Here is a 58083-nt window from a genome sequence, read left to right on the forward strand (position 1 = left end):
TAAAGTATATTCTTAAAAATCGTTTATTAAATTAAATATTATCAAAATATGCTTTGTATTAACTATTAATTAACTATTAACTGTTAATTAATCACTAACTTCTAATTCTAAATTTAAGAGAGAAAAAATGTATTATTTTTTATTTATTAAAGAAATATCAAATGATAGTAGCAAGTTTTAAAATTACAAATTGTTTGAAACATCAAATTCGAAGCTTATTTGACAGAATGTACGAAAAAACAAAATTAAAACGCAAAAAATATTTACCTACTTAATTATGTTTGTTTACACTAGTTTGTTTTTTTATTTTGTATTAATTTGCAGTTTGCATTAATTGTATTGCTCAGATGATATCAGCGTTTTATACGGACTACATACTTTTTTTACTACGTAACTCATCATGTTTGTATATCATTGATTTTGAAGCTGCTTTATATTTTCGCTGTAAAACCAGTTTGTCTAGCACGTGTTGTGGTTTACTTAATCGCGGCTCATCAAATCGTAGATTGAAAATCATCGATCTTTTGATGATGTAATATAGATATACGAATATAATTTCACTTTCTCTATAATTATGTCGGTCATAAATCAAACTCAATATAAATATCACCTTTTCCTCTTTATTACTGTTTAATTGTCTTTCTTGATAATTGTCAAATCTTCCGTTCTTTAATAGCCGTAACTTTTATTATATTGAATTGTTGAATATTTATATTTAAATATTTAGATGTTTTTAAACAGATTATTATATGTATATGTATATAATATACATACATATAGATAACTAAAATATAACAACAGTTTAATTATTATATTGTTATTTTAATAGAAATATTTGCAAAAAAATAATGTGATAGAAATATTATATATTAAAAATTATTATATATAATTATAGATATATAATACATTTATTATTTATTTCAAACTTTAATTCATGTATTTCTCTTCTTGTTGCAGTCTACAAATACTAATATTCGTTTGCACATGTCTTTATAATTAAATATTTATTTTACACATGCATCGCGTTTACGTTTTATATAATATATTATAATTTATATATTAAACTTATATATAGCATTTATATATTATGCATATATTTAACCATGTTCACAGAGATTCTTTAACAAATTTTTCAACAATCGGAGATTGAACTTCAGATACTACAGGAGTATCGAAAAAATGTGGACAGTTCGAAATAACATATTAATCCAATTAGGCTTTATTTATCTTTTTATACTTAATGCATATACCGTCTGTAGTCAATCGATAGCAACAGTGCGAAATGGCACGTTGATAGGTGCAACAATGCGTACTAGACTTGGAAGAGACATTCATGCATTCCTGGGAATTCCCTATGCTGCGACGCCGATCGGAGACCTCAGATTTGAGGTAAGATTATTTTATTTATCGCGAAATTAAATCTTAACAAATAGATGGCATAATTCTGAAAGAGTCGGTTGAAAAAATCTGTGAACTTTCCAGTTCTCTTCACATCTCTCGCTCTAAAAAAATATCTTGAAATATATATATTTTGTTAGCAACACTTAAATAATGAATGGTATTTATTATAATTTAAAAATGATTGAGAAAACTTGTATGAACTGAATAATAAAAAAATTATAAGATTAGTATGAGACAGAATTAATTAACTAAACTCGCCTGCTGTATCCTTAATGATTCCTAATGGATTTATCACGCAATCTTTCAGAAGGCAACGTCAGGGACTTTCGCACGGCAATCACGTGCCTTATGCAGCCGCGATCACGTAATAATATCCTAATAATAAAAGTATCGAGTTTCTTTTCCTCCGGGTTTACGCGTCGTTAGTTATTTTTTTCTTCGCAATTAGTGCCGCTGCTGTTGCAATTAATTTTAGCAGTGGCTTCGCACTTTTTTAAGTCAATTTTAAATTATATTTGACGGTAACGTATTACGTCGTTTTTTTCGCGGAAAAAATTGTGTTGCAATCAGATGAACATGATCAATTTTTCCGAGCACGAGTTTGTTACAAAAACGAGTCTCAGTCTCAATAAATTTATATAGAATGTTTCGACACCATCTGCTTATCGGCTCTTTATATTCATGCGACGTTCTGTCGCTGTAAATGCAACTTGTGCATCGTTTAGCTTTGCATACGTTATGGACTATTGTTAACATTCTTATTGCATCGATAGTTAAAATACATATTATATTATACATAATACATACATTAGTAATTTTGCCTGTGCTTCATATATATGTATATAATTCTTTTCTGTTATTAATATTAATATATATTTTAGAACTAATATACAAGAAAAATAAAGATTTATTTAAAAATTTTCTATTATAAAAATATATATATGAAATTAAAATATAATATAAAATAATAAAATAATGATATAATATAAAAATATAATCTAATAATGTAATGTTTAATATAATATTAAAATGTAATATAAAATATAATATAAAAATATAATACAAAAAAGATATGCAATTTAACAAGTGGTAATTATTTGATGATGTATAATTATTTACACATTAGGTAGAATTTACACGTTAAATAGAAAATATAAATTTAAAATATAATTAAATAATAGATAAATTTATAAATAGAAAAAAACTTGAATTAATATTAAAGAAGAAGAAGAAAGATATTAGTATTTGCAGAAGAAGCATAAAAAATTCAATATCAAAATTGAGTTTAAAAAGAAAGTTATGCTTACGTTACCAAACGTTTATATTTTTATATGATTTCATAGTCAATTAGAAGATTGTTTGAAAGTGTTTCTAAGAGAAAGTAAGAAAGTATATTCAAATTAGAATAGTTTTAAAATAGCTTGTGTCAATTAAAATAAATTTAATATTAATCTCTTTTTTTTCCTTTCTTATCGTCTTTTAAATTTTGTTTTTTCAAATAAAATATAATATATAGAAAAGATTCTTGTATTTAATTAATAAATGAGAAAAAATTTTTAATGATTTTAAAATAATAAAGTGAATTACAACTAATAAATTATTAATTATAATACAATTATAATTAATAATTAATAATTAATAATAAATTATTAATTATAATTAATAATTTAATTATAGATAAGATGTGAGAAACAAAAGAATTGTCTTATCAAGTTTTTTTGCAGATGTTTATGACAATGTAAGATGCAGTCAGTACCTCATATACTTGAACAGAAGCCATTGAAATTTCATCCTTAATCTAAGCAAAGTACATCACGGAAATGCTAATCATATTTTGCTCGCATCAGATATTCCGCTGATCAATTGTCTTCGTCATTTGACGAGTGAGGAAGATTGCACCTTGCATTTTATTCATCGCTTATTTCATAACATCACGTGTATTCTGTGATGCTAATATAATATACCTGATATGCAGATACAAGAGAAAAAAGTGAGACAAAGGGAGAAAGAAAGATTATCTGATAATTTTAAATTTTAGCAGTTTGGAAATTTATCATCAATTAGATATAAAATAAACCGTAACAATAGCGAGGACTGAAACTGAAATATGTTGACATATTAATTTTAATTATCATCTTATTATATAACAACTCTTTTTTTTTGACATCTGCCAAATGTAATTATACAAAAAGTTAATTTTAAATTTTTGGTAAATGTGCAATATGTATTTTTTAATTTTTTTTACTCGAATGCTTTGTTTATTTACTAATATAATAAAAAATAAATATATAAAATATAAATATATAAAATATAAATATAAATAAATATAAATAAAATGACAGTATTTTTTGAATGTATATTTTAACACGCCATTGTATTATATTTTATTTACGCTATTGTGTCTATAAAAAATATCTTTCTACTTAAATTTTTCAAAGATATCTCTTACCAAAGAAAAGAAAAATGTTTTTAGTCCAATTATGTTTTCCCTTCAATTATGTAATATGAGATAATTACAAACACATTGCATAATTCTTAAACGTAGTATTATCGAGTTTTCCTGAATAAAAAAAGATATTATTATGCAAGTATAAACACGAGTAAAGTCATTCACCAACACATTCTGATTCTTTTTGTTATTTTTGCAAATGCTGTATTGAAATTTACATGCAAGACAGACATTATACTTAATCGTAACTAATATTACAGATAACAAAAGAGCGAAATAATTAGGAATTTCAACAATAAAATATTTCTGAAAGTTCTAACACAACAATTGAGTATTGTGTGTTTTAAGACAGGTTTAAGAAAAACTAATAGGAGTCAGACACAGATATTTAGGCAATAAAATTCGTTCTAACTTTTTCTATACCTATTGTTTAACGTTACGATCCTTTCTTTAGAAGGACCGAAACGTTTAAAATAAAATATGGAGAAATTAAAAGAAAATTTTATTGTACCTAATATATCTATCTATGTCCCTTGGTTTCGTTACCTCTTTTCATACCTGATTTTGTATTCGAGAAAATTTATTCATTTCAAGGCAAGAGGCACACATACAAAAGAAGACAAATTTCCTTATTTTAGAAACGCCTCCTTGAAATGCTTAATTTGTCCAGCATCGTCGAAATACACAGAGAGAATTTTCTCTTAGAATTCATCTAAAATTCATGGTAATTGTGAACTAATATCGAAAGAATTTTACAAGAATTTCTCTAATTAATATTTACTACATAAAAAATATTAATATCTACCACTATAAGATGTAAAATATGTTTGATAAATATAAGAGTTTTAACAAGGCTCTGTAATATAAATATAAATTTAACGTATAAGACGGGCAACAAGAGCCAAATCGCGGATGACAATTGGTCTCGGGTTCGATTCCCGATTCAGCGATTTTTGGATCTATATTTTTCTCTTGCATTAATTTATTTATTTTCCGTAGGGGGGTTAAAGGGGGTATTGAAACTAAATCTCAAATATGAGATTATTTCATATTTTAAAAATCTTGGCCGTGTCCAAGTAAAATTTGGTGCCTTGTGCACCGGTATTTAATTCTAACGGAAAATTATTTAGTTTCGTTAGGATAAAGCATTGTCATCCGCGATTTGGCTCTTGTTGCCCGTCTTATACGTTAAATTTATATTTATATTACAGAGCCTTGTTAAAACTCTTATATTGATACACGCTGGCTTAAAAATGCGTTTGTTTACCAACATTAATATATATAACAGAGAAAAGTATAGAATCGAAAGGATCTGAATAGCTCAGCTGGAAGAGCAGTCGCCCGGCAAGCGAAAGGTCTCGGGTTCGATTCCCGATTCAGCGATTTTCGGATCTATATTTTTCTCTTGCATTAATTTATTTATTTTCCGTAGGGGGGTTAAAGGGGGTATTGAAACTAAATCTCAAATATGAGATTATTTCATATTTTAAAAATCTTGGCCGTGTCCAAGTAAAATTTGGTGCCTTGTGCACCGGTATTTAATTCTAACGGAAAATTATTTAGTTTCGTTAGGATAAAGCATTGTCATCCGCGATTTGGCTCTTGTTGCCCGTCTTATACGTTAAATTTATGTTTGATAAATTTTATAAAAATAGTAAAATTTTAATAATTTTAAAATATATTAAAAACTATAATAAAAACTTTTTTAAGTGTTTTAAGTAGAATAGAAAGATGACAAAAAAATAATAAACATATAAAATATTTTATATAAATTTTACAATCGCAGCATAATATCTTTTCTCCAATTTAATCGTTATTAATAATGATAATTTTAATAATATTTCGGCTTATTTTTAAACCATAAAATTTGTTGTGAATTTTGCGGTAAAATAGAATGCAAACTTCCGTGTAGACGAATCAGACCCGTGAAAAAAATTTTATACAATATATAACAGTATAAAATTATATAGAAATATATCAAATTATACATATAATCGCAAAATTATGTATGAAATATGTCCATACATAATTAGATAAAAATGCTTTTTATATATAATTATATAAATTTATATATATGTATATATAATAAATAAGTATTTCTTTATATATATAAATATATATGTTTTATATATAATTTGACATGATGTTTTTCATATTTATTTTATATATTTTTTAATAAACTTGTATATATTATTACGCACAATTTTTTATAATTAAAGAAAGAATATATAACGTATTGAGAGATAAATATCTTTTATATTTTATATAATTAATATTAATTATATATAATAATATATTTAATATTTATATATAATATTTTTTTATACACATATAATATTTTATATATAATTGATATATATATAAACCCTTATAATTTATATATATATATATATATATATAAATTTATATAATTATGTATATAAAAATGGACATGATTCACATATAATTATATATAAAAATTTTTTCCGAGCAGTATTTATTCACAAATTAATTTTCTTTTCTCGTTGAAGCCACCGCAACCTGCGGCCGCCTGGAGCGGCGTAAGAGCGGCTGTGGAAAATGCGGAGATATGCACGCAGCGGAACATCTACACGTATCAAAAAGAGGTCGTCGGCGACGAGGACTGTCTTTATCTGAACGTTTACACGCCGCGCGTTTTCGACGCGCCGTCGTCGATCGCTCATCGATATCCGGTCATGATCTGGTTCCACGGTGGCGGATGGCTCACCGGGGCCGGCCACTCCGAATTTTACGGGCCCAAGTTTCTGCTGGATCACGATCTTGTCCTCGTCACCGTCAACTTTCGGTGTTCGATCTTGATTCTTTAACCTTGGAGCGCTATTAAATGACACTTTATTGATTGCACGATTGTGTGACATCTGTCATTTATTTTTAGACGAATTAAAATAATGAAGACATATGGTATAAAAGCCATCCCTAAATTATGTAAAGCTTTTGGGAGGAGAGGATAAGGGGCTGAAGTGAGATTATCTTGCGTACAAATTTTTTTAATGTTCCTCTAATAAGATAAAATTTAAGAAAGTTTTTATTTTCATTTTCATTGATTAGTTGTTTTTTTATCAACTAATTTTAACTATTTTATAAAAATAATGAAAATGTGACTTGGAATTTCGAGAAAAAAACTTTAAAGTGTTAAAAAAAATATTAATAAAATTGTAAAATATTATGTAAAATATAGAGAGCAAGAGATCACAGAAAATTTGACGAAAGAAAGAGGGGACAAAAATCGTAAATGTAGCTTTACGTAATTTAGAGATGATTCCTTGAGCATATTATTTAAATACATGTGTATGTAATTATTAAATTTAAATGTATATCAATTAAAATTGCAGATTCGTGCACATAAATGTCATTTATGCGATCACTCCAGCATTAATCGTGCAATTTAATTTTTTACACGTCGAGAGATGCGTAATCTTACATTAGAAAATGATATAAAAATGTTATATGCACAGTGAATGATATGTTTGTTTTTACGCAATTATTGGGGAGTAAGAAAATTATAAATTTTTTTTGTTAGAATTATTATAAAATTTTAATTAATAAAATTATACAATTTTAATTAATAAAATTATAAAATTTTTTTTATAATGATTCTAGCAATAAGGGAAATAGATTTCTCATTGCAGATGTATTATGCGTATAATAACGTAGATTTTTCACATTAGACTTGGACCGCTGGGCTTCTTGAGTACAGAGGATCTGGAATGTCCGGGGAATCTTGGATTGAAGGATCAGCTGCAAGCCATGCGATGGGTGCAGGAGAATATCATTTCTTTTGGCGGTGATCCGAACAGAGTGACTCTCTTCGGAGAAAGTGCAGGAGGCGCAAGTGTTCACTATCATATGGTCAGTCCTCTTTCAGAAGGTAAGGTCTTTAGCAAGATCTTCATACTAAATCACATTAATATGTATATGTAATGAAACACTTTTATTCTTCCCGCTCTCGTTTCTTTATAATTTCTTATAATTTATCTCTTTAAAGTATTTTAATATAGGTATGTATATCTCTCTTTTAATGCATTATATTCTTTCTTTAATTATATAAATATAATTGAGATTTTAATTACACAAAATATTTTATATTATATAAAATATTGTATATAAATATTAAATATATTATTATATTATAATTAATATTAATTATATATAAAATATTAATTTATCTCTTAATACATTATATATTCTTTCTTTAATTATAAAAAATTTTGTGTAATAATATTTACAATACAAGTTTGAAAAAATATATAAAATAAATATAAAAAATATACAAAATTTGTATAAGCAAAATATATATATTAAAAGATATCTATATATAATATAAACATTTTAGAGAAATAAATTATAAGGAAATAGAGGAGAGTGGGATGGAAATAAAAATAGGAGATGAAGTAAAAATATAATTAATACGCAAGCATTTTCAAATAAAAAATTGAAAGAGAAACATTATTAGAAATATTATTATTAGTTTAAGTTTTTTGCATATATAAAAAGTATCGTTTAACTTAATTTTTTTCCTTATGCAATACAACGGCATGTACATATAATGAATGTTGATACGCTGATACAATTTTATTGCAAGAATTTATTTGCGATTCTACATTTTATCGAGCGCGATGTCGTTGAAGTATCTTTAATTGCTTGAATAATATCGTTCCGATTTACAGCGCAACAACACGAATCGTGATTTTTATAAGAATATACGAGGAAATAAAAATACGTGTTTGTTTTATAATTGCGCTTGTTTTATAAATTGTTAATGATGTTATCGCTTGATGATGTTAACAAATCACAAATTTAAAGTTCGAAACCGGTTTCAAGATTGACATGCTACATTATTATTTTCTTATTCATCGAAGGAAACAAAAGAGATATCCAGTAATGCAACTTACAAAATTGTATATAAAAAAATATTAATATTTTTATTGATATATATTAGATTTTCTGACATATTTTAATTATATAATTTGTAATATTTTATTTTATTTTTTTGTATTTTAATATATTTTAAATAATGTACAAATAAATTTTTTTCATAAAAGTATAATTTTTCACCAGCAATAATTTTTATAATTCTAACGTTGATTAATTGCTCTAATATTTGTTCTTTACTTCGAACATCTTACTGCTACAGTTATTCTTAAATTTTTTGCAATATTTTCACTCAAATCTAATGTTGTCGGTATTAAAATCGAGTAGATCAAATTCTCTTATGTATATAATTTTTAAAACTTTTACTTTTATTTACGACAATTATTAAAGAGAGGATTATATCATACATAATATAAGTATACGTAACATAGCATGTATTATGCAATCAGACATACATATATGTGTGATCTGCAGTTTCTTGTGAAAACATCTAATTGGCGTAATATGTTTTTATGCGCGTGGAGTTTATATTTTTCCTGTATGATCACGCAGGTCTTTTCCATCGCGGTATCTCGCAAAGCGGTAACTTCTACAATCCGTGGACTTTAACGCCACCGGGAGCTGCCAGAAAGAAGGCCATCATCCTCGGTAAAAACTTAGCATGCAACACCGAAAATTCTGCAGAACTTATCAAATGTCTGCGAACGAAAGACGCAAAGAAAATTATTGCTTCCGATCGTCTTTACCAGGTAAATGAATTTTTTGACATGACAAATTATTGCAGATAATGTAATATATTATATATTTTACAATAACTTTTATAATGACATTTCATATTATAAGAGATTTTATATATGTAGTTAAAACATTACACAAAAATAAAGCATAAATGTAAATTAAAATTAATCGGGATAATATACGTATATAAAAACAAAAAGATTATAATTAAAAAATACGATACCTTTTTCTAAATTACATTAATTATTTAAAAAATAATATTATTACATTAATTATTTAACAAAAATTATTTACAAAAATTATTTACAAAAATTACATTAATTATTTAATAAATAAAATATTAAATTAAAATTTATTTTACTACATTTTTAATATACTGCAGTTTTTCTTTCGTAAATATTAAATAAATAAATGTTGAAACCATCTCGTTCATTAAATCTCGAAGTAAAAGGGAGAAGTATAAATGATTTCAATGATCGAATAATTTAATGCAATTTATTTCTTACTAATTAATTTCTCTGTCAATATATACTTCTTATATTTCGTATATTTTTCACATAAATGTCTTAAAGTATGCAAATGTAACATTCAATTGGCTGCAATGTATATATATAATCTAAGAACTTGAATTAACTGGAATTTGACCTGAATATTTAATACTTTGACTGCTTGTTAAATGTTTTCTCGTGCGGTCTTCTTATGCATTTCTTTATTACTTCGTTTCGACAGATATCTGAAGGCATTCGTTAAGCTACCAATCATGTGTGCACAGTGTTCCTACGTGTTGCATGATGTTTATGAATTTCTATTTCCTTCTCTTTTTATCTTCTATAAGTCTAATATATGTATATATATATATATATATATATATATATTTTATTTTATTTATTTATCTTTTTTAATAGTTGGCCTTGCATTTATCACTTTTTATCTTTTTTAATTTTTTAAATTCATTTAAAATGAAACAGCCTGCATATATGAATTACATTTATTATTTCTAATATAATCTTATTTAAATTATTAATAATTATTCTAATGTAGTGTCTAATTTAAATTCATAAATACTTTTCTGATGTAATTTTTATTTAAAGAACCGATCAAGCGCTTAAATCAAATTCAACTCGTAATATTAATATTTTTTACGCACACGTGAAACGTTTACTTTTACTTTTTAACTTAAAATGTCATCTAAGCGCATTTATGCGCAGCTATAAAAGCGTAACTACGAGAGACAAGCTCTATATCTCTGCACGTGTATCAGTTTCAGAATAGTATATTGTGTATCAAGTGCGGAAAGTTGACAATTGGTCACGAGTGCGGGGGATGGACGCACGAGCTGAAGACGAGTGCGACCACCCCACACGAGTGAACAATTGTCAATCCGCACGTGATACACATACTATTTTGTATTACAAGTGCAGGCAAAGTGATTTTGTGCGCGTTTTTTGTGCGCGAGGTGGCCGATCGCACGCCGCTATCTTGCGTGTTCGAAATCATTGCCCACGGCTAAAGCCGTGGACAATGGCTTTGAACGCGGTTTATTCATTCACCGCGTCGCCGCTAGATGGCGACGTGGGAAATCGGCCGCTTTCCGCACAGAAAACACGCACACAAAGTGCCACTTTGCCTGCACGTGTAATACAAAAATTATATACGTATGCTTATACAAACAGACATCGATATAATTGCATAATCCGTGGACAGTCACGCAAAGTTATCGTTTTATTTCACTTTGGAATAGGCGTGTCCCGAATGCAAAATTAAGATAAATTTGAAAAAAAATTATGATGATAGTCACGTCCGTCAATCTTCATATATATATAAAATTTTTTTAGATGTTTATTTATTTATTGTGACCGACATTATTTGTTTGTTGATACTTTATTTAACTAGGCGTTTATACATATATATATAGAAATTTTTCTGAAGTAATCTTGATTTATTATGTGTAGTGTGTGTTTCAAATAAATATGATAATCTAATTCAGGTGCGCGAGATTGATGTGAATAAATAATATTATAAATATATTCAAAGTTCTGGCGATGCGAGAAAAACCAGTTTAGCGAGACGTGCACGTTTTTGCATGTTTTTCTGTATATGTAATTGGCATTTTTATTCACGCTCGTGCATTGCGCATCTCTATGAGTTGAAAAAAAACAGGAAGCAAGTTGCAACAGACTGATCAACTAAAGAATCGTCATCGCTGATTATGATATAAATAATAGAAATTTTTTTTATATTTCTTGAATGCGATATTTTTCATATTTTATCAATTATTCAAATGTTGCGCCAGTAACAAACAATGATTAATTCTCAGAAAAAATCACATGTTTCAGAAATCTGAATTGAAAATTACACAAACTGCTCGATTCTTTTAATCTTGACTTGACTTTATTTTTAATATTTATTTAATATTTTTATCTTTATTTTAATATTTAATTTGAATATATTTATCTCTCTTCTTTTATTTAGCATTGTTGTTAATTTGTCTTCTTATGTCATACTTCTTTATTGTTATTTAACAAAGCATTTTTTATGAAATATTCCATAGAGCACAAAATATTTTTAAAAATATTATTTTAAAAATCTTTTAAAACTATTAAAAGATAAAATAATTCTCGAAAATAATTTTAAAATGTTTCCACGTCCGCTTTTTCATGTTTAAAAAATATTTTCAAAAATATGTTTGAATATAGATTTAAATTAATCTTTCAAAAATATATATCAAATATTTAAGAAAATATTATAATATCTGAGTGATAAAAAGACAAACATTTTTAAAAATATTTTTTAAAATATTCTAAAATATATTATCACAAAAAATTTTTAAATTAGTTTCAAATATTCCTAAAACTATTTTAAAATGTTTTTATGCAATATTTTATAGAAAAAATATTCAGAAATATTTTTTGAAAACGTTCATATAATATTTTGTGCTATATGGGATGTATTATATATCTATTTATTGCAACTGATTTTTCTATAATTTAAAATTAATTAATTATCTCTTGTTTTATCGTAGCACTTTGGTTATTGTCCAATGATACCCTTCAAACCAGTGATCGAACCCAGACACGCTGGTGCCTTTATGGCAGAGGATCCAATAATTTCCGCGCGACAAGGCCGTCTAGCTGACACACCTTGGATGACAGGAATTACCTCAGAAGAAGGAACCCTTAAAGTAGCAGGTAAGGGATTCCCGATTCTTATTAACTTATTTAAAGTAACTTATTTCAATAAAATTTGCTTGCATAAAATACTATAAAAGTACTCGTTTTAGATCTAAAAAAAATTTATTCTAGATAATATGTAAATACAGTTTTAACATCACATTTTTAATCGCGTTACAAATTTTTGCAAATTATTTTTTTTAAGTGGAACAAATAATTTATACATGAAATGCTCCTCAGGTATTTACGGACGAGATCAGGGCAAACATGTGAAGGAGTTGAATAACGATTTCCACAATGTTGCACCTCTCAGTTTATTCTACGAAGAGCGATATCGTATTGTAGATACGCAATTTCGAGATGAAATAAGCACTAGTATTCGCGAATTTTACTTCGGCAATAAGGACATCGATCAATCTGACGAAGCTAGATTCAAAGTCATCGATGTATGTCCAAATTAAATAACATACAATGTTAATATTTATAAAATTTAAAAAAGAAAAAATATTTAATTTTACTTTTCGTCTAGCATGTAAGGAAAAAATCTCTAAATTAAAAATTCAGAAAATTATGAAACATTAAAAATAAAAATTATTTTGATAAATAATATAATATATATATGTATATATATATATATATATATATATATATATATATATATATATATATATTGTTTTTCTTCTTTGCTGCAATGGAAAACTGTGTATGTAGTATTTAACAAATGTGATATTTATTATATTTTTCATTTTTTATTTTTATTATATAAAAAACAGAACATTTTTCTGAACTCGCAAATAGAGTATAGGATTACTGTAAAAATAATTTTTATTTAAAAAAATTATTTAATAATATTTTTCTATGTGTTTTATTTTATGTAAAATTATTATTATGTAAAAATGCAGTAAAAAAATTGCGGTGTTAATTTAATTACTAATTAGTTTTTACAAATTACTATTTAATTACTAATTGATTTATTTAGTTTTTTTATTAATATCTAACATAACTTTGCAGATGTACAGCGACGCGTGGTTTAATCACGGCACTCATGAAGCTATCAAAGACTTTATTGTGAATCAAACTTCACCGGCCTATTATTATTACTTCGCGTATAGAGGAAGCGCGTCTTTCAGCACGATATTCGGCGATAAAAAGAAAAATTATGGAGTGTCGCACGCAGACGAGCTGCAGTATTTGTTCCCTGTGGGTGAACAATTGTTCAAGGATATAGAATTGTCCAAGGAGGATCACGAGATAATCAATATCATGACCGAACTCTGGTACAATTTCGCAAATTCCGGGTAAGTGTTAATATCTTCAGCGATTTATTATATCTCACATGACAATTCGAATTTTATTGTGATTAATATACATCAGAATTTTATATGTTATATATATATATATATATATATATATATATATATATATATGTCATAAAATGTGAAAGATTAGTATAATAAAATAAATATTTAACATAATAGTTAGCGTAATGACATCTCTTATTTTTTGCATTTTTTCACGATTCTTTTATAATTATTATTTAAGAAATTAATAATAAAGTAATAATTATTATATAATAAATTAATAATATATAATAATTATTATATATTAAATTAATAATAAAGTAATAATTATTATATAATAAATTAATAATATATAATAAATTTATAATTTTTCTTTTTGATATGCGACGAGATAAAAAATAATGCATTAGTATAAGATATATATTACAATAATTTTTTTTTTAGAAATCCAACGCCAAAAGTTACGAAGTTAATTCCCATAAAGTGGAAGCCGGTAAAAACGAATTATTCACTAGAATATCTATACATAAAAAATTCAACTAAGGTACTTATGGAAAGCAATCTTCTTTCGGAAAGAATGGCATTTTGGGATCAGCTGACACATCGGATGAAGATTCATGGTGCGAATTTTAGAGATTTTAAGGACGAATTGTAAATCACAGTTGTAATTTACATTTTTAGTCGTGTGTGAAAACTTTTAGTAATTGCAAGAATTTCAAAATGCTGAGATGTCTTAAAAATGTTTCAGGACTGATTTTTAAATTTATTTTGTAAGAACATTTTTAATCCTAATGATAACTTTATGTGAACAATTTTAATTATAAATATTATAAAAATTTTTATTAAAATTATTATTATTATTATATGCATATAAAGACATGAAATAGTTAATGCTCTCAAGTTGCTTTCTTTATATTTTTTCTGCAAATTTAATTCCTTTTTTTTTTTCAAGTCTAACAATAAGTCTTTTTACAGACATCAAAGCGTATTTTTATCATATCATTTACAATCAATGCATATTTTTTTATTCAGTTTTTTATTCATTAAATATAATTTTAATATTAAACGTTATAATTTTTATAATCTTTTTATTAACAATAATTAAAAGTGTATATGTCTTGTCATTATTATTTTTTCAAATATATCATTATATAATCTGTATAATTTTTCTGTTATTCCAACGTCAATAGTTATATTCTATTTATTAAAAAGTATGATATAATAATTTATAAAAAACATAAAAAAATATTTAAAAAATATAAAAAATAATAAAATAAATATAAATGAAATATAATCTGTAATATATAAGACAAGATATTAAAAAGAATTTTAAGCCAAAATAGATAAAGCGATATATGATTCTGATTTTTATCAATGCTTTGTATAATATTCGCATGTGAGTCATATATATCAAACGTCAGTTCTAGTTTTATTATCTTTGAAAATCATCAGATGTAGAGGAAAAAGCAAAATGTTTTATGTGTCAGGATTACAAGGACATTTCTTTTTTTTTATCTCACACTGCACAACCAAACAAGGAATGTATTTCGTTTTCTATTGTCCTTTACATAATATTATCTTCAAATATGCAACCCTTAGATACCTGAGAACACAAAGAACGAATATAGGAATTTTTTATCATGATTTTTTAACATACATTAGGTTTTTTCGATATACAAAATTTTAGCCATTGTATTGTAAAATGTTTTCACGTTTAATATCTATTTTTATACAATTACAAATTCATTTTTACATATATGAAATTTGATTCTTGAAGATAATATAAAATAACTTTAATACATATCAAACAATTTATTCGTAAACTATTATTAAATATCATCGAAATAAAAGATATTTGCAAAAATGTGTATGTCTTAATGCGTTATTGCTAAATCATATCAATTTTGTATTTTATTTCAATAAGAACATTTTATGCTACTGAAAAATTGTTGAAAATAAAACTTTTGTTTAAACTATATTATAAACATATACTGTATTTACGAGATATATAATGTAATCTTATTTTTTTCCTTTATTTTATCGAATCAATTACAAATAAATAATATATAATAAACTTACATACTTGATTAATTAAATTGATTGTATCCGTTCTTGAAAAGCTAATTTTTGAACCATTCCTTAACAACTTCTTTCAAAATTTTTTAAATAATTTTACAATTAATTTTTATAAAATTTTACAAATGTAATATTTCTTTGAAAATATTTTTATTAAAGATTTCATATATTTTCCAACAGTTTAGTGAGTGTGTCAAATATATGGTATACAATAGCTGTTCCCCACTTGTTGGTCCCACTGTTTGTTAGGTTTGTACCTGAAGAACCCTCTATATAAGGGCATGCACATTTTCGGGCCTTGCATTCTGTGTCACCTAAAGCAGTCTAGCTACATCTTATCGTTCTATCGTGCAAATTTTATGTTTTGCTACCGCGTGTCATCAAAAAATATTGTAATATCTATTTTATTCTCTAAGTGAACACAAAAAACTTTGTTCAACGAATAATCATCCAAGAAAAAATATTAAAATATTAAAATAGTGCTTTATGTGTGTTTTTTGAGTATTAATTATTTCCATTTATAAAAAATATGGCGATCCGAGTGATTAAATCCGGGCAATTTAATACGGCACTGACATTAAAAGAGCATAATGCATATTCATATATTAAATGGAATTCTTCCAAAAAAAATATATTCAGTGGTCCATCAAAATGTATGGAAGTAAATTGTGCTTATGGAAATATCACCAGACATTATTTAATGCCAGAAATTGATCCTCAATTTGGGGAAATAATAGGTAAGACTATAAAGAATTAATTATATGAAAAAGTATATCTGTAATAATAAATTTTAAGACAAAATTATTTCTTAATTTTCTAATATTGCGTATTACTTCAAGGTACCGATGGTTCGGCGAAAATGATAGAACATGCGAGAAAAAACTATAAAAATCATGATAGAATTGATTTTGACGTATTAGATATTCAAAGCGAAAATTTACCTAATGAATATATAGGGAAATTCGATAATATTTTTTCGTTTCCCACTATATTTTCTCGCAATGATCTTGAGTAAGTATAAATATATAATTTTATTTTGTAAAAAAGAGCGAAAATTCTATGTGTGCTCTAAATATATGTGTGCTTTTACAAAAGTTATTTTAAATAAATAATATTTTTGTAAAATCTTTTAAAAATTTCACGAAATTGCTTTTTTTGAATTTTTTTGTCGGCATTTATGCAAAATATTAAATACTAATAGTAAAAAATACAACATTTTGAAACAATAATGATTTACGTTAATTGATTTTGGTGCAACATTAAAATAAAATTAGTTTAAAATATATTTTTCAAAAAATATTTTAATATTTGTAATTGTTTAAAATTAATTATATATTTTTTTGTTTATTTAATAGACAAGAATTTAAGAATATTTTTGATATGCTAAAAGTTGGAGGACACTTTCATGCATCCATCGTTATAAAACATGATGCGTTTAATCTTTATAAAATATTAAAAACGCATCCATCTTATGGCAAATACTTTGAGGTATGTATTTGTTAATATTTTAGATATTATTTTCTAATTATAAATTTTCTGTTACATATTTTTAATTATTATTTTTATATTTTTATGACACATAAAGAAATATACATCGAGGTTTCATGACGCGGATAATTCTAGAACAGATATAATATTTTTAAACATACTTGAAGATACAGGATTTGAAGTTGAACATTGCCTTGTTAAATTTGATGTAGAATATAAATCAGAATACCTCATGTGTAAGTATTTTTATTTCTCATCATACGTGTATCAAACATAAAATTAAAATCTTATTTAAGAAATCAAATTTATCTTAATGTATGTATATAACTATTTAATATTAATATGAATCACATCATCAGTAATACAATTAATTTTTACGTATGTATACATATGTGTTTTTCATGGGAGTTATTATTATTTTACAGCGTATATTCTCTCCGGTCTTCCCTTCATACATCAATTGAAATCTGAAGAAGAAGAAGACTTAAAACAGCATTTAGAACACGAATGGAACAAAATGAAAGAAAACGATGCTAAGTTTCGCCAAAACATTGACGAATATAACACAATAGAAATACTTGCATGTAAATGCTCTACATGATAGAATATTATAAAATCTATCATAATATAATATGGTAAATTAAAATTATGTACGTAATAGACATTCAAGAATTAAAATTAAAATATAAAATACATAATAAAATATAAAATTACAATATAACTGTATATAATATACTGTAGCATCATTTATACCTGCATTATTTTTTAATGAAAATTATGGAATTGTGATTCTCAAATTTGTATTAGTATTCTACTTATAGTTTACTATACAATAATTTGCTATCATAATTAAATTGATAATTTGATAAATTTGATAATTAAATTTGACAAAACTGAGATGATTCATGAGTCCACACAATTACTTTTATAATTAAATATTTTGTGATTAAATATCTACGTTTTCATTAAATTTGCGCGAAACTCCACACCACATACATCCAGAGAGAAACAAGAGTGCGGCCACCGGGATTCAGCGGCCGCGTGTACTAGTACGCTTTTTGACAAAGTGGACATAAACTACGTCGTGACGCTTGGTAAAACATGGTAAATGGTTCGATTCGCAATATGGTTCATGTCTGAATTATTCAGCTAAGAACCAAGTTGAGAACCGAACCACTGAGTCAGACAAGAACCGACGATCCATCGATTTGGCTTTGTCTCATCTCAGCGATGCGTCTCGTGGACCCGTGCGGTCGCAGGCACGAAATTTCGCCTATCGTGCTTAACGTAATTCAAGGGTTATCATTTTTATGACGTTAACTTTAGGCAATATATCAATAGTATATTGTGTATCAAGTGCGGAAAGTTGACAATTGGTCACGAGTGCGAGGGATGGACACACGAGACGAAGGCGAGTGCGATCACCCCACACGAATGAACAATTGTCAACTTTCCGCACTTGCTGTAATATAATATTAAAATATAATATAAAGTGTAATATAAAAATATAATACAAAAAAGATATGAAATTTAACAAGTGGTAATTATTTGATGATGTATAATTGTTTACACATTAGATAGAATTTACACGTTAAATGAAAATTAAAAATTTAACGTAAAATAATTAAACAATAGATAAATTTATAAATAGAAAAAAACATAAAATAATATTAAAGAAAAAGAAGAAAGATATTAGTATTTACAGAAGATGCATAAAAAAATTCAATATCAAAATTGAGTTTAAAAAGAAAGTTATGCTTACGTTACCAAACGTTTAAATTTTTATATGATTTTATAGTCAATTAGATGATTGTTTGAAAGTGTTTCTAAGAGAAAGTATATATATAAGAAAGTATATTCAAATTAGAATAGTTTTAAAAAATAACTTGTGTCAATTAAAATAAATTTAATATTAATCTCTTTTTTTTTTCTTTACTGTCTTTTAAGATTTGTTTCTTTAAATAAAATAAAATATATAGAAAAGATTCTTGTATTTAATTAATAAATGAAAAAAAATTTTTAATGATTTTAAAATAGTAAAGTAAATTACAACAAATAAATTATTAATTATAATACAATTATAATTAATAATTAATAATTAATAATAAACTATTAATTATAATTAATAATTTAATTATAGATAAGATGTGAAAAACAAAAGAATTGTATTATCAAGTTTTTTTGCAGATGTTTATAACAATGTAAGATGCAGTCAGTACCTCATATACTTGAACAGAAGTCATTGAAATTTCATCCTTAATCTAAGTAAAGTACATCACGAAAATGCTAATCAAATGCTTGCATCAGATATTCCGCTGATCAATTGTCTTTGTCATTTGACGAGTGAGGAAGATTGCACCTTGCATTTTATTCATCGCTTATTTCATAACATCACGTGTATTCTGTGATGCTAATATAATATACCTGATATGCAGATAAAGAAAAAAGAAAGAGAAAAAAAGAAAGAGAAAGAAAGTGAGACAAAGGGAGAAAGAAAGATTATCTGATAATTTTAAATTTTAGCAGTTTGGAAATTTATCATCAATTAAATATAAAGTAAACCGTAAACATAGCGATGACTGAAACTGAAATATGTTGACATATTAATTTTAATTATCATCTTATTATATAACATTTTTTTTTTTTGACATCTGCCAAATGTAATTATATAAAAAGTCAATTTTAAATGTTTGGCAAATGTGCAATATGTATTTTTTAATTTTTTTTACTCGAATGCTTTTTTTATTTACTAATATAATAAAATATAAATATATAAAATATAAGTATAAATAAATATAAATAAAATGACAGTATTTTTTTAATGTATATTTTAACACGCCATTGTATTATATTTTATTTACGCTATTGTGTCTATAAAAAATATCTTTCTACTTAAATTTTTCATAGATATCTCTTACCAAAGAAAAGAAAAATGTTTTTAGTCCGATTATGATTTCCCTTCAATTATGTAATATGAGACAATTACAAATACATTGCATAATTCTTAAACGTAGTATTATCGAGTTTTTCTGAATAAAAATAGATATTATTATGCAATTATAAACATGAGTAAAGTCATTCACAAACACATTCTGATTCTTTTTGTTATTTTTGCAAATGCTGTATTGAAATTTACATGCAAGACAGACATTATACTTAATCGTAACTAATATTACAGATAACGAAAGAGCGAAATAATTAGGAATTTCAACAATAAAATATTTCTGAAAGTTCTAACACAACAATTGAGTATTGTGTGTTTTAAGACAGGTTTAAGAAAAACTAATAGGAGTCAGACACAGATATTTGGACAATAAAATTCGTTCTATCTTTTTCTATATCTATTGTTTAACGTTACGGTCCTTTTTTTAGAAGGACCAAAACGTTTAAGATAAAATATGGAGAAATTAAAAGAAAATTTTATTGTACCTAATATATCTATCTATATCCTTGGGTTCTGTTAGCTCTTTTTATACCTGACTTTGTATTCGAGAGAATTGATTCATTTCAAGACAAAAGACACACATACAAAACAAGACAAATTTCCTTATTTTAGAAACGCCTTCTTGAAATGCTTTTTGTCCAGCATCGTCGAAATACACAGAGGGAATTTTATCTTAGAATTCATCTAAAATTCATGGTAATTGTGAGCCAATATCGAAAAAATTTTACAAGAATTTCTCTAATTAATATAAAAAAACTGTTAATCTCGGCTCAAATTATTGTGTTACAATAAAAATAAAATCTCGACGGCAATCGGAGCCTGTGCGGATGACATGCACAAAATTAATAAATTAAAATGAGATCTCAAGTCAAACTCATTTATTAAAATCTAAACGTTTCGACCCACTTCGGGTCTTCTTCAGTAGCTGCAAAATACAAAGAAACAAAAAAAATAAAAGATAATCGGTACAATCAGAAAATTATAAAACTCGTATACATACAATCCGCAATAAATTAAATATCATTCTCCTCCCTATTCGAACCGTCCGGTCGTCGGAGTGTCTCCCTAACGGTGACCATCGTCAGGAAGGAAGCAGAGCAGTGACTCCCTTACCAACACTAATCAACATAGTATAAATTAAACGTGTAAGATCCCCAACAATTATAAATTAAAAACCGGGAAGAACACTCACCCCGACAGCAAAAACAGAGAGAAGACGATGCTACACGTGACATATCACTCTAACGACTGTGCGGTATTCTACCTCGACACAGTCGATACATATATACGCAAAAAAAACACAAAAATAAAATATGAAAATAAAAATAAAAACAACTAATACTTATCGGCACTCATGTCAAAGGTCTAACGAAAAAATCCGGTTATGTCTAATCACAAAGCTAGATTTTGGTAAATTTTTCAATTAACAGATCAAAATTCTCGTTTAATTTGTCGGTATCGCTATGTAAATTTAAACTATTCTTCTGACGCTTAATGTGGATCATTTCGGATATCAAACGTTTACCTAAAAAAGGCTCCTCATCCAAGATTTTTACATCCTCCCAATTAAATTCATGGTTCAATAATCTATGTTCCGATATGACTGATAATTGTGACGCGTTTCTTTTTATGTTGCTGCGATGTTCTTTCATCCTAGTTTTCAACAATCTACCCGTCTGCCCTACATACGACGCATCACAATCCATACAATCAATTTTATAAACTACATTGTTATGGAGTTCCCTTGGTAACTTATCCTTGTGTACTTTGATGAATTTACGGAGACTGTTAATTGCTGTATAGGATGGAATGACATCCAAATCACGTGTAATGTCCTCGATTCTCTTTGATACATTATTGATATACGGAATATTAAAGTACGAAACTTTTTTCTGCGTTGGAATCTTGTCATTGCATATATTTGTTCTATTGTTATGCAACTTATTATTGTACCGGAAGAACAACTTTTTTAACCGCGCTTGTAATGTTTGAAATATCAATTTGAGAGGATAATTATTAGACAAAAGAACTCCAATCATAGACTCAAAATTATCTTTATGGAATTTCGGATGAGATAGCCAAAAAACTCTATCTATGAGGCTGATAATGGTGCCTTTTTTATGGCAGAGAGGATGCTGCGACTCAAAAATCTCTAATTAATATTTACCACATAAAAAATATTAATATCTACCACTATATAATGTAAAATATGTTTGATAAATTTTATAAAAATAGTAAAATTTTAATAATTTCAAAATATATTAAAATCTATATCAAAAACTTCTTTAAGTGTTTTATCAAAGCGTATTTTTATCATATCATTTACAATCAATGCATATTTTTTTTATTCAGTTTTTTATTCATTAAATATAATTTTAATATTAAACGTTATAATTTTTATAATTTTTTTATTAACAATAATTAAAAGTGTATACGTCTTGTCATTATTATTTTTTCAAATATATTATTATATAATCTGTATAATTTTTTTGTTATTCCAACGTCAATAGTTATATTCTATTCATTAAAAAGTATGATATAATAATTTATAAAAAACATAAAAAAATATTTAAAAAATATAAAAAATAATAAAATAAATATAAATAAAATATAATCTGTAATATATAAGACCAGAAATTAAAAAAAATTTTAGGCCAAAATAGATAAAGCGATATATGATTCTGATTTTTATCAATGCTTTGTATAATATTCGCATGTGAGTCATAAATATCGAACGTCAGTTCTAGTTTTATTATCTTTGAAAATCATCAGATGTGGAGGAAAAAGCGAAATGTTTTATGTGTCAGGATTACAAGGACATTTCTTTTCTTTTATCTCACACTGCACAACCAAACAAAAAATGTATTTCGTTTTCTATTGTCCTTTACATATAATATTATCTTTAAATATAAAATTCTTAGATACCTAAGAACACAAAGAACGAATATAGGAAATTTTTATCATGATTTTTTAACATACATATAGGTTTTTTCGATATACAAAATTTTAGCTATTGTATTGTAAAATGTTTTCACGTTTAATATCTATTTTTATACAATTACAAATTTATTTTTACATATATGAAATTTGATTCTTGAAGATAATATAAAATGACTTTAATACATATCAAACAATTTATTCGTAAACTATTATTAAATATCATCGAAATAAAAGATATTTGCAAAAATGTGTATGTCTTAATGCGTTATTGCTAAATCATACCAATTTTGTATTTTATTTCAATAAGAACATTTTATGCTACTGAAAAATTGCTGAAAATAAAACTTTTGTTTAAACTATATTATAAACATATACTGTATTTACGAGATATATAATGTAATCCTATTTTTTTCCTTTATTTTATCGATTACAAAGAAATAATACATAATAAACTTACATACTTGATTAATTAAATTGATTGTATCCGTCCTTGAAAAGCTAATTTTTGAACCATTCCTTAACAACTTCTTTCAAAATTTTTAAAATAATTTTACAATTAATTTTTATAAAATTTTACAAATATAATATTTCTTTGAAAATATTTTTATCAAAGATTTCATATATTTTCCAACAGTTTAGTGAGTGTGTCAAATATATATACAATAGCTGTTCCCCACTTGTTGTTGCCCCATTGTTTGTTAGGTTTGTAGCTGAAGAACCCTCTATATAAGAGCATGCACATTTTCGGGCATTCTGTGTCTAAAACTGTGACCTAAAACAGTCTAGCTACATCTTATCGTTCTATCGTGCAAATTTTGTGTTTTGCTACCGCGTGTCATCAAAAAATATTGTAATATCTATTTTATTCTCTAAGTGAACACAAAAAACTTTGTTCAACGAATAATAATCCAAGAAAAAATATTAAAATATTAAAATAGTGCTTTATGTGTGTTTTTTTGAGTATTAATTAATTTCATTTATAAAAAATATGGCGATCCGAGTGATTAAATCCGGGCAATTTAATACGGCACTGACATTAAAAGAGCATAATGCAGATTTGTATATTAAATGGAATTCTTCCAAAAAAAATATATTCAGTGGTCCATCAAAATGTATGGAAGTAAATTGTGCTTATGGAAATATCACCAGACATTATTTAATGCCAGAAATTGATCCTCAATTTGGGGAAATAATAGGTAAGACTATAAAGAATTAATTATATGAAAAAGTATATCTGTAATAATAAATTTTAAGACAAAATTATTTCTTAATTTTCTAATATTGCGTATTACTTCAAGGTACCGATAGTTCGGCGAAAATGATAGAACATGCGAGAAAAAACTATAAAAATCATGATAGAATTGATTTTGACGTATTAGATATTCAAAGCAAAAATTTACCTAATGAATATATAGGTAAATTCGATAATATTTTTTCGTTTCCCACTATATTTTCTCGCAATGATCTTGAGTAAGTATAAATATATAATTTTATTTTGTAAAAATGAGCGAAAATTTTATTAAATATATGTGTGCTTTTACAAAAGCTATTTTAAATAAATAATATTTTTGTAAAATCTTTTAAAAATTTCACGAAATTGTTTTTTTTGAATTTTTTGTCGGCATTTATGCAAAATATTAAATACTAATAGTAAAAAATACAACATTTTCTAACAATAATGAATTACGTTAATTGATTTTGGTGCAACAGTAAAATAAAATTAGTTTAAAATATATTTTTCCAAAAATATTACAATATTTGTAATTGTTTAAAATTAATTATATATTTTTTTGTTTATTTAATAGACAAGAATTTAAGAATATTTTTGATATGCTGAAAGTTGGAGGACACTTTCATGCATCTATCGTTATAAAACATGATGCGTTTAATCTTTATAACATATTAAAAACGCATCCATCTTATGGCAAATACTTTGAGGTATGTATTTGTTAATATTTTAGATATTATTTTCTAATTATAAATTTTCTGTTACATATTTTTAATTATTATTTTTATATTTTCATGATACATAAAGAAATATACATCGAGGTTTCATGACGCGAATGATTATACAACATTAATGACATTTGTAAACATACTTGAAGATACAAGATTTAAAACTGAATATTGCTTTTTTAAATGTAATGTAAAGTATAAATCAGAATACCTCATGTGTAAGTATTTTTATTTCTCACCATACGTGTATCAGACATAAAATTAAAATCTTATTTAAGAAATCAAATTTATCTTAATGTATGTATATAACTATTTAATAGTAATATGAATCACATCATCAGTAATACAATTAACTTTTACGTATGTATACATATGTGTTTTTCATGGGAGTTATTATTATTTTACAGCGTATATTCTCTCCGGTCTTCCCTTCATACATCAATTGAAATCTGAAGAAGAAGAAGACTTAAAACAGCATTTAGAACACGAATGGAACAAAATGAAAGAAAACGATGCTAAGTTTCGCCAAAACATTGACGAATATAACACAATAGAAATACTTGCATGTAAATGCTCTACATGATAGAATATTATAAAATCTATCATAATATAATATGGCAAATTAAAATTATGTACGTAATAGACATTCAAGAATTAAAATTAAAATATAAAATACATAATAAAATATAAAATTACAATATAACTGTATATAATATACTGTAGCATCATTTATACCTGCATTATTTTTTAATGAAAATTATGGAATTGTGATTCTCAAATTTGTATTAGTATTCTACTTATAGTTTACTATACAATAATTTGCTATCATAATTAAATTGATAATTTGATAAATTTGATAATTATATTTGACAAAACTGAGATGATTCATGAGTCGGCACAATTACTTTTATGATTAAATATTTTGTGATTAAATATCTACGTTTTCATTAAATTTGCGCGAAACTCCACACCACATACATCCAGAGAGAAACAAGAGAGCGGCCACCGGGATTCAGCGGCCGCGTGTACTAGTACGCTCCTTCCCATACAGCACACAAGTTTGCAGCAATATTGCAACAACATTGCAATATTGCTGCAAACTTGTGTGCTGTATGGGCTTGACAATGTGGACATAAACTACGTCGTGACGCGCGGTAAATGATTCGCGATATGGTTCATGTTTGAACTATTCAGCTAAGAACCAAGTTGATAACCGAACAGCTGAGTCAGACAAGGACCGACGATCCATCGATTTGGCTTTGTCTTATCTCAGCGATGCGTCTCGTGGACCCGTGACAAGATTTTTTGTCATAACTGTTCAATTTTTATATTCTAAACATTTAAGAAAATTCAAGAAAATTTAATGAAATTAATTTTTCAAAATTTTAATACATTTCCTTAAATGTAATATTATCTGTGATTTGTTGTAGCAGCAATCACTTAGCATAAAAAATTATATATAAATAAGAAAATAATAAAAAAAATTAGATTCCTTATATAAATTATTGGAATGTTTTTCATTATATATTTGTATAACAAGTATAATATTTATTTATAAATACATGCTCAATATGTTGTATATGGAACAAAGCAGCTTAACATTACTGATTTTGTTATATTATAATGATGTGATTTATGTATAAAAAATTTTAGCCATCGTTTAGCTTTTATTAAAATGTTATTGCGCTTAACGTATGATTAAAAACTTTTTATCTATATATTCTATTTATATATGATTTAACATTTAACATACATAATTTGGGTATTTTTTTCCTTTTAGAGAAATCAATATTATATAATTTTATAATATTGTATGACGACATAGTATCATAAATAAAATAAAAAAATTAAAGTAAAAATATATAAAATAAATAAGAAGAAAAAAGAATACGACTGCGAATATTTCACCTCACTTCAAATTGCAGCTTGATATTTGTTCAATTGATACTGAATGACATCTCCTTCCAACTCATACACAATTAATAATAATAATTATTAAGAATTTTATATATCAAATATCGCAACACACTAAGTGAAGAATGATTATGAATGAAGAGAAGAAAGACACATTTACAATCGAGATGGAAGCGAGGATGTATGCGCCTTTAGAATGGGATTCGCCAGCGATATGCAAAATACAGGATCTTAAAGAGGCGCAGTACGAGGAAGCTCTGCGTCTGATAAAAGTTTAGTAATGCGAAGGGGAAAAGATGTATAAAATAAATAATATGATGGCATTAATCAATCGAATTTTTTATTGGAATGTAAAACGAATCAACAACGTTCTTTGTTCTCCATTCCATACATTCTTCTATTTTTACTCATGTGAAATAATGTTTTCTCCTGCAAATCTTCCTCAGTCAAAAAAATAGCGAATATATTCTATTTAACAGTATTTGTATTATGGCTAAAATAATGTAAAATTATTTTATGCAGTAAATCAAAAAATATTAAATTGATTACATCGATTTCGTCTCAATATTGCAGTATCTCACTTTAGCTAATTAATCATTGAATACTAATTAATAATTAAATATAATAAAAAATGGAAAGTAATCTTCCTCTTAAATATTGCGCAAATAAAATTTGAGTTTCTTGTGCAGCATCATTTCTTTCGAGAAGAGCCGATGTGTAAAGCGGTGTCTTTACTGGAGGATCAGAAATCCGTAAATGTATATCTCGACCTTGTAAAAACGTGGATGAAAGACACCACCAGTTTGGTAGCACTCAGTTTAGCATCAGGACGTATCGTCGGAGTCGCCGTTGCAAGAATTAAGAGTGATGCAGATAAATCCGACACTTATGATCGGGTGCAAGTAAGTGCGCTGTTATCATATAAAAATATACAATAATGTCTGTTTAAGATATTTAAAAATTTGATATAACTACAGAATATCAAATACATTTACATACGGTAACATCACATACAGCACAAAATATTTTTAAAATCATTTAAAAATATTTTTTAAAAGATAAAATAATTTTCGAAAATATTTTAAAAATGTTTCTATGTCCGCTTTTTCGTGTTTAAAAATATTTTTGAATATACATAGATTTAAACTAATATTTCAAAAATATGTATCAAATATTTAAGAAAATATTATCTGAGCGATAAAAAGAAGTACATTTTTAAAAGTTTTTAAAAATATTTTAAAAAATGTTACCACAAAAAATTTTTTAATTATTTTAAAATATTCCTAAAACCATTTTATGCTAATGTTATGTTAATGTTTTTATGCAATATTTTATAGCAATATTTAGAAATATTTTTTGAAAACATTCATAATATTTTGTGCTGTATGGGATACTTTAATATGTTATTATTTTAATTATGCACGAGAGAATTTTCTTAATCGCGGGACAATATGGTATTGAAATAATTTTATATGAGTTTCTCTGATTAATATTTACCATAATAAAAAATATTCATATGTAAATTTTATTATGCACATAGTAAAATTAATCGAACATATTTTATATCTCATTGTGGCAGATATTAATATTTTTTTAAATATTTTTAATACAATTACCATGATTTTCAAGGTGAATTCTAAAAGATTATAAGATATTATTTTTTCTAAATAATAATCCTTAAGGTTGCCAGTAATAATTAATAAAAAACCACTCCTCAATGTTTAAAGTCGACCAGACTGGCAATAATTTATTATAAATAATTATTTGAAATACAACAACGTTTCGGCTGTCATTGCAGCCCTTTTCAAGTACATCTATAAAAAGTTCCATCAAAATAATTATAATTTAATACACTTATTCGCAACAATTAATTATACATTTAAAAACAAAAATGTGTTACATACCAAATTTAAAACAGTAAATCAACTTCTATGCAAACTACCGACAATGTTAACGCTTGTTTTGATGAACAATGCAAGACTGACAGAAGTAAGCACATATTAAATAGATGTTAACTGTTCGCAAGAATCTTAGTCACTAAGCGTTAAGAAGATAGAGACGAAACTAAATGTGTCTTTCGTAATTTAAATCGTCATAATAAAGTCAAATAAATAAAAATAAATAAATAGGTGGATATAAAAATAAAAATAAAATTAAAAGTAAAAATAAATATAAAACGACTTAAATAACGTCAAGAACACGATCATAAATCCCACTGAAATTCTCCGTATCTTTCTGTAAATTAATACTTTTTCCTTGTTTTTTTATGTAAAACATTTCTGCAATTTCTCTTTTTCTTGTCTGTTTTTCCTCATGCAGAATCACCGGAGAATCCCAACGGAACTCATGATCGTTGCAAGTCCGATGTAAACTAACGACAGAATGCAATGTCTTGTCTTTTTTTATGTTATTTCTATGTTCTTTAATGCGCGTTTCTAAATGTCTCTTTGTCTGTCCTATATAAGCCGAATCGCAATTCGCACAATCAATTTTATAAACAACATCAGTTCTTTTTAAGTTTTCGATCCCATCTTTACCTCTTTTTATCAACGTGTCCAATTTTTTTGGGACAGTATACAAAGCATCAATTCCACTTTTATTGATGCAACGCGTAATATTCTCGCTAAGATCTTTAATGTAAGGTAACACAATGCAATTTCGCGTATCAAATTTATTTCGATTGGGCGAGTTAAGATTACCGCCAAATTTAATCGCTCGAAGTCTTTTATTGATGTTTTTGTTTATAATTGTTAACGGGTAACAATTATTAATAAGGATTCTTTTGATTAAATTAATATTTTCTTCATGAAAAATAGGGTCAGCGAGTAAAATAGCCCTATCAACTAGGCTTGTAATCACGCTAATTTTATTCTCCCGACTGCTGCCAACCGTAGGTTGGCGAAAAGAGAGGAAGTATGCGTTTCATCGAGCCCGGATCGGTCGTGACCTTAATTCTCGATAACTACTGCATAGTTTTATATCAACTTTGGAACATAAGTTTCTTATTAATCAAGGAAGGTTTAAAGCGTATTATTATCGTTATTTATTCTATTAATAAAAAGTGAAAAATGAGTATTATTTCGTCAATACGGTCTCTCATTGGCTGCTGTGTGAACCTAAGAGGAAAAATGATTCACCAATGAGATTCGTTGTAGTATCCGGATAGGGAATGTTGGTGACATTGGTATATACATCTCGAAGTAATAATGACGGGACTGATAGGAAAGGTTAGCTGTCACCTGTTGCGTGTTATTGTCAACAACAATATTAAGTGAAGTGTATTATTATGGATATATCTCAAGAAGATATAAATAAAGGAGTAAGTTTCTTCTTTTATATTTATTGTTTTTTTCTTTATTTAGAATATTGTTATTATTATTTATTTATTGTTTCTTTATTTATATGTAGGAAGAAGATACTCGCTTGAAGATATCTCAAGAAGAAAACATTATTAATAATAGAAAACAAGTAAATCTTGTTATTAATAATTAATAAAAATATATAATATAATTAATAATATAATTAATCTGTTGTAGTCATAACATGGCTATATGAATTTATATTTGTCTGCGTAGCCACTTATTTGCTATTAAATTTGCTACGTAGCCACATTGCTATAAATATCCACATATATAATTGTATAAATGTATATAGTTATTTTTTCTCTTATTTGTATATTATATAATAATTATATAATTAATTAAAAATATGTATACAAATATATTTATAGTTATACAAAGATATTAGCGCACCAATAATTATGGCAATGCAGACAAATATATTAACTTACATAGCCAATTATCTACTACAAAAGATTATTCACATATGTAATAATAATTAAGGCTATACAAATATATAAACTTACTTGTGATTACATAATGTATAAACTTATATAGCCATAAGAAAGTTAATATATTTGTCAAAGCCATAATTATAACTGCGTACAAGTTTACGTATTTGATATAAGATATTGTTGTCATCTGTCTTTGTCATCTGTCTCTCTCTATCTATCAATCTATCTATCTAGCTATTTTTTTTTATTTATCTCTCTATTTATATTATATTATATTAATTAAAAAAATTGTAGCAGAAAAATATTTGGAAAGAATATAGAACATTGCAGTCACATGGTGAGTGTATGTGTGTCTTTATTATTATTATTATTATATTATATACATTGTAATATATATATTACATAATAAAAACTTTTACATGTGTAGGATGAAGAAGCAGAGAGACAAAAGAATGAAGAAACAGCATAAGAACAGCAATAAATTAGAAAATAAATAAAAAAAAAAAATAATAAAAAAATTAGAAAATAAAAAATAAAAAATAAAAAACAATTAAAAAAAAAAATAAAAAATAAAAAACAATTAGAAAATAAATAATAAAAATAAATTAGAAAAAAAAAATTAGAAAATAAAAAATAAATTAGAAAATAAAAAAATTAGAAAATAATAATACAATTTTTTACAAAAAAAAAACTCCCGACTGCTGCCAACTAAGTTTTAATGTTTAAATTAAAAAATAATGTTTAAATTAGAAAATAAATAAAAAAAAATAATAAAAAAATTAGAAAATAAAAAATAAAAAATAAAAAACAATTAGAAATAAATAAAAAATAAAAAACAAAACAAAAATTAAAAATAATAAAAGAACAAAAAAATTATAAGTATAAAAAATAAGCTTGTAAAAGTTGGAAATAATCACACATAAATAAAGTCTGTTGTTTATTATATAATTTTTCTTATTTAAATTTATTGTTATCATACATATTTAGCGCTATATAATTTACAAAAATTTCAGATTTTTGAATTCAAAAAATTTTTTTAATTATAATTATTATTATTAATTCTACAATTTACAAGAGCAGTCGGGAGACGCCGCGCTAAATTTGAGACATATACGCACGCGCACGTTTTATGTAATGAATAGACACAAACACAAATATCGATACTCAACGGACGTTACAGTTTTTAGACGCGCGGCGTCTCCCGACTGCTCTTGTAAATTGTAGAATTAATAATAATAATTATAATTAAAAAAATTTTTTGAATTCAAAAATCTGAAATTTTTGTAAATTATATAGCGCTAAATATGTATGATAACAATAAATTTAAATAAGAAAAATTATATAATAAACAACAGACTTTATTTATGTGTGATTATTTCCAACTTTTACAAGCTTATTTTTTATACTTATAATTTTTTTGTTCTTTTATTATTTTTAATTTTTGTTTTGTTTTTTATTTTTTATTTATTTCTAATTGTTTTTTATTTTTTATTTTTTATTTTCTAATTTTTTTATTATTTTTTTAAATTTATTTTCTAATTTAAACATTATTTTTTAATTTAAACATTAAAACTTAGTTGGCAGCAGTCGGGAGTTTTTTTTTTGTAAAAAATTGTTATCTCATAGGATGATTTGACAGAAAATTAATATAGCGGCCTGAAAACGTAGGCTTTCGGTACCAATTAGTCGTCAATCTACCACCGATACGTATAACGTTCGTATCCAAAAAACTCAGAGAACAATTTTTCTCTAGTTCGAACGTAAACTTAAGTCGAGTGTGGAAACCATTGAACACACGAAGCATATCCTCAATTTTTCCTTTCGGAATAATTGAAAAAATATCATCGACGTACCTAAAATAACAATAGGGTTCGAAATCCAATTGACGCAAACAGTATGATTCCAAATCGTCCATAACAATGTCAGAAAGAATCGGAGACAATGGAGACCCCATCGGAGAACCGAAAACCTGTTCGTAAAATTTTCCGTCAAAAACGAAGCTCGTTGAGCGCATAACCGTGTCAATGGCGTGTAAAAACTGCGCAAGGCTAAACGAAGTAAATTGTGAGATGTCATCCCATCGGTTTTCTATTGCTATTTTAATTAATTCCCAAGGGGTGTTAGTAAAAAGTGAAGTCACGTCCAACGAAATCATAACATGGCTGTCGTCGATGTTTCTGTCTTTAATAATCTCCACAAAGGACCAACTATCCTTGACATGAGATCGAGGTTTATTGACTGCATTTTGTAGTATCTCACTCAAAAAGGATGCTATGTTGTAAATAGGACTTCCTACAGTTGAAATTATGACGCGGAGAGGGTAACCTACCTTATGAATCTTTGGTAAACCATACGCACGAGGCAAATTACTATTCGTACACCTCAATTGTCTGTATGTGTTATCGTCTATTAATTTATTATCTAACCTTTCAACCGTAGGAAGTCCTATTTACAACATAGCATCCTTTTTGAGTGAGATACTACAAAATGCAGTCAATAAACTTCGATCTCATGTCAAGGATAGTTGGTCCTTTGTGGAGATTATTAAAGACAGAAACATCGACGACAGCCATGTTATGATTTAGTTGGACGTGACTTCACTTTTTACTAACAACCCTTGGGAATTAATTACAATAGCAATAGAAAACCGATGGGATGACATCTCACAATTTACTTCGTTTAGCCTTGCGCAGTTTTTACACGCCATTGACACGGTTATGCGCTCAACGAGCTTCGTTTTTGACGGAATTTTACGAACAGGTTTTCGGTTCTCCGATGGGGTCTCCATTGTCTCCGATTCTTTCTGACATTGTTATGGACGATTTGGAATCATACTGTTTGCGTCAATTGGATTTCGAACCCTATTGTTATTTTAGGTACGTCGATGATATTTTTTCAATTATTCCGAAAGGAAAAATTGAGGATATGCTTCGTGTGTTCAATGGTTTCCACACTCGACTTAAGTTTACGTTCGAACTAGAGAAAAATTGTTCTCTGAGTTTTTTGGATACGAACGTTATACGTATCGGTGGTAGATTGACGACTAATTGGTACCGAAAGCCTACGTTTTCAGGCCGCTATATTAATTTTCTGTCAAATCATCCTATGAGATATAAAATTAGCGTGATTACAAGCCTAGTTGATAGGGCTATTTTACTCGCTGACCCTATTTTTCATGAAGAAAATATTAATTTAATCAAAAGAATCCTTATTAATAATTGTTACCCGTTAACAATTATAAACAAAAACATCAATAAAAGACTTCGAGCGATTAAATTTGACGGTAATCTTAACTCGCCCAATCGAAATAAATTTGATACGCGAAATTGCATTGTGTTACCTTACATTAAAGATCTTAGCGAGAATATTACGCGTTGCATCAATAAAAGTGGAATTGATGCTTTGTATACTGTCCCAAAAAAATTGGACACGTTGATAAAAAGAGGTAAAGATGGGATCGAAAACTTAAAAAGAACTGATGTTATTTATAAAATTGATTGTGCGAATTGCGATTCGGCTTATATAGGACAGACAAAGAGACATTTAGAAACGCGCATTAAAGAACATAGAAATAACATAAAAAAAGACAAGACATTGCATTCTGTCGTTAGTTTACATCGGACTTGCAACGATCATGAGTTCCGTTGGGATTCTCCGGTGATTCTGCATGAGGAAAAACAGACAAGAAAAAGAGAAATTGCAGAAATGTTTTACATAAAAAAACAAGGAAAAAGTATTAATTTACAGAAAGATACGGAGAATTTCAGTGGGATTTATGATCGTGTTCTTGACGTTATTTAAGTCGTTTTATATTTATTTTTACTTTTAATTTTATTTTTATTTTTATATCCACCTATTTATTTATTTTTATTTATTTGACTTTATTATGACGATTTAAATTACGAAAGACACATTTAGTTTCGTCTCTATCTTCTTAACGCTTAGTGACTAAGATTCTTGCGAACAGTTAACATCTATTTAATATGTGCTTACTTCTGTCAGTCTTGCATTGTTCATCAAAACAAGCGTTAACATTGTCGGTAGTTTGCATAGAAGTTGATTTACTGTTTTAAATTTGGTATGTAACACATTTTTGTTTTTAAATGTATAATTAATTGTTGCGAATAAGTGTATTAAATTATAATTATTTTGATGGAACTTTTTATAGATGTACTTGAAAAGGGCTGCAATGACAGCCGAAACGTTGTTGTATTTCAAATAATTATTTATAATAAATTATTGCCAGTCTGGTCGACTTTAAACATTGAGGAGTGGTTTTTTATTATTTTTTTATGCAAGTTTCTAATTTTTATCATTATATAATGATCTTCATAAATAAACCTTAAATTAAAATTCTATTAAAATAAACTTTACCTAAAATTAATTAATAAATATATAGCTATGACAATCTTTTAACTTTATAAAGTTTAATTCGCGAAAAGCCTCTTTTTTTTTAAATCGCTTATGACTCGAAAATAATTAATTGACGTTTACGTTGACAAAAATTGTTTTCAAATAATCTCAAGTGTCTGTCATTAACAGATGATTAGCAAATGACTTTGAAAGATCTAATATAAAAAAAGTAACTTAATAGGCCAACAATCGAGCAAAAATTAGGTGTAAATAAAAACTTTTTCTTTATTATTAATAACCTTCATATGTAAACGTTTCGACCTCACTAAGGTCTTTTTCAATATAAAATTTAAAAATTAATAAAACATTAAAACATGATATAAAATTATGATATAAAAAAAACATATGATGTAATGTGGTATCGAATTTTTTTTTTATATCATAATTTTATATCATGTTTTAATGTTTTATTAATTTTTAAATTTTGTATTGAAAAAGACCTTAGTGAGGTTGAAACGTTTTTATGTAAAGGATATTAATAATAAAGAATAAGTTTTTATTTACACCTAATTTTTGCTTGATTGTTGGCCTATTAAGTTACTTTTATTAATTTTGAATTTATGCGAGCTTTTACTTTCTGAAGATCTAATGTAATATATATTTGAAATTTTTGATGTAGAATTTCGAGGGCAAAGCCTTGGAGAAAATTATGGGTTTAATCGGCGCTTTAATAAAACAGACGAGTGCGTACAAAGAGCTGGAATGCGATGCATATTTTCGAGTCCACATCCTTTGCGTTCATCCGTCTTATCAACAGAAGGACATCGGTGCAGCCCTTTTGAATGCTTGCATCCGAATTGCGTCCACGTTGAATATGACAGCTATCGGTGGCATTTTTACATCGGGTCGCAGTCAATCGCTTGCGCTAAAATTGGGTTTGCATCTCATCTCGGAAATTCGCTACAGTCGATGGGTCGTCGACGATCAAGTCATGTTCGATGATACTGGAAAAGGGAATTATTCGGCTGCTTTTATGGGAATACGAATATCTCGCGAAGAATCGCTCAGCAATTAATAATCGCTCTTGAAATTAATAGATCCTCAAATAAGAATCTGGAGTTGACGGCGACCAGATATAGAGAAAAATGTATTTTATTGTATAGTATTTACAGATGACAGAGAAATTTTCAATATTTCTGATTGTTTTTGCCATTTTTGACGAAAGAAAATCACTAAAATAATCAGTACTTTGAGAGTCTCTACTCTAAATAATAAATAATAATTATTATATAATGTAATAAATAAATTGATAGGAAAAATTTAATATTTTGCATACATTATAATAAAATATTGTAATAATTTTAAAAATATATTGTTATTTTAATAAGAATTATTTACCTAAATTATATATCTAAACTTTTTTTAAATTAATATATTTATTCTTATTATTAATACAGATAATTTTTAAATAGTATGTTTATTCTAATATAATATGGCAATAATGTTCAACTTTAAATATATTCTTTCATTTTCTTCTGAAAACAATCCATAGAAAGTAGTAAAGAATTATTTACAAACTTTTAATTTGAACATATTTAATTAAAATAATAATTACACGAATTATCCACCGAGAAGAATATTATGAAAGATGTACAATGCTCTTGTTTCATCAAATATAATATATCTCAATTAATATAAATATAGTACAAATAAAATCACACACATACACGCAACACCAATTAATAAATAAAGTAATTTACTCAGGAATGTATGACTCAATTAAGCGATTTGTAAACAGCGCCGTATTACGTCGAAAGAAACTTCAGGATTATATTCAAAAATCCGTCCGTCAAAGTGCAAAATTTGACCGACCAATCAGAGATCGATTCTCGCCGGTCGATGAATCTCGATTGCTCGATTCTCTCGAAACCACGTGACGTCATCGCGCCGACTCGAGCCACCTGAAGTTTGCGCGCGCGACTTTACTACGGCGGATCGCGAGGATTATCGGCTGCGCTTTCGTAAAAAAGGTAATTTTTTAATTAAATAATAATTAAGGATACACATTATATTGATATACATATATGTCTCCTATTAATTATTATTTATTATATATTAATAATAATTATTATTTATTATTATTATTTATTATCAATATTAATTATTATTATTATTATTTATTATTTTTATTTATAACTTTTTAAATAGTAATTTTGCGCTTGACAATTTTCTAATTTTTTAATTATTATATATATTATATTATACGTGTTGTACCGCGCGGACTGAGTCTCTAGTTCCGCGGGGCGCCGACAGATGGCGCGGGCATCGCGCTGGCGAGTCGAAGCGCGTGGACAACGTGCGCGCGCGCCCGCTAGTCTGACGAGGACGCGTAGAGGGGAAGGTTCGTTGGCGGCGGAGCCGAGTGAAGTGCCGGCAGTCAGTGCACAACGGCCCGAGGTCTGTATTGATATATCGTACCGATTCGCGCTCTCGCTCTCGCGAGAGACGTACGCCGCCGCCAGTCCCGGGCCGAATAAGAAATTTCCGCCGTTACGTCGTTCGCGCGCGAGTGTCCATCTTAGGATCGAGCCCTCGAGAGGTGCGTGATTTATACGCGGTGTGCGATGGTAATCTCGGAGTGACGGATTCTCGCGGAGCCACACCGGTGCCAGGAGACGCAGGAGAGCGAGAAGGAGAGAGGGCGGGAGTCCGGGACGAGTCATCCCGGTGAGCACACAAGGATCTTTTTTTTTCTTTTTTAGGAATTATGTATATTGTTGTTGGAAATTTTTTTTTCTGGCGAAAAATATTTACATATATACATATATATATATATATATATATATATATATATATATGTATATATATATATATCTTTGACATCTGATCCGAGAGACATCTGATCCTCTTCCAATACACGTGTGTATCTCGATTTTTGCACGTTTGCGAAAAGATCACGTCAATCGTGATTAATAATTATTATGTTTATGGCTCGTGTTTTATGTTGGTTTTGATTACTGAGATTTTGGATAAGAAGGCACGCACGCGGAAGAGATGCGTAAAATGTGCTATCGACTTTTTCGTAATATATATTTGATTCATGCGCGCATCGCTTTACTTGAATAAAGGATACCTGAAATGAGGAAACAATTGCGAAACATTTGTGTTATTTGAAACGAAATAATATACAGCTGAATATGCACAAATAATCTATAAAACGGATCGATAGGAATTTATTACGTAAAATTTGAAATAAAAGAAAAATATCAAAAATATTATGTGCACTAAAAAATAATTTGTTAACTTGACTAAACCTCTTAACTAAATTACAATTTTGATAATTGAATGTATATTAGTATTTAATATACGTTTTGTGAGATTTAATGTTTTATTTAATTTAAATCCTTTCATACATTTAACTCACAAAATAATAGTTGACAGGTTCAGTTAACAAATTTTTTAATGTAACTTTTATCTTAAAAAAATTATTACGTAATTAAATTGCACACATTGAAAGAATATTTTGTATCGATATTTTTTATTAATTGACTTTTTCGTAGAATTTTAATTGATTTAATAAAATTATATCTTTTGTGAAAAATAGATTTATATTAAATATATTAAATATACGTTGAAGCAAGAAATACTATATATAAAGAGACTAAACTTAATACTCTTGAAAGAAATATCATTTTTTTATCTTGAGATATCTTTTTGTAAGTAGATAATAAATATAAGAAGGATAACATCTAAATTGTTGCTTTAAAAGAATAGAAAAATAAAGTATGTATGTTTTCTTTATTTTTTTATTTTGAAACAATATATATGTATATATAGTATATATAAATTTTATACGAGAGCAAACGAGATCTCTCAGCTGTGATAAAATTTCGCTGCGCACTCTGGTCTGGTTTCGTTATCGTAGAGTTCCTCGTCCGACAATCTCTCGTCTCGAGTGACATTTGCGCACGTGTTTTCTTCGAGACGTTCGCTACCTTTGAATCCCCCCTTAACAATGCTCAATTTCAGGAAATTACGTTTACTGACGATAACAACGTTCGTAATGTTTTTTTTTTCGAGGAAAGAAATTCGAGAGAAAAAATTATGAAAAATCTGCGCAGTGTCATAGATTCGAAAAATTATTCTTGGGAGAAGTTTTATTGTTAGAACAGAGCGCGATGCTCCGTGAAAGATGATAATTATCTCCGACGATTGTATTCGCGCGATGACGTCGAAGTTGATTTCCATGGGACATCCTTGGAACACGAGGGTCAACGAGCAACACGCTTGCTCGACATGATGTTTAACGATCCGGAAAATGTTCGGGAAGAGGGGAGAGAATCGAGCAAGGCTGTGAAGAAGCTATATCTTCATATTTAGTCATCAAATTTTTGAGAATCGAGTAATGAGCTGTCATTCGTGACACATGTTAATGTTGACATTTTCCGATATTTTTTTATCACATTTAAAAAGATCATATTTTTTGTCTTTAAGTAAAATTATCGAAATCTAAATAAATAATTAAATTCAATTTTAAACAACTGTAGGTACACAAAATTCAGTTATAATTTTTTGAAATATCTAATGTTAAGGGATTTGACAAGTAGTCTTATCTGTCAAATCTTGTTGGAAAAAATAAAAGTTCAAAGTAAACCATATTTTTTATATTTAAGAATTTTCGAAATTTAAATAAAAAATTAAATTCAATTTTTTTAGTTCAATTTTAAGCAACTGTATACAAAAGTCAATTATATTTTTTTTTAATATCTAATGTTAAAGGATTTGATAAGTAGAGTTTTATCTGTCAAATCTCGTTGGAAAAAAATAAAAGTTCAAAGTATTCATCAGGAAATCTTTTTTTAGCCAAATATTACATACTATTAATAAAGTATGTTAATAAAATATCATTCACATCGTGATTTTATTTTCTTACATTTTTTAAAAATGTTTTATATCTTTATATATTTTATAATTATTTTTATATTTAATATTTATTTTAAATTTATTTTATATTTTTATTTTATATTTAACAATACATATAATTATATAAATTATATATGATGAAACGTCCCGATGAAAATATTTTGAATATACAAAGGTTAATTTGAGAAGATTTACTCGAACCTTCCCGCGAGTTTAATATCAGAGTTTAATGACTGAGGTTAACGCGGAAGTCGTTCCTTCGTATTGCTAAACTTCTTATCTCGAGGTTCATTAGATATCGTTGGCTGTCGGATCTGAGAGGGTGGGGACATCTTCGTTGCTGATTACATACCGGAAGTGGAATGTCGTTGCCGAAGCGCGATGATCTGTCGCCGATGGTTCGCGAGGATGTTCGTGCTCGGCATGGAACATCCGCGCTAATGACGGTGATAATAATAATAATAATACTAATGACGATAATGTCGAAACGATCGCGGGCACGAAACGCAATCTCTGGAACCTAAATACGGCTCCATTCCAATTATCGCGTTTGTTTGATAATGTTGGAAGACGAAAACCATTCAAACTTTCATGCGTTAAAGTGCAACGTACACAGTTGGAAAATTTGTGTTAATTTAACATATTTGCTGTTGTGTTCATTGAACTTAAATGTTAAATTATTAAGGTAGATAACTGAAAGAAGATATAAAAATATTTTTAATTGTACACAATAAATATATTCTGTTTTATTAATGACAAGATTTATCTGTCAAAATTTACCGAGAAAATTTGATTTTTTATTTTATAATATAAGTGGGGATGATAAAATCTAATATTAACAAATTTTTAGTTAATTTTTACATTAAAGCTCTCTATGTTAATTTTACACAAAATTTATTTTAAATTTGAAGTTTTGCATTTATTTTTTGTTAAAGTATTAACATAGTGTTTATGTCTCCATTTAACATATCTATATTACGTTGAATTAACACAAAAATTTCTGTGGGCCGTTTGGGACATGTGATATCTGTTAAATTTAACACAAATTTTCTGTTTAACAATATACATTTGATAATTTATTTTAATTTTATGCAATTCTCCCGCAAAATTTATCGCGTAACATTTACATGACTCTCTAGATTTATTAAAATTAAATATCAATGTTACAAATGTCATTATTATTCTTATACGATAAATACAAGATTTTAAATTCCATTTATTGTTAGAAGAATGTTGATATTTGGTATAATGAAAAAAATTTGTTTACTTGACTAAATTTTTCAAAATTACTATTTGGTTAAATGAACATATTTTAGTATTTAAGTCAAATATACATTTTGTTAGATTTAATATGTTGTATTTGATTTAAATATTTTTATATATTCAATTAACAAAATAATATTTAGTAGGTTTAGGCCTAGAACAAATTTTTTTCAGTGCATTGATATTTAATTTTAACAAATCTAGAAAAAGTCATCAATTGCGCGACCGTCAAATTTACGTAAATTTTTAATTTGTTAAAAAAATTCTCTACTCTTAATAATTTTCTTCAAAATTCTACTGTAACAGGGTATCTAGCCGTCCTTGAAATCCTTGAAATGTTCTGAAATTTTATTTCTCCTTTAAAAATCCTGGAAATGTATTTGAATTTTTCGTAGATTTTTTTCCGTTGCTTCTAAATATTTAATTAAAACAGTCAGCTGAGACTATTGGAGTAAAAAATATTTAATTTTTTTCTTAGAATTTACCCTGAAAATTATGTTAATTGTGGGATGAAATTTTATAAGAGTTTCTCTGATTAAATATTTATCACAATAAAAAATATTAATATTTTATTGTGGTAGATGTTAATATTTTTTATTGTGGTAAATATTAATCAGAGAAATTCTTATAAAATTCTTCTAATATTATATTGTTCCACTATTGTTTTCATTTTCAGGGTAAATTCTAAGAAAAAATTTTCTCTGTAGATTTTAAAAGTTCAAATACAATATAATATAAAAAATATATCAAATATTTGTAATGCATATATTAATTTTTATTAACGTGCAATTTATATCGACTTGATAAAAAAAATAAAATTTTCGGTTCGTTACACGGAAAAAAAAAATTATTTGACTTAACAAAATCTGTGGTCGAATATGTGCAAATAAATATCAATGTAATAAAAACTAAATATTTTGTTTAATTGCAATGTCAATGTTATAAGAACGTTAAAAACAAAATATTTAGTTCTTACATTGATATTTATTTGCACGTATTCGGCCGCAGATCTTAAGTGCAATTTTTTGCAGTGTATACATCTTTATTATTGGAAAATTGTGCAAATTTTCTTGAAAAATATCCTGGAAATGTCCTTAAATATTTCATTTTCAAATTTTACTAAACACCCTGTGTAACTTTAGTACAAACGCACTAACATTCTTATATTATACGCTTGAAGCAGAGGAAAAACGTGGGTAAGTGTAAACAATTGTATATAATTGAAGCGTGTAAAATAAATAAATGTTAATAATATAGGAATTTGACCGTGAATCGCCCTAGCGCACCTGAAGACGCGACTGTTCGAAAGTTAATTTCACGCACGCGTACTCTCTCTCACGCTACAAGGGAGAACAGTGGCGTATTTATGTGCACCGAGTGAGAGTACTCTCGTCTCGAGGACGGTCACTCAAGTAGTGAATTACGGGAGTTAACGATAAAGTACCGACAAATAATACGAGAGAGAGAGTCTCTCGGTCGTCGCTCTCGCTTTATATCGTCGTCGATAAATTATTATCAATAGTCATTTTTCACTTATTTGACATGGGAGAGTTTCATCAATATTCATTCCATTGTCGTATAAAAATCGTCCATATATGAAAAAAATATACGCTGTATTTTAATCGAGAGATATTGTGTGTATGTGCATATATCTCGCTTGGAAATGTTACGTTTCCATCTCTTTCGAAAATAAAATCTTTCTTATTTCACAATTTAATCGATTGCGACATTTCACAGGAATTCGTTCGAACTCTGTCCTGTCCGTAAAAACTTGCTGACTGTTGAATCTTTGTTACGATTTCTATAGATTATTTTGTTTATATGTCTAGTACGCAGACATTCGAAATTATTTATCTTATTTATGTCAGATCTTGAATTATTTGGTCGGGATCAAAGATATTATTTTATTTGTTTTAATCGTTCTTGTTTGTTTGCTCATTTATAAGATTATATTTTCTATATTTATGTTTGCTTGATAAAATTATTTATCAGATGTTTCAAAACTATTTTTTTTAATGATAATTTTACAAAGAGACATTTTATACATCGTAATACATATACACCGAAAAAAAGATTTGTTAAATTTGACTAAACTTTTTAACTACTTAAATTACTATTTTGTTATAATTAAATACATATTAGTATTTATAAGTCAAATAAACCTTTCGATAGATTTAATATATTAATATATTTAATTTAAATATTTTTTTATGTTCAATTAACAAAATAATATTTAATTGAAGGGTTTAGTCAAGTTAACAAAATTTGTTTTCAGTGTATATTCTTACGTTGATTAAGGTTATTGCAAATGAAAAAAATTTTAATCGTAAACAAATTAACCAGTCGCAGTCAAATTACGTTGACAATGATTGGTCGATTTGCTTTTACGGTCTCACAATTGACTAAATAAATTTTTTTCACGTGTCATGGCCTTTGAACGTAAGTCTGGAAAAACTGTCGGGATATTCGTCGCCATTTTGGCGCCGATTGTACGCGGTTATTGACCTTGCTCGTGACCTCTATCGCAATTACGGTGCGTTGTGCGCTTTTCAAGGATATTGAGTTACCGCTGATCGATGAAATACTCGCGACGCTTCTTTCCGTTTCCCTCGCTTTTCCCGAGTTTCGATATACATTTATTCGCGGTTCATCGAAAAATTCCTTCGTCGTTTTTCTCTCTGGTATTATATACAGGATGCTCCATCGATGCCTTGAATATATACACATATCTGCTCTTTCAATCTTAAATTCTCCGTGAAAGATATTAATAAGAAATGAGATAAATATGCTCTTAAGGGAATCCTAAGCTAACCTAATCTAACAATAAGTTTCATTCCTGTTTTATCGACAAAATGTGAGGTTAGATTCAGCTATGAATCTATTTATTGATTATACGGATTGTTTTTTTACCCGAAATTAGAATGCTTCGTTCTTTGTTAATATTAATACCTAATTTAATTTGTACAGGAAAAAGACTTATCAATTTGTATAGGGCTTATATATGGTTACAGAATTATGTATGGTTGCAGAATTATGAATTTTAATGAGACTATACAGATTGATAAGTCTTTTTTCTGTGCAAATTAAAGCAATAATATTAACAAAAGGCGAAGTATTTTATTTCGAGTAAAAAACAATCCGTATAGCCAATAAATAGATTTATAGTTTATCTAACCTCATATTTTGTCGATAAAACAGAAAAAAAACAATTTCTCAAGGACGTTTAGGATCCCCTTAACAAATGTTTAATTCCACAAAGCTACAAAATTATTTTCTGATGAAAAAAAATGTCGACAAAAAATATTTCATTTTTATCTAAATTTTTATTATATAAGTATTTAATGTACTATGTAATATTTACATAAAAATTTAATAACTAATAATCCATTTTTAACCGTAAAAATTATTCAAAAATCTCTATATTAATATGTAAAATATTTTTTTTGTTAAAAATCGAAGTACAATGACTAGAAAGAAACGAAATAATAAAATCTGTTGTCGAAAATATACAATAAAGAATCGTATCGGCCACAAAGGATAACCGACATGTTTATCATTACACGCAGCAGTTGTGCGATTCATCGTGTAAATGTGTATATATGTATGTTTTATAAAAACAATCCGTATAGCCAATAAATAGATTTATAGTTTATCTAACCTCATATTTTGTCGATAAAATAGAACGGAAAAAATAATTATAAAATCTGAATAAAAATTTTCTCAAAATAAAAATTAAAAATAGAATTAATTGAAGAATCTTGATTTATATCTATCATCAAAATTTAATTTGCGCCAAAATCCTGAACTACATATTTGCAACAACACATTGAAAGAACGTAGCTTTTATCTTCCTTAATTAATTTCTCGTATACAAGATAGTCTGTATAATAAATGCAGCATCTGTTAATAGAATTTATCTTCTTTGCAAGGATGTGCTTTTGTAAGGAAATGCTTTGGGCGCGAATACTTACATGTATGCTTACAAAGGAAAAATATGCGTCCGTATATGAAACGTGTATACGATACGTGAAACGCGACTTGATTTCTGTATGTGAAATTTGATGCACATTTTGTATACTCACGTCTGTGCACGAAACTCTATTTGTTGAGCGTGTAACACATAACTGACACATATATACGCGCAAATATACATACACAGGATGTATGTGTAATGCGTGGGATGTACACACCCTTTTCCGCGGCTCTCTGTTCAGGATCCAGACGAAAAAAAAATATATATATATATATATGTGTCCAATGCAAGTAACTCCGGAGCAAACTTTCATAGCGAGTCTCTTTTCGTCTTATATCAGCTTTTTTGACTGAGGGAAGAGTCTCTGATTTATTGCGGTTAAGAGATGTCCTTGTGACTTGAATTAGGCAAGGAAAGTAACGTGAATGATAATCGGATATGCATCCTTCGTCGCTTCTTTCCTCGACGAGATGCTATCACTCCTTATTGCAGCTTAATTTCCAGGAAGTTATTTCTGTAGAATCCTTAAATTTCCAGTTAAATTTACATTTTCGTCATATATTTTTTATATTCGTTCTTCGAAAGAATTTATTTAAATTATTCATATTCCTTACAAAAAAACGTACTTAATTACTTATTCTTTCTTCCTTTCTTCATCTATTTAATTTATTTTAATGAGTTTTAGATATATTTTTTTTGTAACATATAAAAAATAAAAGACATATATTCTTTTTGTTATAAATACTCAGTTATTTTAATTTTAAAAGATTGAAACATTTCTTTACAAATATTGTTTTACAGATAAAATTTTTTGCAGCATTTTTTCGTATTTCTTACCATTTTCTTCAGAAACATAAAAATCTGTTTAAAAACATGATTTATTTTTTAAAAGATAATTTCAATCCTTTAAAGTGAGATTGGGCACTTGAAAAAAAAGAATATACGTATCTCCTATTTTTATTTATATCGTAATACATATATTCAAAGTTCATATTTCTGTTACTAACGTTAGGTCTCGATTGATGCGCTACATTAAAATAAATTTTACTTTTTAATGCTTCTTTGTTTTTTTTTTTTTAATATTGTATCGATTACGCATACAAGGTCGTCTGATCTAATATCGTTCTCGAAATAGAGCAAGCAACCGGCATATCAGCGACGATGATTCTATTTTTTTATCGAGCACTATTATCATTTGCAAACACTTACTTTATCAGAATCATAAAACATACATATATACACATTTACACGATGAATCGCACAACTGCTGCGTGTAATGATAAACATGTCGGTTATCCTTTGTGGCCGATACGATTCTTTATTGTATATTTTCGACAACAGATTTTATTATTTCGTTTCTTTCTAGTCATTGTACTTCGATTTTTAACAAAAAAAATATTTTACATATTAATATGGAGATTTTTGAATAATTTTTACGGTTAAAAATGAATTATTAGTTATTAAATTTTTATGTAAATATTACATAGTACATTAAATATTTATATAATAAAAATTTAGATAAAAATAAAATATTTTTTGTCGACATTTTTTTTTTATCAGAAAATAATTTTGTAGCTATGTGGAATTAAACATTTGTTAAGGGGATCCTAAACGTCCTTGAGAAATTGTTTTTTTTCTGTTTTATCGACAAAATATGAGGTTAGATAAACTATAAATCTATTTATTGCCTATATGGATTGTTTTCTACTTGAAATTAGACACTTCGCCCGTTGTTAATATTATTAATGTACAATAACATAACAAAGGGCAAAGCGTTCTAATTTCAGATAAAAACAATCTGTATAGCTAATAAATAGATTTATAGCTGAATCTTACCTCACATTTTGTCGATAAAACAAGGCGGAAACTTAAGTTAACTTAGGATCCCCTTAAATAGAGTTGCATATTTGTGTGTGTGTGTGTGTGTGTGTGTGTGTGTGTGTATATATGTATATTATTTTTTCATTGGCTATCGATCCTTCTGCTCCGTGACATAATATTACATCCACTTTCTCTCTTTTGTTGTCAGTAAAACTTTGATTAAAACCTTACGAGATTAAATGATTAATTGAGCATTTTCGGGATTATAAGAACCCACAAAATACCCTTTCTTCTTTCGTACCTTCGATGTGGGTTTACACCCGAGCACAATCAAAATTCCCTGACACTTTCTCCTCTTCTAGACCGTACATGTCGAATCTTGGAACAATATATTGCTATCGACGCGAAGATCTCGCGGCACTCGTCTCTCTTCCGGTTATTCTCCCCGGGGACGCTTTTATCGCGAATGTTTACAGGGTTTATCTTCGCACCCTCTTTCTCTCCCGTGAACTGCTGCCGCCGGAGTCACTTTTACGTTCGCGACCCTCCCGATAATGTACCGGGTATACACGCAGTACACGTGCGGAACCCTTCGCGGAACACGAGATTTTTCGTAGGGTGTCGCGGCGAGTTTTAATCTCTTCGGAGTCCGGAGCGAGCAAAGAGAACCCGCTAAAAGGTTTCCTTTGAAGAGAAACGCGCCCTCTCTTTTGTGACAAATTCTATATTCGCCGACAGAATTTTTGAACGGACGAAAAAAGGAGCAGCTGGGTGGAAAATGAGAAAATCTTCGCAGAAAACGCGCGATTACTGAAAGTTGAAAAAAACACAAAAAAAATTAAATTTTAGTTCAGCGAAAAATTTCATTTTTAAATGTACATTCATACAACACATTTTGTTTTGTGACATTATATTTACGAGATCATTAATTTATCATTGTTAGCGTCCAAGCACTCGGATTTATCTGACATAATTACTTTGGAAAACGCGATTACTGAAAGTTGAAAAATAGTATATTATGTATCAAGTGCGGAAAGTTGACAATTGGTCACGAGTGCGGGGGATGGACGCACGAGCCGAAGGCGAGTGCGACTACCCCACACGAGTGAACAATTGTCAATCCGCACGTGATACACAATATACTATTAATATCCGTGTTTAAAGTCATTGTCCACATGCTTTAGCCGTGGGCAATGACTTTGAACGCGGCTCAGCCGTAGGCAATGGCTTTGAATGCGGCTTATTCACTCACCGCGTTGCCGCTAGATGGCGGCGTGGGAAATCGGCCGCTTTCCGCACAGAAAACACGCACACAAAGTGCCACTTTGCCTGCACGTGTAATACAAAAAAAATTAAATTTTAATCGAAACAATAAAAATTTCATTTTTAAATGTACAATTCATACAACACGTTTTGTTTCGTGATATTATATTTACGAGATCATTAATTTATCATTGTTAGCGTCCAAGCACTCGGATTTACCTGACATAATTACTTCGGAAACTGTTAATTGTCGTAATTAACGCAATTTGCGTGCCCCGTACGAGACAGAAATGACCGCGAGGTCGTTTTTGTGCAAGATGACGAAGGGGAAAAAAGAGAGAGTGATGGGGAGGAAATAAAAGGGGGACGTTCGTTCCTGCGCGTGCCTTCACTGCTTTTTAAAGGTCGTGACGTGTGCAGGTGCAGCCCTCGGGTTTCGGCGCGGTTCGCACGCGATTCCGACATCAATTTCAGATCGCACGCGTGCCGCGGTAACTTCCGCTGACGTATTCCCCCTTCCGCTCCCCGTCTCGCCTCTGCTCGTGCCCGCGGTTCGCGTGCATCCTTTCCATATTTCTGCCTAATCGTGTCATTTAGGTAAGCGACTTATAATTTGCTATGCGTCTTCATGAATTTGTCCCGCGCTTTGCGCTCGAAAAATTATCGAACCCGGATTAACATTCCGATTATTCGCACACTCCAATTCTTGCATCATTGTAATCATCTTCTTCTTTAAAGAATTCTAATGTCGAAAAAAATTTTTCGAATTTAAAAAAAAATACGAAAAAATTGCAATGACAATTTTTTAATTTTAAATTTACGATTTTTTAATTTATTTTTCTGAACAAGATTTTGGATTATGTAATTTTTTTACAGTGTCGTTATTAAGTTAATTGAATTATCTTTTATTCTTTATTTTTATTCATTGCTGAACTTGATTAGTCTTTAATTTTGAATTTAGGATTTTTTTATTTATATCTTTTGTGAACAATATTTTGAATTATGTAATTTTTTACAGTCGTTATAATAACGACTAAAATAAGCTTGAATAATCTTTTAGTCTTTATTTTTATTCATTGCTGAAATAAAGCAATTTTTTGTTTTATTACTCAAGATCACGAGATATAATGACTAACTTCTTCAATATGACATTCGGAATTATGTTTGAAGAAGCAGATAAGTAAAATGTTGCGGAAACGGTTCCCCACGCAACAGAAATGCCGCCTTAGAAATTTATTACGGCACGCTTGCAGAATTTAAGAGAAGGTTCAAATGCGATGCACATAAATTTTCAATTTTTTTTTTTATTTAAGAAGATCGGTCTACATCTAGTTCAATAGATTGTACATACAAGAAAGTTAATTTAGGTACAAGATGTATAGTGTGCACTCGCTCTTTATAGAGATTAAAACCGAGATTAATAATCTTAATTAGTTCAGTTATCTGTACCACGGAAAATGTATGTGGCCATTAATCATCACGAATAAATATAAAGATATTTTTTTCGTGTTTTTCGTAATAATAATATCTGAGATTATATCATAAAATAATATTATTAATATTAATATTATTATTTATTATTATTTATTTGTTAAATATATTTATTATTTAATAAATATATAATATATATGTGTATAATAAATTAAGTAATATTAAATAATATTAAATATTAATAATTATTACTTATTATTATTAAATATTAAATAATAATTGTTTACATTATTTAATATTATTTAATATTAATATTATACAATAATATTATTAACGCCTGGAATTTCGAGAATTTGAATGAAATATCTATCCTATATATTTTTGTGTAAAGTTATCTTTATTTCGCAAAAAATCTGTCGTACAATATTTTTATTGGCTCTGTCATCCGAAGCACTTTTGCTCTCACCACGTCTATGTCGGCTCGGTAATTTGGAAACTTGGCGCTCTGCGCTCTGCACTCCGGAGTTTGCACACTCGCAACTTGTATTGAATTATACAATGCGTCGCGCGCTCCATAATGATGCACCTCATTCTGCGAAATTACCGCGAGATAGGGATGCTCTGCGACTGCGGAACTGCGGGAGGTGAGGCGATTATTGTTCATTCCCGCCGATGCTGCATTCCGCGAACTGCTTGTCACGATGAGAATGGAATATTACAATAGACTGACAAAAAGCAATTTTCTTTTAGATCGAGAAAAAGAGGGTAAATTATTTTTTCGTGATTTTTTGCGATGCTAAAACACATTTTTGAAAAATTCGATGTTTTGCAATAGTAAAAAAAAATACTATTTTATTTTACACAAAACGTGACGTGTTGGAGAAATTTTAATTTGTTAAAGATTAAAAATATATTATTGTTAGAAATTTTTTAATCTTTAAAAGAAATTTTTTGCAGAGTTAACAAGATTTTTTGAAGTTAAATATTAGTTGTGATAGAGTTCAATGTAATTTAAATTATCGAACATTACGGACAGATATGTCAAATATTTTTTATTTTGAATTTGAAAAGTTTTTTATTGCTGTGTCTAATGATGAAAATTAATTATAACTATAACTTATACAATTTTAGGATTTTTGAAAAATTTATATAACATGATATTTTAGATATTATATGAATTAAAATTGATATAATTTGAGACATATCCTATATAATAGGTAAATAATTATTTTTATTTTGAAATTTTTTTTTGTCAAATTGTATATTATCATCCAAATTGTATTATTACTTTCGCGAATCGCTGCTGAAGATGCGAAAAAGATGGCATGATATATTCGTATAATATATTGTATAACACCGTGATTTTCTCACGCGAATAATAAGATCATTAGATAATTCGAATAAAATGAATTTTTAATAACATCTATTATAAATCATTTCTATTTCATCATGTTTCTGAAAGAGAAGATTATGCAAATATATTGCGTTAATTTAATACAATCTTTATAAGCTTTTTCAAAAGAGAAAACAAGTTTTATTAAGAGACAAATTAAATTTTTATCGAGGAGATATTTTTCGTACGTCATATATTCAATTTGTACACTGAAACAAAATTTCTTGATTTGACTAAACTTTTCAACTATTATTTTGTTAATTAAACAAAAATATTTAAATTAAATATAATATATTAAATCTAACAAAACGTATATATTTGACTTAAATACTAATATATATTCAACTAAAAAATAGTAATTTAGTAGAAAGATTTATTAAATTAACAAATCTTTTATTCAGTGTATAGATATATTTTCTCAAATAGATTTTTTAAAATAAATAGATTACGAATAATGACAGAATTTTTTTTTCATATAAGCATGCACTGAAAAAAATGACTAAATTAATACATATTTAGTTCAATACTGTCAAGTGAATAATTTATTTGAAACAAATAAATATTTATTTATTTTGAAAAGGATTTTCTTATATCAAATAAATATTTTTCATATTAAATAAATATTATTAGTTTTAAATAAAGATTCATTTGGCAGTATTGAAATAAATATTTATCAGGATTATTAAATTTTTTTTCAGTGCACGAAATTGATAAACTTGAGAAATCGATTTACTTGATCTACGAAATATTGTAATTAGAAATTCTCTGTACGTCTCCTCAGCTGTCGCAACCAGAAAGCGTCCGTCTAAATTTACTCTTGGGCTATCTTTTTCACGCCTTCTCTTTTCTCTCCTCTGTTCTTCCCTGCGGCTTTCCGGTTTCTCGGCGCCCTTAACGACGCTCTCACGGAAGTTCATTAATGTATGTACATGCCTGTCCTATTATTAGATCATCCCTTCTTTTTTTCGGTCGCTTCGATTTCTTAATTTTTCTCCAGGGTGTCTATACCCATCCTTGAAATGTTCTGGAATTTTGTTTCTCTTTAAAAATCCTGAAAATGTATTTGAATTTTTCGTTCTTTTCGATTTTTTTGTTGCTTCTAAATATTTATAAAAGAGTCAGCTGAGACTATTTGAGTAAAAAATATTTAATCTTACTTTATAAATAATACAATATATTTTGTATTTACGGAATCCAAAAAAGTGTTGCGCGCGTAAGTTGTTTATACACGGAGAGAATTTTTTTCTTAGAATTTACCCTGAAAATCATGGCAATTGTGGGATTGAATTTTTAGAATTTTTTAAATTAAATATTTATTACAATAAAAAAATTATGCGGTAGATATTAATATTTTTTATTGCGGTAAATATTAATCAGAGAAACTCTTATAAAATTCTTCCAATATCATATTGTTCCATGATTATCATGATTTTCAGAGTAAATTCTAAGAAAACATTTTCTCTGTAAATTTTAAAAATTCAATAATATAATATAAAAAAATATTATATCGAATATTTGTAATGCATATATTAATTTTCATTAACGTGCAATTTATATCAACTTGATATATAAATAAATAAAATTTTAAGTTTCTTATACATTTTTATCATACTAGTAGTGCCGCGATTCGAGCTCTCTCATGCATCGGGAAAACGATCGATAGTAGCACGTAGCTTTGCTCGAAGAGAAAGGATCGAAGAGAAAGAAGGAACGAGGAGAGACGAGCGGAATCGTTTCTTCTTATTCCATTAAAAGCGAGTTTACACGGTTCGTTCTTCAACCATGAAGTCGTCCCTGAAGTGAAAAAGAGGTGAATAAAGTAAACAATGATCAGCCGCGGTTGGAATGCGGTGAAAGAAACCGCTCCGCAGTTCACAGTTTATGTTGTATATTTTAACTATAGCGAGATCATGTAAATAGTTTCATCACACAGATAGCAATTTTTATATACCTATATTTTTTTAAATTATTTGCAGTTCTCTGATTTTTTTTCCAAATAGAATTATTCAGTTTTTATAAATTTACTGCGTGAAATTAACTAGAAAAATTTTCAAAAAAAAAAAAATTAAATCTTGTTATATTTTATCAAATTTGAAGACGAGGAGAGATATAAAAAATTAGAAAACCCAATAATTTCTATTCTATTTTTAATTAGATAATAATTAATCTTCATTAAAGTGATATACAACAACATACTAATTATTAAACTAATAAATATTTATTTTAATACTACCTAATAAATCATTGATTTGAAACAGATAAATATGTCTCTTTTTTTGAAAAGGATTTTCTTATATGAAATAAATATTTTTCACATTAAATCAATATTATTATTTTAAAAAAATTAAATCTTTTTATCATATTTAATCAAATTTGAAGAAAAAGCGAGGAGAGATGTAAAATTATAAAACCACATAATTTGTATGCTACTTAACTACAATAAATAATTTATTAGGCAGTATTGACATAAATATTTATTTAAATTCAATAAAATTTTTTAGTGTGACTGCTTTAAGAATATTAAAGATAATATTTAAATGTAGTACTATTTTTTTGTATATATTCTCTCGCTCTCTAAAATATTTTCTTTTTATTGGCTATACAGATTGAAAAATCTTTCACAATCAAAGTACTGATAATAATGAACGCTGTAATTAGAAAACCATAAAAAAAACAAAAGTTAAAAAATTAGTTTTTGATCGATCTTTTGCATCAGCTCATAACAATACTTATTTAATACAAAAGTTCTGTAATTTATTTGTGCACAAAATATGGTGCTTCCAATAGAGATGACATGAAAGAATAATACAGAAGAATAATACTTTCATTGTGAAGGATTTTTCAATTTGTATATTCAATAAAAAGTGAACCTAACCTAATTTAAAGTCGGTAAAACAGAACAACGGCATCCCTTTAAGTGAAGTTCTTTAGTCTTTCGCTAATCTTACAAGCGGAGTACTTCTCTTAGCGACTCGGTGGGATTTTTCTTCGCTCTTAGTAGAAACGATAGGTACTAAAACCGCGGTAAGAGCTCGAAACAAAGCCAGCGGAGGCAGTACGCGCCATTTTCACGCGATTTCCTTCTGCGCCGATGATTGCTGCACCGGGGTTTTTGTCTGCCGCGATGCAACCATGTGGAAACGAAGAATAATTTCTGCACGGAAACGCCGTCTGAAATAGCGCACACTGTTCCCCGTTCTATTATTCCCCCGATCAGACTAAAGGTACGCGAACGAATTCATCGTTCGTCTGTTCTCGCAATTATCATCACGTTTATACTCGTCGCTTAAGTCTCTTTACGCTCAAAAGATACGACAATGACAGAAATATAGAGATATATTTTATCTACATTATATATAATAATATATTTTTCCAGGAAATTTAAAAACATTTAATTGATTTTTTATTAAGTTTTTAATTCAGATTAAAAAGGATATTTAAATTTCTTTTACACAAAATTAATTTTTATTTATATTTATTTATTTAAAATTAAAATTAAGAAATACAAAATTTATAATAAAAAATAATATAAATCTAATAATAAGTATATATAGTTAATTTTAGATAAGAATAATGTCTGTTCGAAAGTTAAATTATATTTACGATGTAATAAAAGGTTAAGCAACGTGATATAATGTGATGAAAAAATTTGAAATTTCTATATATCTGTAAGAATTAATGCCTTTTTCGAAGGTTTAACTTATTTTTTCTTTGCTATAAAATCTTTATTTTACGAGAGTAAGACCTTTCATGGCTTTCCCGATGTCTACGATCTCCCGCAATGGCCGGAAGTGCTTGACACCTTCACAGTTCACCCACGTCTTATTTCTCAGATGTCTGTTAACGTGATAAAATGGGGACAGTTACAAGTAGAATGTGGCAGAAACAATATCTGCCACATAAACAATTATGTTGAAACTAAATAATACGGAATAATATGCGTTAACTTTTTCATTTAAATTTTAATTGTATAATAATATTATTTTTCTTACATATGTATAAAATATTAAAAATTTAATACACTATATTTTTCTGGCTCCAGTCCATTATTTTTAAATTTAAATGTAATGAAACAATATTATTCTAGAATGTAAAAAAAATCTTTCAGTTATCTTTCGAATAATTTATAGATACATACAATATTATAATACATTTTTGAAAATAATGTTTTATATTATTATTCGTAAAAAAGCCCTATGATATGCGACTCACAAATTCTCCTCATCCTTTTGCAAATACCGAGTATATGGAATATTGAATTATACAATTAACTGCGAATAAAGTCGTGTTTCTTATAATGAAAAATTGCTATGCAAACGTACGATGACACCATTTCTGCATTTGCTTATAGATGGGCGTAAGTCGGAGGTGGTATGAAGTTATTTAATTCTGATCGACACACGTATTTCGACATTCTCGCTTCCGTTCCCTCCTTTCACTTTTATTCGCTTTGATCGGCGACAATTTGTTAATTGAATTTTAATTTGATACTGTGTGATATTTCAATCGCCGACTGTGTGCTATTCGATAAAATCTCACTATTTTACAACAATCATACATTTTTGATGATTCTGTATTTTATATTGTAGCTCTTGATTTCATGAAAAATGTTTAAAATATAAAATTCTATATCCATTTCTCTTAAACAATCAGAAAAATTGCAAATAACTCAAAATTATTTATCAAAATTCTATTGAAAAAGAGAGAGAGAGAGAGAGAGAGAGGGAGAGAAAAAAATATTAATTTTACTATTTTTATGAAATAAATTAAAAGACATTTTTAATAATTTTTATATAAAGAATTTTTTGAAACTCTTATTTTTAAAAATAATAAAATCATTACATTATTATACTTTTTTGTTAATTATTTTTAGTTGGAGATTTTTTTCAGGAATTCTAATTTTAAAAATAATTAAATTATAGGTATTATTATAATCTATTATAATATTATATAATTATGAAATGCTATATGTAGATTGATGCATACAATAATTATTTTCTCAAGCTTATATTATAACATATTGTCAATTATCTTGGATTTCTTTATAGTCCTATAATTTACCTTAATTGGAGAAGCGATTATCTTTTTCTATTATTCTTTCCGGTTTTTCTACTTTATATTCAGTCTTCTTACATGTTAGCCTAACAACGTGGTTTGTAAAGGTGCGTTTTACAGCTCTTTTAACGCGTCGTAACGCATGCGGCTTACCTGATAAGGAAACAGACGCAGGAAACTCGCATGCCCACACGTCTGCGCCTGCGTAGGTGCGGTGTACAGGTAGATTCATGAACCGTTATTACGACGTTCAGTGGAATATCTCGCGTCCCGGGTTAACGTCACGCCACGCAATTTATGGAACCATGGGTCGAAGTTCATAAACGTTACGTACGATTAGGTTGATCACTTGAACAAATCATAAATCAGGGTCGAGTTTTTGATTACCCTGCAAGCTAGAGATGCATGTTCATTTCGTTTAGGTTTAGGGTGTTCTGAATTTGTTTCTTGTTTTTTTCCTGTTTTATCGACAAAATCTGAGATTAGATAAACTATAAATCTGTTTGGCTTCTCGTTTACTAGGTATTTTTGTTTACTAGACTTCCAAATTGATGTCCAAACATTCACTTATATTACTTTATCCAATGCCAAATCCGCCCTGGTCTAATTTCAGGTAAAAAACAATTCGTATAGACAATAAATAGATTTATAGTTTATCTAATCATTTTATCGATAAAACAGGACAAAAACAACAAACTTCTCAAGAACGTTTAAGGGGATGCCGAATGTCTGTTTTATCGATTAGATGATTATAGATTTTTCTGCACCGAGATCTTTTTATTGGTTTAATAAAATAATAAATGCTTTTCCACAATTAAAACACGTACAGAAACAAAGTGGGAACCTACTGATTTTATGTTAAAAACAAGAAAAAATTTAAAAACTAAAATTTCTTTATCGACTTCTGTCGTCAGGTCGAAAAAATAATTGTTTAATATAAAAGTTCTGCTGTTTGTACGTACAAAATAAGATAAATAGGTTCCGACTAGAAATTGAATGAAGAAGTATTAGTATATTTTTAGATATAAGTTTAAAAGCCTAATAAATAAGAAAACGGTGCAGAAAATTTTCACGCATATGTGTTGTATACGTGCATATGTTTAGACATGTGTGGTGCTAACCTATCATGTGTATATGTGTATACGTGCATATGTTTAGATATGTGTGGTGCTAACCTATCGGAGTTCGGCCATCTCTCCGGCATCCCCTTAAGATTCCTTTAAAACTAAGATGTTTCATAAAAAAAATGTTTTTATTAGAAAAAAAAAATAAAAAATATTCTGTCCCGGTAAAACAAATTTAATAGCATAACATTTAACAAAGTCATGAAAAGTTTAAAATGAGTAAATTTGAAAACGACTAACAATAAGATATGATTTTTTTGTAAAAAAAATATAGATAAATTGCTTTTAATTGATATAGATATTTAAATGCTTAAAAAATGTTTTATGCATAAAAATGACATCCAAATCTTTGACTACTGTTTTGTAAAATCATATTTTTATGCATTCTTTTTTTGAAGCTCTGCTCTAATATTGTCATCAT

At 27.4% G+C, this 58083-nt stretch overlaps 4 protein-coding genes across 4 annotated transcripts in view; all 4 read left to right on the top strand.

The window, feature by feature from the left end:
* Window positions 1-14676, top strand: part of LOC114943074 (carboxylic ester hydrolase) — a 15325-nt gene extending 649 nt beyond the window's left edge. Inside the window, exons 2-9 of the mRNA XM_029318663.2 lie at window positions 1114-1389; window positions 6361-6656; window positions 7540-7739; window positions 9296-9492; window positions 12504-12669; window positions 12892-13097; window positions 13663-13949; window positions 14397-14676. Coding sequence (XP_029174496.2) covers window positions 1180-1389; window positions 6361-6656; window positions 7540-7739; window positions 9296-9492; window positions 12504-12669; window positions 12892-13097; window positions 13663-13949; window positions 14397-14607 — 1773 coding nt within the window. The 5' untranslated portion in view covers window positions 1114-1179 and the 3' untranslated portion in view covers window positions 14608-14676. The remainder of the gene's footprint in view (window positions 1-1113; window positions 1390-6360; window positions 6657-7539; window positions 7740-9295; window positions 9493-12503; window positions 12670-12891; window positions 13098-13662; window positions 13950-14396) is intronic.
* A 9712-nt stretch (window positions 14677-24388) lies between these two features.
* LOC146721923 (juvenile hormone acid O-methyltransferase-like) lies at window positions 24389-25939 on the top strand. The gene is made up of 5 exons (XM_085485908.1): window positions 24389-24596; window positions 24699-24870; window positions 25206-25338; window positions 25436-25574; window positions 25764-25939. Exons 1-5 carry the CDS (start codon window positions 24389-24391, stop codon window positions 25937-25939), a joined length of 828 nt encoding a protein of 275 aa, XP_085342034.1.
* A 1462-nt stretch (window positions 25940-27401) lies between these two features.
* Window positions 27402-36491, top strand: LOC114943073 (uncharacterized). The gene is made up of 3 exons (XM_029318661.2): window positions 27402-27542; window positions 27960-28172; window positions 36096-36491. Exons 1-3 carry the CDS (start codon window positions 27402-27404, stop codon window positions 36489-36491), a joined length of 750 nt encoding a protein of 249 aa, XP_029174494.2.
* Window positions 33702-35348, top strand: LOC146721924 (uncharacterized). The gene is made up of 2 exons (XM_085485982.1): window positions 33702-35141; window positions 35232-35348. Exon 1 carries the CDS (start codon window positions 33719-33721, stop codon window positions 34862-34864), a length of 1146 nt encoding a protein of 381 aa, XP_085342108.1. The 5' UTR covers window positions 33702-33718; the 3' UTR covers window positions 34865-35141; window positions 35232-35348.
* Window positions 36492-58083: the final 21592 nt, after the last annotated feature.

Source organism: Nylanderia fulva, unplaced genomic scaffold (assembly GCF_048542155.1).
Source record: "Nylanderia fulva isolate GAGA-0341 unplaced genomic scaffold, ASM4854215v1 Scaffold4, whole genome shotgun sequence".
Taxonomy (NCBI): domain Eukaryota; kingdom Metazoa; phylum Arthropoda; class Insecta; order Hymenoptera; family Formicidae; genus Nylanderia; species Nylanderia fulva.

What these genes read in the sequence shown, in the direction of transcription:
- LOC114943073 (XM_029318661.2), top strand. Translation starts at nt 27,402, where the DNA reads ATGAATGAAGAGAAGAAAGACACATTTACAATCGAGATGGAAGCGAGG. An exon ending in AAGCTCTGCGTCTGATAAAA is followed by an intron (nt 27,543 to 27,959) that starts GTTTAGTAATGC and finishes TTTCTTGTGCAG; the next exon opens with CATCATTTCTTTCGAGAAGA. An exon ending in ACACTTATGATCGGGTGCAA is followed by an intron (nt 28,173 to 36,095) that starts GTAAGTGCGCTG and finishes TTTTTGATGTAG; the next exon opens with AATTTCGAGGGCAAAGCCTT.
- LOC146721924 (XM_085485982.1), top strand. Translation starts at nt 33,719, where the DNA reads ATGACATCTCACAATTTACTTCGTTTAGCCTTGCGCAGTTTTTACACG.
- LOC146721923 (XM_085485908.1), top strand. Translation starts at nt 24,389, where the DNA reads ATGGCGATCCGAGTGATTAAATCCGGGCAATTTAATACGGCACTGACA. An exon ending in TTTTCTCGCAATGATCTTGA is followed by an intron (nt 24,871 to 25,205) that starts GTAAGTATAAAT and finishes TTTATTTAATAG; the next exon opens with ACAAGAATTTAAGAATATTT. An exon ending in TAAATCAGAATACCTCATGT is followed by an intron (nt 25,575 to 25,763) that starts GTAAGTATTTTT and finishes ATTATTTTACAG; the next exon opens with CGTATATTCTCTCCGGTCTT.